This window comes from Saccostrea echinata, unplaced genomic scaffold (assembly GCF_033153115.1).
Source record: "Saccostrea echinata isolate AGI-Se365-2 ecotype Australia unplaced genomic scaffold, CSIRO_AGI_Sech_v1 ptg000027l, whole genome shotgun sequence".
Lineage (NCBI taxonomy): Eukaryota > Metazoa > Mollusca > Bivalvia > Ostreida > Ostreidae > Saccostrea > Saccostrea echinata.
Window position 1 is genome coordinate 4,562,501 of NW_026889776.1, and position 55,000 is coordinate 4,617,500.

Here is a 55,000-nt window from a genome sequence, read left to right on the forward strand (position 1 = left end):
CCTGGTTCGAAATATGAAACGCATTTATTTATCTTGATGTCTTTCTGTTTTGCAAGTTCAGCTCACGCCAACATTTGCTCAAAATTGATGACACGTTTGGCGATTTTGGTCAGTATTGGGAATTCTTCAATGCGTTGAACATTTGTTCCCGTCACAAAAATTAATTCATCTGGGTTTGGAAATTGATACATGTCTAGTTTGTATTCTGACGAAAAGCTAATTAAACCTAAGATTTTGCTGATAGGAAGGGCCAATAAATCTTAAAAGTCACTTCAAATGAAATGCAATTCTTTCAGTGCCGTCTTACCGCGCTGTTACCAGCGTTCCCATAATGCAATGACTGGCATAAAAAATGCAGCAACTTTTCATTTGTATAAAGACCATTTGTTTTTTATGTCATTTAAATTCTGAATCACTTTATATTTATTTCTTTACGATATGGCTGATTAAGCAGTAATATTCTTTAGTTGAGCACGGTAAGCGCAGACGGAAGGCATACTGGCTGCGGGAAAGCCAGCATATGATTATACACCTATAATTGTAGTAAAGTTATTTTGGTTACGATTAGATCACACAACTTTATAAACAGACGTCAAAATATGTAAGACCTATACAGTTTGATTTGATGTTTAGTATATTTATAAATGACTTATACACGTTTTTAGATTTTACCTTATTAAATTGAGATCTCCATCTTAGAATTACTTGATCACACTTCACATGTGATCATCACTGAAGTACTATTTCATTTATCAATATTACTTACATATACAGTGTCAAATTTTACAATATACAAATACATGTATAGATTATTTAGTATGTATACACATAAATTGTTTGTACTGTTTGTAATTGTAGAAATCATGCTTGTTGTTTGTGATGCCTGAAAGGGCCCTGATTTGGAAATAGAGAATCTTATCTACCTTACTATCATCATCAATAAATCAATAAATAAATAAATAAATAGTGTATTCCATCTCATGTTCTCATTAATGTTAATATGTATCCAACAGTAGATAATTAACTATCTTTAGTAAGAAAACCTTTTTATACTAAGCACTTTAAGTTTAAACTCGGCACTGCATAAGTACAACCCCGTTATATAAAACGAGTACTTCCATCACGTAGACGTTAAACTGCAAGAGGGGGGGGGGCAGTAGGGTAAAGAGGCACAGTTACTCTCTGTATTGTTAATTATTAGTCATGCACCATTGTTTACGAATCAGAGCAAACATTCCTGGTAATTTATTATTTATATTAACCTTAAACTAGATATGTTGCGTCTCAATATAAATATATGCACTATACATGTAAATTATATTCTTTTAGAACTTGAAAAGCTACTTACTTTCATGCGAATCAATTCTATTATTTGGAAGAGAACAATTTAAATGTTATCATTCATAGATTATAAACCCTGCAGTTCAATAGAATAAGAAAGACATTTGAACTTATTCTCTAGATATTTGGTTCATCTGTTCATTTTAATCACAGGCTTCTATAGCAGTAAATTTTAGTATGTTGTAACAAAGCAAGAGAGGAATGTGCTAGAATGGGGTTCCTAATCCGATATTCTATTGCGGGGCAAATGACCTTGGCTGTGCATTGATAAAACTGCCGAATCCTTAAATAGTTCAGTAAAGTTAACTATAGGGTCGTTTCCAGATGTGATGGGTAGTTCGATCAGGAAAAAGATCGCAAAAGTAATTAACTCAGTTACCAAGCATAATTAATCTAGTTACAACAGAGGATATTTTATGTATACAATTCGTCTGGCAGTAAGAAAAAAATTTTAAAAGCGGGCTTAAAAACATAGTGAACTGCCAACTTGATTTAATATTATCATTTATAGTAGTAGTATCATTGATATATATTGTGGGGGTCACGGCTGGTTTTGTGAGTAGAGTGTTAAGCTACCCCCACGTTTGTGGCGGCGTGCATATTACATGAGTAACTATGCACGTTTGGCGGATTTAGCTTAACACAATTCATCTCGACTAGCGCCGCTGTGAACAGGGCGCGGCTGCAACATAATTATTTTGACAACTGGTCAATGGAAAACAATTGACAGAACATTGATTAATTGAAATATTGTTTGGCTTAAACATAAACTTACTACAATTCATTGAATTGAGTGAGTATTGATTGATTGAACATTGATTGATTGAACATTGATTGATTGAATATTGAAACATTGATTGATTGAACATTGATTGATTGAATATTGATTGATTGATTTAATATTGATTGATATTATTGAAAATGGATTCATTGGATTGAAACTTTTTGATTGATTCAACTGAATATTCATTAATTGATTGGATATTCATTAATTGAATTGATAAATTTATTGATTGATTGATTGAACTTGATATTGATTGATTCAATTGAATATTGATTGATTGATTGAATATTGTTTTATAAGGCTGGCGCACCGCAAAATTTGGAAAGCAAACGCCAGTCTTATAGTGTAAAAAATGACATGTGTACAGTTAATATTGATTGATTGATAGTTTGATTGTTTGCTTTGATTGGAGGTGTGCCAAAAACCAATTGGGTCGGCACCCACTGAACACATGTATCTTAAATAATTGATCTGCAACCAGCCGTGGCCATATGATGCCAAACTTAATAAATAAATAATTAAGAAATGGTGTCACTTTTTTTTTAGTGGTAGTCTGTGATAATCGGATTTATGTAGTGAATGCGTTATAAATCCATTTATCACAGCGCCCCACGTGGAAGGATGCGCGCGCAATATATGCGCAAGCATTTGTACATTCCATTCTCACACCATTTCCAAATGTTGCACGTTTAGGGTTTGCTGTGAATTTTAAGAAAATTTACCCGCCCTTCCACACCCCATATTACTTTGAGTTGTTTTTTGCGCCGAGTTCTTTTCATTTCAGAGAAAGAGGCCTAAGGAGCCAAGCTGTCAATCATTCTAAGACCTTGCCTTAGTCTCGACCGGCCAAAGCTGCCATTCCTTGCCATACAGTGATGAATGCTATAGTGATGGACACTTCCAAGTACCAGAAGGAAGGACTTCGCTCACCCAATCGTATTGGTTTATTGACTCTAAACAGGGTGAAGCTGCAACACGATAACTATCGATCAAGGACTAGACAACACCCATCGTCACGGCTGGTCATCTTATTATGCGGACAGTATTGTCTCTGTAATTGACAGAGCGAAGAGCCAGTTGGAGAGATACATCGTATAGCGCTTAACACAAATCATCTTGACACGCGTCGCTGTTAACAGGGCGCAGCTGCAACTTGATTATGTGGATGACTTATCGATGGAAAACAATTAATTGACTTGATAATTAACACAGAACATTGATTAATTTATTGAAATATTGTTTGGCTTAAACATAAACTTACTACAATTCATTGAATTGAGTGAGTATTGATTGATTGAACATTGATTGATTGAACATTGATTGATTGAATATTGAAACATTGATTGATTGAACATTGATTGATTGAATATTGATTGATTGATTTAATATTGATTGATATTATTGAAAATGGATTCATTGGATTGAAACTTTTTGATTGATTCAACTGAATATTCATTAATTGATTGGATATTCATTAATTGAATTGATAAATTTATTGATTGATTGATTGAACTTGATATTGATTGATTCAATTGAATATTGATTGATTGATTGAATATTGTTTTATAAGGCTGGCGCACCGCAAAATTTGGAAAGCAAACGCCAGTCTTATAGTGTAAAAAATGACATGTGTTTAGTTAATATTGATTGATTGATTGTTTGATTGTTTGCTCTGATTGGAGGTGTGCCAAAAACCAATTGGGTCGGCACCCACTGAACACATGTATCTTAAATAATTGATCTGCAACTAGCCGTGGCCATATGATGCCAAACTTAATAAATAAATAATTAAGAAATGGTGTCACTTTTTTTTTAGTGGTAGTCTGTGATAAATATCTCGGAAGTCATTCTGCGATTTTTTTGAAGAACATCTTATGATTTAAATTATTTTACCTAATGACAGGTGAAAAAATGGTTCCGAAGTTGTTGTTATTATTGTATGCTTAAAAATGAGGAAATGTGAAAAAGTACAAATAAGAACAGGTTTTGTTCCTCATGATTTTATCATTATTTTTTTCTTTGGACCTAAATAGGTATACCAAAAAATTTTAAAAGATTTCCCTGATTTCAAAATGTGTCCCCTAAATGCCGCAAAAATTGAACTGTTCCAACTATTGCAAAGAGTCATTTAAAAATTAAATATATCAAAAGAAAAAAAAAAACGTTCATGAAATAAATCTATCGGGGCATATCCTAAAAGAATCATACCCATATATTTGAAGGTCATTTATAACTATATCCATGCAATCTTAAATCTTAAACCCCATATCAAAACAAAAGTTTAATTTAGTAAAAGCAGTCATTAAATTTTCAAAATGGGTTATAAACACAAATCATATAACAATGACATAACAAATCATATGATGAAGAATAGAACCATTTAAAAATTCTTCGCACCACGATATATTATTAAGAAACTTTGGACAATAACCACGTTTAGACTGGGCATGGATATTAAGCAAAACTTTTTTTAAGCGCCGTTGCATTGTGCATTTTTTTCAAGTATACATTAAAAGGTTATTTGTTCTTTGTCAGGGTCTTTATGAATGCACTATTAGCTACTTTCAGAGAAATACTTCACTATTACCAGGTACACATTTAAGCAAAATACAAATATTTGCTAATGAAAAATGCTAAGTGGTTCTCTACTTTGTCTGGAGTTAATGAAGTCCCATTCATGCATGTATATTCTTAGGTGTTTGCATACACGCTGTCTGAATTCAGATAATCAAGGACCGTCTTGAAGCAAAACTCATATTCTTCCTATAAATTAAGATTAAACTTCCATATTAAGTTATTCATTTATTCCTTTAATCAAATACTTTCAGTAAAAACAAGAACTTTATATGAGTAAAAAGATACCTTGGTAGATATCATTTCCGGTCTTCGACACTGCAGTTGCTGAACTATGGTAAACAGATCAACCTCATCATCTTGTTGTAGTTGCTCTATTGCGTTATAAATAGCAATGAATACACTGCAACATATTGCTCCGTCCCTAGAAAAGTTACACTTGTCATTAAATGTTATGTAGCACACAGACATGCTTGTCTATGCAAGAATTCGTTTCACTTATACGAAATTTTTTTTTAGAGTTATATTAAAAAATCATACTAAAGGAAACGCTTATTTGTAAGTATGTATTAGACGAATATATGTACGTTAAGCAAAAACGTTTGATACTCTTGATATTCTAACTTACCTAAAAAATGTATAAAAGTAATTCAAAGAACTATATACGGTAAGGGCGTATTCCTGCCCCCATAATAGTCAAATTTTGAAAATCACTTGAAATGAGCAAAAGTGCATATATTGTATAAAATAATCCAAATTAAGACAATATATTATGAAATTGGAAAAAATAATTGGCTTTTCTTGTTTCTGTGACGTCACAAACTATTTGGATTTCCGTTATTTTTAAAATAGAGGCCAAAATGCACAGAGTTTGTTCAATTTTGACTATAGTATTTATAGAGCGCAAGCTTGCTCAGGTACCATATTCACATATTTCATTGATATTATCATTCTACACATTATATCAAAAGATCTAGTCTGAGCAGACCTGCGCTCGATAATTTCCAATCAAAATACCGACGTAAAATACACTATTTTCTCTCAAAATCATTGCAATTTGGAATTTACGTCATTTTATTGACGTCATATCTAACTAATGATGTCATAATTGATAAAAATATTTAATGTTTTGAAATCTGCAAATATCTTCCTGGTTTAGAACATAATTAAAGACTTCTCCATCAAAGTTTTATTTTGGGGGCAGATACTGGCCACTACAGAATATACATGTAGTCCTTTGTTTAATAAAAACCATAGAAAGCAATCCTTTACTACAACGATCATTTTTTCACTCAGTTAAAAAAAGTACATTTTTTTTAAACAGATACAGGTAGGTCATGTGTTCAAAATCCGTAAAGTCCAAATGGGCTTTATGGTAGATTTTTGATCACGTATCCCCTGTTTCTATTTCCCAATAGCTGTTTTAAAATGACACGTTATTTACATTTTTGAATTTTTTATAATGCATCTATATATATATATATATATATATATATATATATATATATATATATATATATATATATATATATATATATATTATAATCTTTAACGCGAAATGTTTAATTTTTCAAATCTCAACGGCATAAATTTGATACATTGAAGGCGCATTTGATACATTTGACGTCACTGAGAAATTACGTCAAAACGTTTATGGCGTTTGAAACCTGTGTTTATACCGCAATAGATATACGGTGCTCAAAAATAAAGGTCCCATATAAGAGAATTCAAATGCAAGTGCAAATATTGCTTCATAACAGGATTCTTTTTATTATTCTAAAAGAAGTACAATGTTTTGCTCATTTCATTTTTCAAAATATGTGTTGAGGTGTCTGAATGTAAGAAAAAAATTCAAGTGAGAAAAAAAGGAATTTGGATTGATTCAGTATTGCTAGGACTCTTTTTTATTGCATCTTAGGAACAATTATGAGTGTTCCCAGTCTTAAAAATGAAGCTTTATTCACATGCAAAAGTTTTGATGTACTTATAAAATAGCATCTCCGAGCATACAATCTACAGGGATAATACATTAATTTATTTGAAATACATGTATATGAACATACTTGGAAACAATGGTTATTGGTCCATCTTGTTCATATTTTCTTTCAAGGCAGAAATGTTTTATCAAATCTGTTATTGTAGAGGGTTCCTTTGGTAGGATCTCATGGCAATTCCAATCAAGACATTCAAATATATGCACTAGGTGTATCTGATCATCCTATAATTAAAAAGTGTGGTTAAGATAGTTCTGAAAAACAATTGAAAATGCTCACAAAAATGCCTCCGAATTCTCAAATAACGTGTATTTATCCATGAATTTTTGTTCAAAGTTTATTTATTATAGTAAATTATATTACATGTATAATGGGAGAGTTATCAAATTTCAAGTATATATAGAACCGTCCGCTCTGCATTTTTGACTGAACATCAATTAACAAATATATTTTAGGATAAAATACTCTACATATCGTGGTATATGGAGAAAATTGCATTTATTTTATACTTATGTGGCACTTTTACTCTTCTATTTACTTCAAATGTCATATAATGCATAGCATGCTATCATTGCAAGACATCACAATTCATTTCTGATTCATATCCTATTATTGCACAGTGGTACTCAAGGAAATTTGATTTCTCTAAAATTGTATCTATATTTTGTGTATTTTATGGGATACAAATGTCAATTTTCACACGACCATTTCTAAAACTTTAAAGAACCTTGAATCATATTAAATGCAAGAGAAAATTTTTTTGCACGAAAAGATTTTAATTTCAAGCTTTATTTTGAGACTTTTTTTTTCAATGGAATGACATTTTTAAGAGTTGCTGTTTCTAGTCGAGGATCTGACATTCTTAAGAAAATATAACGTTTTTTTTTTTCGAGTTGTTATAGCATAATTACAATCATGCATTGCCTCAGTTATATTGTTTTCAAATATATATGCTTTTCAAGTATCTTTTTTGTAAATTGCAAGAAATTAGTTTTTACCTGATATGCCTTCGAGCAAAATTAATGTTTAAGAAAACATTCGACATAGAAAACAGAAGGATCCCAGTTCAATTTTTGACTTTCAGTAAGCTTTATCTTTTCATTTTTTTTTCCATCTGCACTGTCTTGTTTATTTTTAAATGAAAATAAACTCACACGTTTTCTTTTGATTTGAATGTCCGTTTTTCGCAACGCATTTGACATCATTGCAGAAGTTTTCTTTCTGATTTCATATGGAGCCAACTTTACAGTCTTCACTCCGTCGTCAATCCAGTCTATCAGCTTTTGAAAGAAAGAAAAAAGTTACACGGATAATCATCACTTTCAAAAACTATCAAATCTGATTTTTTGACATATTAATTACCCCTTTGATTTCTGATAAAGGGTTTAAGGAAACCAAGAATGACGAGTTCTGATCAACCAACAGCCGAACAAGATCAATGGCGGCTCCTGACACTGGATACTGTGCTGAGATAAACTCATCAGCTCTTGTAAACGACTAAAAAATTAATTTCAAAGCGTTCATCGACATGTACTGACCCTACAATTTCCGGGATATTAAATATATAATTTGTGATATGTACTGAAGATCACTAATTTTTCACGCTATCTAATCTTTGCGAGATTTTTCGTTTTGTAATTTTAAGCGAAAAGAAAAGAAAAATACAATCAATTGTTATTGCTCTTTATATTCTATTATAGTGAATTATACTCGAAGGTGATGTTTTTGGCAAACAGAAAATCTCGTGATAATTCCCGAAAAAAAAAATAAAATCAAAAGTAAAAATAAAAATACAGTTTCAACTCTATGAATGCAAAGACGTTTTGTTTGGTATATTACACTGATTCAATTTTTGTGTAATTTGTACATCTAAAAACTCAGAGAATATGTTGAAGACCAATGATATTGTTTTCTATATTTGTTAATATTTTGATCATTTGATAAATGATTATTACCGACACATGTACAGCGTTATAGTACTGTCCTCGTCCTTTTACAGTTGAGGTTAAATAAACCAGATATCTTTCAACTAAAATATAATTACAACATATCTTAATATTCTCCTTGAACACTAAAAAATATGCATCGTTCTTTGAAATTTTCATATAATAATCGGTTGTTATTGATAAATTTATAAATATTGAAGACACGTGTATTTTTTTTATTATATCAATGTAAATATACAATGTAATTTGATAACCTGGTAAAATAGAGTTGGTAAAATTAAGCATGGCATTCTTCCGACCTGTTTTGAAATCATCTTCGACGTGATTTAGCTTTAAACTAGTTACTACCTGAAATAGAAAAAGCAGAATGTAGTGCATTTTTCTTTATTAATAGTATAGAAACAGCTTGATTTTTTTTATTTTTTTATTTTTATTTTTATTTTTTTTTAACAGAGGACTTTGCTTTTTGGAACATGAAAACAATTCTGTAGATACTCGTAGGTTTAGAGGAAACAGCTGTAATAAATAAAAGAAACTTTCCACATATTGTATATACATGTAGATTAAAAGAACTATGACTAATCTGAGCAAGTAATACCTCTTGGAGCATTTAGGAGAAGAAAAAAAAATCTGAATTTGACATTATTATATCTTACCACCCCCCCCCCCCCCCCCCAGGTTGTGATGCATATGCTTGCTTTAATTAATTTAATATATAAATATAAACAATAAAATGGCTTTCTTAAGGTGTTTTATGAGAATTAACGTTGCAGTTGCAGAAAAAGTAACATAACCCTCTAACGCGGGATATGCATTTTTTTCTACAATAGCTGCAACATAAATTCCCATACAAACAATCAGAGAAAGTAAATTATTTTTTCAATGGATTCTATAATGTTATATAAGCACAGGTTGTATACTCGACCTCTTGAAAAATGGCGGCTACCTTGACAAAGACAGAACATTGTAGTAATGATTCAAATTGAAATTTGTTTAATGGATAATTAACTCTCTTTAATTAATAGTTACGTTAGCATAAACTTTGCAATACCGACTTTAATTTAAAAAAAATGAACGACTTAGCTCCAGCGTGTAGTGTAATCTACATTCGTGAGTTAATTGCATTGTACCTTAGCTACTGACAATCAGTAAATGCTAAAACAAAAAGTAAAGTTGGTAATCAATGACTGAATCTGATATTTCTTCGCAGAATAAACATTCTGCTTCAGTAATAGTGCTTTAACGCATATATGAGATTGCTTTTAATTGGCTTCCTCATTTAATTGAACCACATTGTTTTCAAACAAATATTCCATTGTTGCACACATATGATTCTGTTTCTATATATTTTTATTAATTTGATAGCTTCCTATTTATAAAGCATATTTGAGCTATGTCTCTGAATCTTTTAAATGCTTATGATATTTGTGATTTATATAATTTAAAAACCATTGAGATTACAATAGTTGCAACATTTCAAAATTGCAATGCTCACATTGAACTCATTTCTAAGTCGCTTCCTTGTTTCCGGTCTCTCTGTTTCTCCATATAACTCAAAAAACTCTCTCCTGCTGACAAAGTTCCTTTTACTTTTAAAATATTCATGTAGTGCATGGTAGAGGAAAGCATATTGATCCTAAAACACATTGTCTTTAATTAAATCATCCAAACACACCAATACACATTCTGTCAGTTAAACAAAAAATGATTTGGTATTTGAAAATTTTTACCAGCTTTAATACTTACTGCATTTTGAACCATAGTCATTCTATCTTTACGCATACTCTTTACAAACTCGATGACATTGACTTTACCCTTTTCGTCCCCGTACCTGGACAGAACGTCCAAAGCAATAAACGTTCCTGTTCGCCCTATACCAGCACTTTAAGACATAAAAGAAAATTAATTTCAAAATACAGGTTTTTCCTCCTTGTTTTTCTAATAGTCCTCATAAGAAATTGCGATTGCAGGATAATTCTCAAAATGCAAAATTACAGTGCAGGAAACTAATTTTGTTACAGCATCGATGCTGATTTGAATGCTTCCTTTGCTTGCTGATTTGAATGCTTCCTTTGTTTGCTGATTTAATGCTAGTAATCCTTATCCTGATGCTGTTTTATAATTAGGTCAATGCTACCGGAAGTAGCATCATGCTACCGGAAGTAGAAAATGAATTTCAGCATTGCCGTTTAAAGCAATAAAAGTGCCTTTTACAATTATTTGATCATAATATCTCACTATGTATTAATAATGTGAATACTTTAAGCAATATTCTTTCTTTCTTTTTCAATTTTGTACTGAATTAAAACTCATTGATTTTCTGATGCTAGTAGGATAATGCTGATTTTATGTAGGTCAATGCTGGTTTTATCCTTTGCTTGCTGATGCTGATCCTGGTAATGCTGTTATTTAAATGCTGATGCTGATGCTAGCTCGATCCTGATGCTACTAATGCTTATGCTAATGCTGGTTTAAGTAACAAAATTAGTTCCCTGCACTGTAGATGCACCATTTTATAACAAAATGATAACAACAGAAAACTTTGTTTAAAAGCTAAAGAGATAATTGAGCACTTATTTATCTCCATAAATTTTAGATACACATTCATTGTTTTGCTTATCAAACAGGCAGCATTTTTACAGCATTAATTTCACTCTGTTTAACGATTTTGCAGCTTTCTTATTTATTGATTATTATTATTTATTAAGTACTAGTATTAATAACATATACATATATAGTCCGTAAACATAAGCAGTCAAATTTGTCCATGAATCATGTGTTCAAATGAATAATTAATTACAGTTATTTTAATGCTTGTTAATGAACCTACTGCAAGAAATTAACAAACGTTTTAAAATCAGACCTGCAATGTACAATGATTGGATGATTTGATGGTCTAATTTTGTGCCGGAAGTGACGATGAAAGAAGAGCAGGGATAAAGGATTTGGTGTCCTATGATCTGGCCAGCTTGGGAAATGAAACTGCACCACCGTCCTTGATCCGCTGACCTGATTTATAAATCAATGTAGGTTTTAAATGTTTCCAACTGGAGCAGAACTAATTCAAGTTGCGGACAGCTTAGTTTGACAGCTTAGATACATGTAGTATTATAAAACCTACCTTCTTCTTGCGCAAATTAATTTTCCTGACAACATGATAAGCATATATTTTCTCTTCAATCAACTTCACAGAAAATTGGTCAATATTTAGTTCACTCCCTTCATCTGGCCAATACTGATGGCATTTCACCTAAAATGATAAGTATTGATTGCGATTATTAATTACATACAATGATTTTATACATAAAGAGGAATCAGAACTGTGTTGTTGAGAGATTAAGGCGACAGAATAAATGATTTTCTGTTCTTCAAACCTTTGGTCCCTCAATAAGGTTGGTCAACATAACGATATATTCTACATTCTCCTGCCAAATCATTCTCCAATGGTCAACAATAGTGTTACATTGGGGACCTTAAAGAAAGTGCCAATACAATTTTAAGGTGTATTTTTTCTATAATTATTGAGTTGCTTTGTAAATGGTTGTCACTGTAAGAAAAAGTGTTTGTTTGGATAGAGATTTTAACAAAAAGTCAAATTTATCTTCTATCATGTGTTTAAAGAAATACCTTGACATGCAATATACTCTCGTCTCCCTGTCATATTCTTTAAAAAAAGAAGAAATAGCTGATTAAAACACTTTCCTGGACTTCTGATAAAACTGATAATATTTTAATTATTAAGACAATGGTGTGTTGATTAACTTACTTCAATGTAATTTGCATTTATATAATCTGAAAGATATCCGTCCTTTGTTTCCAGAAGAACTCTTGAATGATCATCTTTAAAAAGAATAAATAAAAAAAAATAATTGAATGTTTTAAATTAAAAAAAAAATACTATATAGTATTTTTATCAAATTAGTTATTTCATAATGTAGGTAATAAAATTCATCTTATTAAACAAGACGTTTTCATGCATGCAGTATTCAATATTTTCGATTCAAACCAAATTCAAATGCATAAATCCCGTAAAGTTCTATAGCGTGCCTTTCATCACGTGTTTCAAGTCTTTGTGATCATTGATCATAAATTGGTTCTTAATATGAATTTCAGCATGATTTTCTTAAAGTTATTTTCAATTTGCTAATTTATCAATTAAAACCAAGAGCAATGTTAGCAGTTCAAGAAACATGACATAATTTTATTTTTTCAGAGTGATTCAAGTTATTTTCATTGTAAATGAAATCAAATACCACATTCAATGTATTTGTATCTTATTTCTATCTTTGAAATCCTGACACAATAAAATTATATACTGAAAAAATACATACATGGGAATACTGTTTTAAATCTATTTTTCGGCAAGTTTTCTTCTAGGTGTGAGGTTGTGCATTCAAATCTGACTCCATAAGGAAGCGACTTTTTAAAAAAAAAAAAAAAAAAAAAAAAAAAAAAAAAAAAGGTAGTGTGTAATGCCCATAAAAGTAAAACAGATAAAATAGTAAAAATATGAAATTTATGAACACAAAGGAAGAAAATAAAATGTAATTCCAGCATATAAGGTTAAACAAATGGAATGAAACAAGTTTGCTGATGATATTTTACTTCACGAAAATTCAGGTCGTATTGAATACAGTTATACCTTGAACTCTTTGATAAATCCTGCATTTTCATTTGTTTCTCTTTGTTTGATAATATTTTGGAGATCCTTTATACTAATGTCCATAGCCATTGACAAATTATTATAGTAAACGGCTTCTTCCGGTTTCTCTTCATAGGGTTCTTCTTCAGGGTCTTCAATGGGGACAGATAAAAATGCCATGTTGGTGTATCCTTCGAAAGAAAAACAAATGATTTTGTATCACATTATGAGTCTTGAAAGTATGGTTCAGATTAAATATTTAGATTTAATTAATACTTTTTTTTCATAAACAATAGGCATTTTGATTATCATTTTCACAAGAATTGTCTTTAAACACACAAATAACGACTCTTGATTTTTAATATTTGTAAAATATAATTTTGTCGTCTTTGTTCCATGGAAATCAATAAAGATATTTTCTTTTCTTTTTTTATTACAAAGTTTTCTATTAAGTTGCTTAATCATTTTGAACATGTTAGTTTTTAATAATATGTAAGTATGATTCAGAGTTAAATATATAATGGTAAATAATTTATCTACCCGTTGTGTTTATATTAGAGGACATATGGATTTCCAAGGTTGAGGAATTGTTACTCTCTGTGTGTCTTCTTATCCTTAGTTCAAAGTAAAAATAATAATTGAATGAAAAAAAAATCAGGTTACAGAGCATTAAAGGCGACAATTGAATGATTAAAAAGCATTTACTACATTTAGATAAAGGTTCCATTTTAAAAAAAAATAATTAAAAAAAAAATAATAATAATAAATGATTTATATAACATTCATATTAGAGAATATACTCGGTTTTCTGGAGTTTAATTTAATTCAAAACTCTATGTCCGACTTATAGCCCATTCCTTAAATATTGGTATTTTTCTGGGCGGTTTAATGTAGTAATTTTTAAACAACTCTGATAATTATCATTAAAATGTCTGGACGTATTATTTTTTATGTATTCTAATAATTTACTTTAAAGTACAAGTCTTCATATTTTTAATTACTTATCATTTATTTATTTGTAGTATTGTGTATTATTTTTTTAACTAATTACTTATCTACGTCTTTCAATAAATTGTGACTTATTACAGATCTATGGTATATCGGTAAAATTGAAATACGAACCCGAAATTGCGATTGAAATATATTCTTATGTACCGTCTTAAAATAATTTAATAATAGACTTAAAATTTATTAATTAAAAAATAATTCAGAATAAAATTCTTAACTCTATTTAAAAAACAAATGAATCAAGTGTGGCATTTATTATCAGAAAGAAATATGGCGTGGACATTGAGCACTTCAAAATTATAAATTTTAGCGCCAATTCGCAACATTATTTGAAATATAGGTGTCAACCGATTCTGGCAACAAGTTTTATCTACTTATAAGCGGATCAATGGCAAATCCTTCCAATAAGAGCTTAAAAAATACTACCCACTTTTAGTCGGACCGACTTACAGGCGAGTATATAGGGTTACATCTATTAGTCATTCTAATTCTATGTGTGATGTATAGTATTACATTTGCAATGAAAATAAATTTACTATCATATGTTCCATCGTTATAATATCTTTTAATTAATCAAACAGATGTCAATACAATACTATTTGTCGTATTTTTTTGGTATTTACTAATGAAAAAGGATATATAGGTAGGCTATATTAAATTTGTCATGCAATGTATCTTGTATTCCGGAAAATCTGGATTTTTTATTACCGAGAAAAAAATAAAAAGAGAAATCAAGGCAAAAAAACCCAAACATTTCAATAGATCGAAGTTGATTGTTGGGCAACCATACATAAACTAGAAATAGGTGAGATATTTTAGGAATGACTCTAATTCTTGGCCAAATTATTCGAGTATAACCTGGTTTGGATCAGTTTACGCTTTATAATCCGCGAAGCGGATTATAAAACAGCGTAAACTGACCCAAACCAGGTTATACTCGAATAATTTGGCCAAGAATTAGAGTCATTCCTTATAATTTAATTTTAAAATCATTAAATAACTATGGGTGTAAAATTTCGTTACTTTTTATCAGTTCAAATTTGCCGCTCAATAATACAAACATAGTAACGGAAGTAACGGAAGTGATGGGAATCGAGGGGAGGTAAAAACTGATACATAGGCATAGCAGCCATGTTGTTTGGTTACATGTGGTAAGATCGAATTATTGTTTGAAATTAAAGGTACATTTATTAAATCTGGAATTTTCCATGAATCCCGAGGACTGGAAATGAGAGGATTGTATGGATACAGATGATTCAGCTGGTTGTCAGGGGGGTGTGTCCCCATACCAAACCAGGTTATACAGAAATAATTTGTGTTCCTTTTTGGATATTAACCAATCAGAGGCTAGTATACAAACAAAATTAAATTATTATGTATTGTAGTATTAACAAAGGTGTAATATCATGGTCTGAACTAACTATCATTTGTTGAGAAATTAATTACATAAAAAAGGTGGAAAATATTCGCTATCAATCTCATAGATATTGTTATCAATATAAATCGTGAAAATGGAAACAAAATATGGAAGCACAAAAAGTGGAATCAGGTGCTTAAGAGGAGTTCGCATTCTATTTCAACGTTAACCTCTAGTACTGATCAGATAATAATATCCAGCAAAAGTGTTAAGTAACAAACTAACTTGTAACTTAACAAGACCGAACAATAGGTTTTATTTACAAACAAGTTGTTTATATCTACCAGTAAATTTGCGCACTGTGTGTACTTTATACAAGATAGTTAAATTTGGTTAAAACTCGACTGCATTTAATGTTTTGCTTTCATAAACAAACATATTTCTCATTATTACTTCTAAATTATCAGGATCAATTACAAAAGAAATTATTTTTAAATATGATATGAGTAAACAAACCTGCATGCAGTAACTGAAACTATCACAACTAGGAAAATGACTAAAGCACCACCAACCCCAACACCAAGAACCGTTATACATTGTAGGCACCTCTTTTGTACTGCTTTTATATGTAGCGGACGTCTGAAATTCTTGAAGATATAAATCAGATTATAGGTTTTTCTTAGTGATATAAATCAATAGGTTTAGGAATGTGGAAGCATGATATAAATATTAAAAACATAACAGAAAAAGTACGTGCAGATTGATGACGGAGAGGTTTTTTTTTAGGGGGGGGGGGGGGTGGATCATTTTTAAAAGATATTGATTTATAAAAGAAAATATAATTCATACAAAAAACCTAGTTTTTATTGTACTATGTTAAACCAATCATTAGGCTTTTGGAGAAACATTTCAATCGTGCAAATATATATATAAGGTCTACACATTATCAATTTAGTTTGAAAATAAAATAGTTAATACGGATTAATATATTTTAAAATATGTATTTATTTTGGTCCAGTTAAGCTTTTTTCGTATTTATTTTTATTTTTACAAGCTACAATAATAGCTTGATCCACGTCTCAAGTACAGAGAAACTGCGTGTCAAACTAAGAAATGACGTCATCTCAGTAAGTACAGCGCGATCAAGCTGGCTTTCATTCTATATACTCAAAGTGCTATTTTGGTAAGATAAGTTGCACATCCATTTATCTTTATAATATTTATGAGAAACGAAAGTATTTCAGTGTGTTTTAAAAAGGACATATAGTATTTATTTATTGAGATTCATTTGAATTGTTTTAAATTGAAGTCATAATAGCTTTTCCGAACCTCTGCATTGGCTGACGTAGATATGGGAGCCCTTAACCTAGCTGCGTATGTCTGATATTAACAAATTGTTGGGCCATTATTTACCCACTGAGCTGTGTGTAGGGTTTTTTTTGCGTTTTTCTCGATCAAGGCATGGAGCACACGGTTGGTGTGGCCGGTCTGAAAGGGATGCTCACTGCTCCATGGCACTTATCCAATCTCTAATGATTTTTTTTTTTTTGGGAGGTCCGTGTTTGATTTCTCCCAGTTTGTTTTGTTTACATGGACTTTAAACTTAAATATTGTTCGTTATCTCCATATTTCATTCAATAAATGAAATTATCTTGATCTTTAGCCATTACCTTTTGTGCATTTGTCATCTGTAAAATCCCCAGAACATCCACCAATACATGATCCATTGTTAGCAAAACATGTCAAATTATAACAATGCTGGCTACATTTTACTTCGCAGAATTTACCATAAAAGTATGGACTACATTCTTCAAATACAAATTCACAAAGAGAGAAACCATCAGTAAGTAGATATTCTATATATAATTGAAATTATCCTTGAAAGAATTCGTTATGTGTAGATATAGCAAGACCAAACCAATTAAATACAAGACATTTTTTTTCCATTCAAGACAATGGCCATGTAGTTTCTATTTATAAAATGATTATTAAGAAGAATTTTTTGAGAACTCAATTTTTTTTTTTTTTTTTTTTTTTTTTTTTTTGGTTATACACACATTAATTTTCCAAACAATTTCATTTTAAATGTATTTTTGGAATATTTTTGGAATTAATATTGCGATTTCTTACAGAAATTTATTGACTATATTTTACCTGTACACTTATCCTCTTTCCATCCCTCTGCGCAACTGCAGTTTCCATTAAAACGTAAGCAGCTCTTTGAAAGACAGCCAGATCCACAGTTTTCGTGACACTCCGTACCAAATTTACCTTCGACACAGCCATTATCGCAATAGCCTGTAACTCTGTTGCACCCGTTATAACAATCGGGGTTACAATTTTTATTGCAAGTCTCCTTGAAGAATCCAGTGTCACATCCATCGTTGCAAACTCCAGTGATATTATTGCACATTCGACCTTTGCAGTTGATGCTGCACTTCTCAGAACAATTATGCCCAAAGTGCGAATCATTGCATTCTGTAGAAGGATTTATATTAATTTCTAATTCATGAAAAACTGCTTGGAAAATGCACTATAATATATATATATATATATAAACAACAGACCGTTGTGACAACAGATAAGCAGACCTCTGGTTTTTTTTTTTTTTTTGGTTAACCGCGTAATCGTTGACATCAAAAATATCGCTGGCATCTATGCAAACTTTACTACAATTTTACTATACTGTTGTTACACTAAAAATTGAACATCCTGTTAATGTTCCGTACTTATTATTTGCATAAAAGCTACAGACACTTACTGTTACAAAAGTATCCTGTCCAGTTTGATTTACATCCATAATAACATTCTCCAGTATGGAAATCGCAAGTGTTAAATTTACAAGATGGACTACATGTATGGTTACAAAATAGACCGTAAAAGCCATCCTTACATCCAGTACACGCACCATTAACTGCATCACAGCTCTGGGAATTACATTTAGAACTACACTGATGTTCACATTTTGGCCCATAATAAAGGTCTTTGCATCCATTGGTACAATATCCAGAAAACTGATAACATGTTCTATCCCGGCAATTTTCACTACATACTGTAGCTAAAAAAAGGTGGGATTTTTTTTTAAATATATACTCATATGAAATTAAGATCGAAGGAATTTGTGTTAGAATTCATATTTTTCACACAATTTAGGTCTAATTTATTCACTTACGACATGAGCCATTAATGATGTCGCAAGTTGAACACTGACAGTCTAAGCAAAACTCGCCAAATTTTCCAATGCTGCAGCCTGCAAATATTGCATATAATTTACAAAATCAGAAACACTTAAGCATATCACACTTATAAAAACGCTGCAATATCACGTTGTCGAAGACCAAAGTTCAATTAAATCGTAGAAAGGTAGTCTGTGAAAATAATGGAAAATGTGTACCAAACCTAAAGAACCGTCCTTTAATCTTGTGGCTGTTGTGCATTTTAAGATAAGGATAGTCGCCCGCGTGGCGTAGTGGTTAGAGCGTTTGCTCTAGAGTCGCAGAGTAAGAAGTTGATCCTTACGTCGCAGGTTCGAATCCTACTGTGGGACTTGGAGGTCGGTCCTTCGGATAAGAGCGTATAAACCGAAGTCCCTTTTCACAGTAGGTGCTGGCACCAAAAAGATCTCACACTGCTCAATGGCCCTGAGTGCCGAGCATAGGTCAAAATTTGCAGCTCTCCATCGGCAAGTGATGGTGTCTCCAAATGAATGACAGATTCTCGAGAGGTACGTTAAACAATGAACAAACGAACAGTCAAAGGGTATAAAAAAGGATGAATATCTGATTTATTTTTAACTATATTAGTTTATCGTTTTCAAATATTGCGTATTATTAATTTCTTTTTAAACGGTATGGTAACGTTATACAAAAGAAAATACAGTTCTATTTATAATTAAGAATTATGGTGAGCGCGATTAGAACTCAGAAAATTGAAAATCATAATACATTTATATTTAGATTACACATTCAGTAGAAAATAACCGCCAATTCTAATCTATTATTGCTGAAATCTTATAATCTTTTAATCTGCTATAATCTTATTCCTGAAAAGAATTGAATATATTGTAAATAATGAAAAAAAAAATATTGAGTGAAAACACCACAGCTAAACTTTACCCTGGTTAACCAATTAAAAATAATTTTTTTTCGGGGAAATTTTGATGATTTCTTTGATACTTTTCTTGCAAGCACATTGAACCTGCATTATTTTACTTTGAATTATCATTAATATTTAGAAATTCTACAGAGATAACCAGCTTTAATATGTGTATGTTTTGCTGAAGTAAGACAGATTGCTAAAAAAAATTATAACTGTTAAATTATTCCCCAAATTAATGTTCTACCTACTAGAGATATCTAATGGAAAAATTGAATTAGCACAAACAATCTACTTTTTTAAATCAATACCCTCAAACGTCAACATCCTGCAATAATTTCAAATGTTGTACTGGACATGATATATTGTAGGAGAAGCAATAGTCCTACGTACAATATCAAATTATCACATCCACACATATGCTCTAGGAAAACAAAATACCATAAACTTGTATTTCGCAAATTTCCAATACAGCACCATCCCCTTCCTCATCTTCTGAAGCCTCATACGTCGTCTCAACAATGACATATCTTGCTGTGTGCCTGCAAGGAATGTCAATCAAAGCTGGGGGTATTTCTAATTCTGGAGTTTCGTCTTGGTAACAGCGTGTCCTATGCAATGTTGATGATACATTTGCTGAGCTGTTTGATACATCTAAGTAGAATTGACGAAATCGGTAAGGAGGCCAAAGTGCTAAAATTATATATTTTAGAAAACTGATTTGATAATATACTGATGCAAACAACTACTAAAACAATAAATGAATTAATGATAACCAGGGGTGTTACAACGCAAAATGTAATAACAAAGCAAAATATAATAAACTGGGATTATTACATTTTGCGTTATAACATTTTGCATCGAGATCATCGCAGAATGTAATAACGCAAAATGTAATAACGCGATTTTTGGATCATTACATTTTGCGTTATCCTATTTTGCGTTGGGGTTAACGCAAAAAGTAATAATGAACTTTTTGGTTGTTACATTTTGCATTACTTTATGTTTGTGTTTAGGACAAGGTAAAGTGTAATAAAACAAAATGTAATTAATTTTTCTTATTGTGTTCATTGCAAAACATTACAAAATTGAGTTAAACATAAAAAAAAAATGGGAAAGCTCGAATTACTAAATAGACAGATATGACAATGAAACAAATGTTATGGCTTTTACGGACATTATTAAATCTAATTGTAGATTTTTTTTTTTTTTAAATCAGTTTCTAACATTTTTATTCGAATACTTATGAAACATTAACTTAACTTTGATTGACATGTCTATTTATTTAAATCAGTATGTATTATATATCCATCACTAGTATTCTTAATTACCAAAGATTGACCTATGGGTCCATTAAAAGCTCTTCTTATGCATGTTCGACGTGCATGTGTACATTGGTTAGAAATTAAAAGTGCATGTGTGTGTGTCTGGCAAGGAGAAGCGATTGAAGGGGTTAGTTCGTATGTTGATCTGTGTATTTTTATGCGCATGCAAAAACTATCCATTTTATTATTGAAGAGAGAGAGAGAGAGAGAGAGAGAGAGAGAGAGAGAGAGAGAATTTTATTTTTGTTGGTGATTTGTAAAACAGTATGAAATCTTTATTGTTAAGAAACCCCCTTCCTGCTATATTTAAACCTGCCAGTAAAAATAAATCGATTTCTTTTCTAAATTTGATGCATGTGCCTATTAAAAAGCAAACTGATACACTGTTCAACGAAATACCCCCCCCCCCCCACACACACACACACACTTGCGCACGCACGTTCTAATTTGCAACACCTATGATTTGATTATCAACTGATTTTAATGGCTAATGAAATCAATATATGATGAAATTAGGCCTAATGTAAGAATTGTTTCTCGTTTTGTTTTATTTCTTTCCGTTTATATTCTTCTTTCACTACTCAATTGAAAATTATTCTAAACCTGACTGACCCAAATGTGTGTTATTACATTTTGCGTTGTTGCATGTTGCTTAATTTCAACGCAAAATGTAACAGCGTTAAATGTTATAATCCAAAAAAATTGTTATTACATTTTGCGTTATTACATTTTGCGTTGATCTTGATGCAAAATGTAATAACACAAAATTTAATAATCCTAAAAAATCTGCTTTTACATTTTGCGTTATTACATTCTGCGTTGATATAGACGCAATATGCTTTAACGCAAAATGCAATAATCCCGGTTTATTACGTTTTGCATTGTTATTACATTTCGCCTTGTAACGGGTGCATAAGAGAAACAATGTTTTCTGAAAATGTATGATACCTGAGTTCAAAAACGATCATAATTACCGCCTGGAAGATTTATAAGGAGTTAAAGTGTTTTACAGTTTTGGCACTATGCACTTCCTCACTTTTGTGATTGGTAAAAAAGCACAATATAAAGATTTTCTATTCTTTCATTGTTAGAAATGCTCTTTAAGGCAAAGGAGATGATTATCTGGTGTGTTCGTCGGACAATTTTTCAAGATTTTCAAGCCCGCGTGGCGAAGTTGTTAGAGCGTCTGCTTTAGAGTAGCGGAGTAAGGAACTGATCTTTACGTGGTAGGTTCGAATCCACCAAGGACCTGGATACCGATCCTTTGGACGAGAGCGTATAAATCGAGATCCCGTGTCGCTGTATGTGTAGGCACAAAAAAAGATCTCTCTCTACTCGATGGCCCTCAGCGCCGAGTATAGTCCTGGTATAAATTTGCAGCCCTCCTAAACAAAGTTGTGTCGTCTCCATATGAGTTAAAAATTCTCGAGAGGGACGTTAAACAACAAACAAACAAATAAACAAATAAAATAAATCAACATAATTAGCAAAGAAAAATGACAATGAATCCTAACTAGCACTTTGTTTTTCAAGACAATTACTTAAAAGTGTTTATATACTAAAATGGTAAAACAGAAACCGTTTATTGCATGCAAACATTACAGCTTATATCAATTCTTCTGCTTGTTTGTTTGTTTATTATGGGTTTTTTGTATTGTCTTTCATATTGTAGGACTCATGTCCGTTAAAAGTTGATGAGAAATTTCAAAGCGAAGAAATACTCAAGAATAACACGGTCTGATGTGTGTATTCAGGTAACTGTTTAAGGTTGATGCTAAAGGCGGTAAGGCGTTTTTAAAAGCTACACTTGTACCTATTTAAATATGGTTGAAGTCTAAGTTCATAGAATTAAACTGTTTTAATTTAAACCTTTATAATCAAAAATCTGTTTCACATCTTTCACCTCTGGAATTCCTGAGTGTACGTGTTTATCAGGGACCAACACTACGGTAGCCTCCAAGCCCGGGACAACTGAAAATTGAGGTCGGGCTACTAAACATATCTTCAAGCTTGTCCTGCGGGGCTACTGCAATTTATTACCGTCTTCCTTGGAAGACGGTATACAGAGTTGAAGTATTTTACAGTTTTCGGACTATGCACTTCCTCTCTTTTGTGATTGGTAGAAATTGCATGATGAGAAAATTGTCAATTATCTCATTGGTTAAATGCTGCTCAAGGCAAAGGAGATAATTTTCTGATGGTCTAATTTTCGTACGACTTAACAATTTTTCAAGAATTTCAATCGTAAAAAAATATGACAAAACGAACAGTGGAAATTGGCAGCAATTAATTCGAAAGAACATGCTAGTTTTTTTTCTTTTTTTTTCTTTCTTTTTTTTTATAGCAATTACCAAAAAGTCTTTCTATATTTTCATCGTTAACAGAATTGATCTTTATTGCATGCAAGCTTTACAGCTTACAAGTATGTATTCTTTTTCCCTTTGTTTTGCACTGTCTTTCTAATCTCGGCAGCACTCGGCAACACCTCGGCCGATTCGTACGTCATCTACATAATTATCACAGAGGTGACGGAATCAGTCGACTTTTGCCGAATGATCTCAGTTTACGGAGACAGCCGAGCATCTGTTAACGTTTCACTAGTTTCACTTGGTAGGGATTACATGTATGTCAGAAAAAAACTAATGAAGAAATACAAAGCCAAGAAATTTTCAAGAATTATACAGCCTGATAGGTTTAGGTCAGTTTACTGTTTAAGGTTGTTGCTAAAGACGGTAAGCTTTTTTAAAAAGCTCTACTTGTTACCAACCACTCTGACTCACTCTGAGCAATTGTAAAAATCAATTTAAAAACGTACAAGTCCCGATTTTGTTAAGTCCTTTATGGTATTCCGAATCACCCCGCGTTTCGCGATTCTTAGTAATTTACCTTATCGCTGTAACTCACATGACACATCCACACGTGTGACAACCAACCAATTATTAAAACTTGGTATAATATTCTTATCAGATACAAAAAATAAAGAGATGAACATCATCGTTCATTTAAAAATTAACAATATAATTCATTAACTTATCCTTATTGAAGAAATATTCGTGTTGAAATCATTGCATGATTTTCCTCATCAATGTCATAGTATTGTTGGTGGTTTGGACAAGATGTATTAGGAATTGACAGATTGATAACTGACATTTTTAAAAGCTTCCATGAGCATTAATTGTTTTTGATAACACCTCAAAATAAAAAAAAAATACTGCATTCGTAGTCTCCTTCAGTTTGGGTTATTTCTAATCATGTGTGTATATGACCGCAACTGGACAAATTGCACACGCTGCACACTTGTTGAATATGTAAGATATTTTTGTAACAATAGCTTTCTTTAAATGCAAAGAATATTCATAAAAGTTAAAGTATGACAAAGCAACAGTTATTAAAGACTAGCCTGAGGTAAATTGGTCAATGTTTGTCTTTTTATCATAAACTGAAATACATTTCACACAGATCTATACAAGCATGCGTACGTTCATTTTATATAGAAATATGTAATAATTTATGTTTTTGATGTCTTAACTAAACATTATCAAATAAGTTTAATTCATTTTCATACATTTTTTATCATCATAATTATTAGTTTTTGTAACCTACGAGGAATATGAGTATAGGAGTATACAAATTTTATTTTCCATATTAATTGTTTTGCATTGAAATAAAACTCCACAATATTTTTAAAAAAAAATGAAATAATTATATTAACAGGACAACATATATAGTCAAGTAATTTTTGTAACCATTATTTTGTTGGAAATTGCTATTCTGCATGATACACTTCTGGCAACGCTGTTTTGCAACAGTGCATGCGGAAGGGGGTGTGATTAAGTTAAATTAAAATCAACAAGTAAAAATCAATAAGCAGATAATTCTTAATTTTTGCAGAAAGTGCCAAATAACCAGTTATAGATTTTTTAATCAGATTGCTTCCAGTCAAAATGTAAAAGGTGATTCGGAATACCGTAAATGACTGTAAATGCGGAATATTTCAATTTGAAAAAAGTCTTTGGTTCAATCACGAAGTGACATATAATTTTACCCTAAAATACAGCCAAAATGCAGGATTTGGCATCTCAATTTTTAAAATTTTCCGGGGGAGGCCCCCGTACCCCACCAGCAGGAGGGGGAAACCCCCTCCCGCACCTACCCCCTCATCGCTACGCGACTCGGCCAGCAGCCTTTGCTGGACAACTAATTCATGATCAGGGCTAGTAGAAATTAGAAATTGCTAGCTCGGCGGGCGACTATGGTTTCAAAGTTACTGTCTATCCCTGTTTATGCCCTGCGCTGTTCATAGATTTGTTTTTAGTTTTTATGGGATCGATCACAATTCCTTATCTCCACCTTTTTTATTCACAAATTGTACGAGGCATGAGTTTAACCCTTTCACATTCAGGCATTTTTGGCTAAATTTAAAGGCTGAAATAAGATTTTCCAAAAATGCTTCCTAAATAAAAAAAAATACACACCTGAAGATTCATGTATTATATATGAAAACATCTGTCTGTATGTCAAGATAGAAAAGATGAAATTATATTTGGGTTGCCATGGCAGCGTTTTGCACACTGGTTGGAAAAAGAGCACAAATAGCACAATATTTCTGAAACAAAAAATTATTGAAAACTTGACTTCAATTTTTTATAGTTTTTGCTGAAAGTTTAAATAGGAAAAAAACTAACCTGTTACACAAATAGCTTCAACATTCATGTTTTCACGAATAGTATAATTTTATGGTAATCATGGAGACACTTTTTAAATTAATAATGCTTAGCAACTAGTCCATATGACCAAAATTTGAAATTTTCCACTTTTTTAACAATAATCTTTGTTTTAACACATCATTTAGCATCTATTGTTATAAAAATGTTATAATAACATTACTATATTCAAGAAGCATATAAGTAGTGCATAAAATATTTATTGCCGTTACCATGGAAATAGATACACATGACTACAGACCTTGTGTGAAAAGAAAGGAAATTTATAAATTATTTTTCTCTAATAATTGATATTTTAGTCACTGAAATGCACATTAATAATTCAAACAAGTATTCTTGAAACATATAATTTATCTCACATTTCTGTTGTATAGCAACCAATCAGTTAGTATGTGATAGAAACGTTACAGCCCCACAATTCAAAATCTTTGAGGAAAGGGGTATGTAGAATTTTCCCTTTGTCCTATTTTTTTTTTTTTTTTTTTGTAATGAAGTGCAATTTAGTTTTGAAGAGGTACCAGAAGTTCCTACTTGAAAAGAGAAATTTAGCGACCCAAAATGTGTAATGACCTTGACCTGATGTCATATTGTTAAGTTTAAGGTCATTTGCTAAAAAAATGTTAATATCATATCTTGTCCTCAATTTTGATATGCAAATATATCCAATTTAAACATTTGCCAGTTTGGAGTTTCAGAGTAGCCATGACCTTGACCTTGGGTCATGGGCAATCTGAGTCAACATCACTTTTTTAATCTCTGTGGTTTTCTGATATCATTTTTAAGCAATGATCAACACAAATGTTAGCATGGGAATGCAGTTGGTGATTCTCAACCATCAATGAAATGGCTATACTCTTACTGTATTCAAGTTGGCCAAAGGTTGCTGGTACCCCATGAACTGAACATTCAGCGTTATTCTTCATGAATTTCTAAAGAATTATGAAATAATTCACAACCGTGATATCTTTACTGTGAAGAAACAAAACTTTCTCCCACGAAAGATCGACTTGGATTTGTCAACACTTCCCATGTTACTGTTGTAATGCTGAGCACTAGTTACTTCTTTTTACAGTCTGACCATTAATTTACAGTTCTTTGACAATGTTCAATTGCACACCTATTATAGATAGGAGAAATTTCAGTCTCTCCACTGACCTCCTTTCAAGCAATTCAAAGTCTTTAAAGCAACAAGGCTTAACACTGCTTATTTGATTTAACAGCATTTATGAGATAGTTTTCTTCTTTAGGAGATCTGTTGCAAAATGGGTGGTATAAAATGAATCTATATACATGGTATGAATTCTGTATTCCTGGTTGAAGAGTTTCCTACTTGGATCACCACATTGTATGCAAGTCCTTTCGTTCTGCTGTAAAGTTCTGTTTTCTCCGTGCCAAGGCAAAAATGCACAAGCATAACCAGTAATGGAATCTGCTAGCATCCACAACTTGAAACCAAGATGTAATGGTTTGTCACATTAATTCCCTAACTTCTGAGAGGTGATGCTTTGATGCTACCATCCATTCGTCTCCAAATGCTTATAGCTGAAACAAGGCCCCTGAATATGGATTTCACTTGTTCCAAAAGACAGTGCTCTGTTGTAAGCTTATCATCTAAATAAAAAGAAAGTGATATTTTATATAAAATTTATACAAGTATGAATTAAGTATATAATTCACTTCCGTTTCTATTATTTTTCAAAAGTTGCACAAAGGAGACTTGCTAAAATACATTCCCATGCTATAATGCTTGCTGGAGTCAAGAACAAGGTTAAAATTTTTGCCCTTCACTGTAAATGTCAGATTTAGATGTGCAAAATAATCTGGGTATTACATTAGCCCTCAGTAGCTTGAAAAATCTAACTGGTGATTAAGATTGTTTGTATAGATGTAGAAATTTCCTCAAGAGACAGCACAAAAAAGACTTGAAAATATCCTTAAAGCTATATATGGCGGTTCTGAGCTAAAAAAAAAAATAATAAAAATACGAAACTGAATGTAGATAAACATGATATATGTTAATTCTAATGTAAAACTTTGATCCCCTTTTGTAGCCGAACACTATCCTAAGGGACCATCATTTAAACAAACTTGCATCTGCACTGCCTTGGGATGCATGGATATTAATATTGTTAAACATTCTTGTAAGGATTATTTTAACAATTTTTCCTACTGATTTCCTGTTGTGCCAAAACCCTAGCTCTTGGGTCATGAATGAACAAATTTGAATCTACCATATGTAAGGAAACTTTCCATCAGTTTTATGTTTTATTTATATTTTTTTTTTTTTTGGTCAGTTGAAGCACATCTTTTTTCACTTTGTTATCAGTTATTCTTTGTCAACAATATTTGGTTTATTCCTTGTCAACAAGCCATTGTAACAGGATAATGATAATTATTTCTTGTCACTTTTTTTCTGTAAATATTGTCCATGGTCTTTTGTATCTAAAAGTTATACTGCCCAGTTGTAAGCCAGTTTGTCCAGTATACACTATAAGTTCATAATTCACTTTTGTTTTGTTCTAAATATAAGTTACCTGTACACTTCTTTAACAGCGACCCTGGTCAGTGTACCAATGCTGTTGGCATATGATAAAAATCAGAGCCTCTGCATGATGATCAGTGGCAATACACATACTTGACATTATTTCATGGGTCAGAAACAGAAGAAAATCAACTGGTTTCTGGAATCTTCAATTACCTTTCTAAAAATCACAAAAATATATGCATTGGTAGTAAAAACTGAAATAAAGATTCATTCAAGCTTCTTAGTCTTGAAGATAAACAGACAGTTTTGACAAAATAACTAATTGACTTTTATTTGTTTATTTATTATTGGTAAAATCTGTGTGCATTTTCATGCTAACTGTCAAACTCAACTATTTTGCCCTAGTTTGCTTCTTTATACAAGAATGAAGTAAATGGAATGAAAATAAGTGCATTTTTTACTACCTGATTAAGAAAGCATTCTGAATGCCAGGTCTTAGGAGGCAACGAAGACAATCGGGGTTCTCTTATTCCCTCATCTCTGTCTTCTGGACATCTGCAACTTGATGTTGACTATGAGAGCTATCTCACTACTGGCCTAAATAATTACTGATAGTGCCACTTTTTACTGATAATTTCTGATATTTACTTATATTATACTGTTGGTATTGAGAATTTCTTATATTTGTTGATATTTTTACTGTTGTTACTGATAATTGCAATTGGTTCTGATAACTACTGATATTTACTGTCGTTTTTACTATGGGTTCTGATGATTTTTTATATTTACTGAGAGTTATTGTTGGTACTGAGAATTGCTGATAATTACTGAAATTATTTTCTAAGTTAACTGAAAGTATGTTTTGGAGTGTGTATTTATCTTAATCAATCAAAACTGAAAATTATCATATTGATATGAAAAAATGGATTGGTGATTAACATGTAAAGCCCACAACTTTTAATTATGTCAGGTGCCTGACTGACAAAAATATTTCATCTTAAAAATTAATCAACATTATGAACATTAATTATTTTGTGAATAGGTTAAAACAAGCATGGTTGTTAACTTTTCTTTTCAAGAACAACATATCGTATTTATACGAAATGTTTAGCTGTGTAGTGAAACGGGCATCCGTTTTCACATTCTACCATGCCATACATGACAGTAAACAGTATCCCTCAGAGTGTACCTATTTATACGAGGAAACAAACCAAAGTTAAACGATCTGTTAGATTAGAAAAATATTGTACGATATCTTTCAAAGCGGCCTCAGTAAGAAGTATCTCCTTGCTGCAGTGGAGTTTTTTTCTCTCCTGCGTATAACATGTATATAACTGTATAAAGATCTACTTTCACTTTGAATTTTAATTAGCCGGAATGATAGGGGTTTGATCCTTCAAACTATTTGTCATTTTATTCTGATTCTTTGAGAAATTATCCACTCTTCTTCTTCTTCTTCTTCCTCTATCTGGCCTCCTTTGAAGATATTGCCAGTTGGGTGTGCGTATGTTTTGTTAAAAGAAACTTTTTTTGGTTGTTTATTTGTTTGTTTGTTTGTTTGTTTTTTTTTTTAACTGGATAAAAGAAAGGATTGTTTAAGTTAGTCTTTCTGAGTCACTCGAGATTTAAAGATCTCAAATGATTCTGCTACCGCGATGTCCTCTGGCAGGCTATTCCATTTTTTAACGGTTTTGCAGAAGAATGACCACTTTCTACAGTCCTTGGTTGCAGATGGTATGGCAAGAGAGTGTTGTTTTCTGTGCCGCAATCTTCTTACAGGCTTAGTGAAGTTGTCCTCTGGTCTAAAGGCTACTTCGTTGTTAATTATCTTGTACATCATAATCAAGTTGGCATCTTTCCTTCTACTTTTTAAATGCTTCCATTCCATTCCAGATGTTTAATCATTTCTTCCACGTCCACACATTCTAGCAAGTGCATTTCGCATGATCTTTTACTTCTGAATCCATGCTGGAGTGGATATAAGATGTTATTTTTTTTCTGCATGATTCATAATATGGCTTGTTACAATATGTTCCATGATCTTACAACACACACATGTAAGGGATATTGTTCTATAGTTCTCTGGTGTGTATTTTTCTCCTTTTTTAAATGCTGGTGTCAATCGGGCTTTTCTCCAGTCAGATGCCACTTCTCCCTCAATCAAGGATTTTCTAAATATTAGTGTCAGTGTTGGCGCAAGCTCGCTGGCAAGTTTCTTCAGGACAGTGGGCTTGATGTTATTAGGGCCTCCAGCTTTGTGTGCATTTAAGTTTTTGAGTAGTTTAAAAACTCCTGCTTCAGTGATGTTAATGTCGCTTGCTTCTGGATAGTCGGATGGTTTGCCTTTCATATAATTGCCTCTTTTGAAGTCTTCCTTGTTAACCCTTTCGATGTCTGAGAATACAGACTTGAACTGTTCGTTTAAAATGTTAGCGATTTCTATAGGATCAGTTTCAAGTTTGCCATTCTGTTTTAGACTGTTTTGGTGACACTCAACCTTTATCGCTCTTTTTATGCTTGATATATGTCAGAATCTTTTTGACACCCCTTTGGCTGTGCTGTCTTCAACATCTGGATTGAGTATACCCTCTATATATTACCAATATGCTTTCCTAGACTATTTCTGGGTTTGATGTTTCAATTCCTTATACTTCTTGATGTCATCTTTATGGTGTGGTTTCTTTTTTTGCTTGTAAGCCCTGCCACGTCTTTTTATGAGTTTCCTGATGTCCCCTGTTATCCACGGCAATTTATCTTTCTGTCTTGCTAACTTAGTTGGAATATGTGTATCTATAGCTTTCTCTAAACCTGATCGAAACATTTTCCATAAATTCTGTATATCTCCCCCTTTTTCTTCCTCGCCTTTGATATTTCCATAGAGTGTTTTCATTTCTTCTGCCACGCTTGTCCTATTTGCCTTTTCATAGAGTAGTATCTTTCTAGACTTCTGTCTATTCCTTTTCATATCTGTGTCTTTTCCATGAACACTATATCATGATCAGATATACCTGGTGTTGTTTCTACCTGTTGAACCCTGTTTGGAATGTTTGTTATGAATAGATCCAATATTGCCTCATTTCTGGTTAGTATCTCCACCATTTGTGTGAGTCAATTATCATCCAATATATCTGCGAGATGGTGGTGATTTTTCGTATGCTGGATTCCAGATTTTAGAAATTTATCTTTCCAATTCCATCCTGGCAAGTTGAAATCACCCCCAATCAAGATCTGTGAGTTTGGGCTACATGCACGTTGAACTGATGTTTCAAAAGCTGTTAGGTTTTCTGATGCTTTAGGATTATAAAATGCACAGACTCAGAGATCTTTCTGTCCACTTTGCTGTATATGGGCCAAGACAATCTCCCCTGCTGTGTCTAATTCTGGCATCTCTGAGCTCTGGAATTTGTTATGAATAGCAATGAGCACACCTCCACCTACACGGTTTGTTCTATCTTTTCTATAGAATTAGCTGTTCTCGATGCTCGGAATTAACAAAGTCTCTGTTGCTATTACTACATCAGGTTTTAAGCTGTCTATATCATTCTCAATCTGGTGTTGTTTGTTTCTGATAGATTGACAGTTTATGTTCAGTACTCTAAGCGGGATAAAGGGTTTTCCTTTACTTTGTTTTGGTTTCCGTTCTGGTGTAGATGCATGAATAGGGATAGGTATGGGTTGCATCTCTCCAGTTGGATCATCTATGTTTGTTAGGAGTGAGAACTGGTTTGACGTCTCTAGTGTTGTGGTTCCATAGCAAATGTCACTATAGCTTGCGTTTCCACAAATCAGACAATCCCATCTCACAGATCCTCCCCCACTTATCAGGATGCTGTATGTCCCACTATGGATGTCTTGGCAGTGTATGTGGAACAATTGATTACAGGTGTCACATATTATTGCTCTGTGTTCCCATGTGACTGGTTCATCACACGTACCACATTGGAAAACACTGCTACCACTTTGGCATACTGGGCCTGGATTTGGGTTTACGTCGTTGGAAGCGATCAATAGTATGAATGCTAAATATGTTAGAAAATTATCTCAACAATACATCAAAACAATCTTCTTCATTTTCTAACAGAAAATCGCCAGAATCCATTTGACATGTTTGATATGCCGAACGTTCAGTTAACAATGCCGGAAGCACTTATTAGAGAAATACCGACATCTTACGAACGAACGTAACTCGCCCTAACTTCCCGTATCTCGGTAGTTTTCCCGGGACCAGTTATTGCACCTAGTTTAAAATTAATAAATCTGAAAAATTAAGTATATGTGTATAATAGAATGGACGGTATTTTAATCACTTTGTAAACGATAACTTCTCCTGTCTAATTTTCTGTAATCACTTACAATGTAATTAAAAGCGGACAAATAGAAGAAAATACGCCAAAATACCTGTACCTATGACGGGCTAGGAAACGCATTTGTCATGCGTCAGTGGTTATATACGTATACATGTATATACTACTGTGCGCTGTGTTCATTTGGGGAAAGTTACGTTTTATAGCATGGATGAAGTCTAAACTCATACCCTGTATAAATCCATGCAAAGGCAACAAGTTACCAGGTGATGCGCTAATAGTGTCTCGTATTTAAAAGTGTACGTTTATGTGTTTGTAAGAGAGAGGGAGAGAGAGAGAGAGCACAATGGACAATAATTGTTGTAATGAATTATACAATGTAGCATTGTTTTCTAACGTTTTAGAAATCAACCATTAAAAATCAGAAAATAGTTGGTACTAACTTCTCCGGAAAACGTAATATTTTGAAAGTGGTCGCGCGTAGATGTTTGTGTACTTTGGGAGGGAGAGGGAGTCGAAGCTCAACTAATCAAATCAAATGTCCATTTTCATTACATTTAAGTAAATACATGGAATACTACGATCCATATATTACAGTCCTTATAAAAGTGGAATGGGGCAATGCATGCATATGCAATTTTTTTTTTCCATATCGTATCTAGTAAAAGAAACTTCATAAAGAAAGAAGGGTAGGTTTTTCTTTATGTGAAATATCACTTCAAAGAAATATACGAGCATTCATATGATAGACAGTGTCTTCTTGGATGATGTATTATGATGTATTACATGTATGTTGCAATCTTCACTTTATTTATCTTTCGGCTGCCTTTCATGATATATGTTATATCTATATAGATATGTGGATTATAAAAGCTGCAAATTATGCATTTGGGTAGGGTCACTGACGTAGCATCGTTTTTTTTAAAGGGGGGGGGGGGCAGCCAGAGAAAAAAAAATTCAACTTGCCTTAAAAAACCTGACAAGCAAAAAAATCTTCTTTCGGTACCATTTTTTTTTTCATACATTACTACATTAGCCTTATTTGACTGTACTGCAACAAAAAGGGGGGGGGGAGATAAGCATTCGTTATTCGTCAGAATATAAAATTACAAGATACACTGTATACGTGAAGGGTAACTTTGGCCCCGCACTCAGAGTAATTTCGACCGAAGCTCTAATGCACAGAGAAAAAAAAAACTATAGTCGAAATTATAACTTGCGTCATCTCTAAGAAAAAATATCATAGATTGATTCAAGTATACTGACAAAAAGATACACTGTAGTTCTCAAAATGTGAATAATTTGAAGATATCACGTGCATGACGCTGATTCACTGAGTTGTCAAGGCATGCTTCAAATGTACCTGCACACACAGGCAAATAAAAATAACAGACGAGTTTTCACTGATGTGTAGAAGTAGTTTCTACTGATTTTTTTTTCTTCATTTTTTTAAAACAGTCATGAATTCTTTCTGGTAAAAGTAATATTGCTGCAGATATATTTATTATTCATTAGTCGAATTAGAAACATATAATTTTCGTTTTTAAAAGTGGGAGGGGTTGGGGGAGCCATAGAAAAAAAAAATCAACTTACAAGAAAAAATCTGACGAGCAAAACAAACAAACAAACAAACAAACAAACAAAAACAAAACAAAACAAAAACAAAAAAGGGGGTGGGGGTTTAAAGTCGAAAATCCTTTTTTCATGGGGGGGGGGGTCCAACTTTTTTTGGAACAAGATTTTCTTCATACATTTTCATATAAAAATTGGGTCGGTAGATAGGTAATAAATTTTTTTCCACAAAATTTCAACATTCTTATTGATGGAGAAAGAAAATTCGGGAGAAAAAATTATCGTTTCCTCAGTTAAATTAGTTTTGGGTCGGGTCATTTTTACCCAGTCGGTAAGGGGAAAGAAACAATTTTTTAAAAATGGTCTAACCTAATTTGGCTGATACCACGTGTCTGGAAATTACTCACCGAAGCAGCATTCATGCGGACAGGGGTTACTAAGGCCAATTTTTGTTTAGCTGATTTGCATTGCATTTTAATTTGTAAAAAACTGAATATTTTGAATGAAATGTGCATGAGTTTCAGTTGCAAAAACATTTTCTTATATATCACGTCAGGAATAGCTATTGGTTAATTTTCTACACAGATATTGTCAGATGTGATAATTCCTTGTAATGGCTAAGAAAACTATCAAAATAAAATTAAACCCGGCTTCAATATACATATACTTGTATTATAGCCATATCATGAATCCGTGGGAAAAAAGCCCGTTCATAATTTTTCGGTTGAGAAGGCTTCTTCTTAGATGCATACGATCCTTCCACGTAATTTTGCTCCAGTTTTTGCCCCACCCCCTTTCAGCTCTTTGATTTTTATTCATTAAATATTTCGGATTTCCAACGATTCGGCATGAGCATTACTGTAGATTCCTAAATATACGCGCGCTATAAACTCGCTAGATAAATCACCCATTCGCGAATTATTGTTTTCGCGATTTGACGCCCTTCGGCCATTTCGCGATATTAAGTACTCGCGTAAAATAAGGAATCTACTTAAGAGACATAATTTGTTTAAAGAGACACTGTGAGGGACGGGAAAATTGACAGAAGTAAAATTTTTGCAAGATACATGCAAATTTTATTCATTTCTTGAAAGCATGGCCGTAGGAACCGGGGGGGGGGGGGGGGGCTCAATAAAAACGTCTGATGACCTTTTTTTTTTTTTCTTTGCTTGTCAAGGAATTTTCGGTAGTCGATAGTCAACTGAAAATGTATGGCTGTGCCCCCCCCCCCCCCCAAATGAAATTGCTTCCTAAGGGCCTGGAAAGTATTACGTTTCAGAAAATTACAGGTTTCAGAACCTAAAAAATCTACTTTTGTGGAGAAAAATATAAGTAAAAATAATTCTACATGTAGTTTGCCCCAACACGAAAAAGAAAACTTAAAAAGTAACACATGATATTGACTCACTATGTAACTTTAAATGCGCCTCTGGTGCATCAAAATTGGCACCGTATATGGTTTACATGTACAAAGTTTAGCCAGTAGCATGAAAAAAAGGCCATTGTTTTATGTTTATTTTTTTTTAACTCTCCCTCGCCCTCTTTTTCGTAAGACAGAATCTTTGCATGCTTCAAAATGAGACATTTTCATTTTCCTTTTACATATGCATTTCCCTTTTCGGAACCCCTTGGCTCGTTTAAATGTCCATTGAAATGTATCGTAGCGTCACGGTAGCGACTACGACAAGAAGTAGTTTTGAGGTATCCTGCGGAGATTTTATCTTTTGAAATCGTAATAACATTGAAGAATTTAATAATGCAAATGTGAATACAATGAACGATCCCTTTTTTGGTTACGTTCGTTCGTAAGATGTCGGTATTTCTCTATTGCCCCCCTTTTTTTTTCTTCTGCGCAAACCGTGCGAAAATTCAAATGTAATTGGCTTTTAAATGTGGATAATATATAGGGTTTATTCAACTGACAACTTTAATAAAGAAACCAAACGAAAGCTACATTCTTCTACTTTTCAAAACTTAATTTACATTTTCCTATTACGCTTTTACTTTTTGTCTATACGTTTTTATAGTCGATTGTTTGTGTTTTACGCCAATACCAGTTTGACCACTGCATTAAACCCAGGATTTTTTTCATTTATTTCATTACATATCTGCGAAAAAATTATATGAATAGTTTCACAAGAGGATCCTGATTTTTAGGTAATAAGTTTTATTTCGAATCATTACTTTTTTTTAAACGACAACAAGAAAAGTTGTAGAAAACGCACATTAATGAAAATCCTAATTTCGGAGTTTTTTCTCGCAGTTAAGTCAGAGTTAACAGTTCATTAAGACATTAAATATTTATATTTCATAATTGTTTTGCATATAATTAAATTTTACAGAGTTTCACGATTAAAATAGTACCCGATTTTTTGAAATCCGTTAATTCTATGCGAAACTATTAATTTTTTTCAGCAACATGTAAGAAAAGAAGATGTCTTTTCGGTCAGATTTGACCGGTACGAACGTGAAAGGGTTAAGGACTGAATGATGACACGTGCTAAAGACATGAGTTCACATTTTTATTCGATGAATAACAGCTCGTTATTTTCTTTTCCAAACCATTTTTTTTTCTGCTTGTACATGTACACTATAGGTGTATATGTAAGAATAGGTCTTTCAAAAATAGTATGGTTTTCTAATTTATAACCAACTGAACCTTGGGTACGCAAATTTCACATCTTCATATTTAGCTAACTGTCAGATCATTTTAAGACTCAACTTAGAGAAAAAGAGGTATTATCTTGCCATTTTGAAGAATGTGTCTTTAAGTTCTTGCTTCCCTTGCTAACCATTAAGCTATTTAAAGTTCTTGAAAGAAACATACAAAAGTCCATCAAGTTCTTTTGAGATCCGAATACTAAATTCAAACTGCGAGATACAAAGTCTTAATTTGCCAATTAAAATAATCTTTGGAGACCAGGCAATAATTATTACCTAATGAAATGGATTTTGTTGTTTTCTTAGAGATTTAATATATATTCTGTATGTTTTCAGTTTTTTTTTTTTTTTTTTTTTTTTTTTTTTTTTTTTTTTTTTTTTTTTTTTTAATCTTTTGAAACCGATCTATTGAACTGCTGGTCAATAGACTGCGATCTATTAGACAGGCCGGCAACGTATTTCAGAAAATCCGATCCGGGTTTCGAATTTATATGTAACATTGCGCAGACGCTAGTGGTAAAAAATCATTTTTTTGTGATCTGTTGATTATAATTTTTATAGATTGATTAAGATTACAATGGTAGGATATTTTATTCTATGAGAGTTACATTAATTATATTACAGATGCACCACATCTAGGTATATGATGTGAATGCATAATAGTATGGGAACCTTCTGTAATATACAATTGTGAACACGAAATATTTATCATAACCGGGTCAACCTCATTCCGGACTCCAGCCTAATGGTTCTTATTTTCTGTACCTCAACCACTGAAGTTTGAATTCTGTCCCGGCCGCCTGTTTTAATATCTGAAGTCGTACATCCCCATATTTGTTAATCCTTCAAAATTTGCAATAACTACTTTTGAATTTTAATTTGAATTTTAATTACTATTTTACTGCCCTTCAACACTCTTTAATTTCCTAATGCACTTTAAAAATCCTTTCCTATCTTTTGCATAATCTTTAAATATTAATTGTTGTAGCTAATATATTCCAACAACTGACCTCTGGTCACTTCAATACTATTGGTTGCTCCTTCCTCCTAACCAAATACATCTTTTGATAAACAAGTAAACAACCGCCTGCAAATGAATCATTTTCTTGAAACCGTCCAGGTGAAAAGGTCAAACCCTAGTGGCCAGCATCTATGTTTATTTTTATCTTCAGAGCTTCGCATCTGTTATCTCTCTCAGCCGAATAGTGCAAATACACCAAACTATGTTACATTCTTATTTTAATGCAATTTTTGTTATGATATATTGAAAATGGAATTAGGTAATAAAACAATTATTTAATGCCTGAACAGTCAATAGACAAGATTTTTTTCCATTGCTGCAGGGAACAGCTCAGTGTGTTCTATTGCCCTCGGTCATTGCCCCTGCACCTCGGGAAAAAATATTCTGTGGATCTTTTCACAAAAAATCTGACGATGTATTTTTATGTTAAGTAAAAACTTATGATAACAATCGTTTTCACAAAAATACTGAAGAAAGTCGTAAGTGCAATATCTGTCGTAACTTTACGATAGCCCCATCCCTCTCTTAAGTATTTTAAAACCCATTTTATTGTAAAAATAAAACCGCAAAAAAACAAAATACACGTTAAATTGAAGTTTTAAAAGCAACTTCCAGAAATATTTTATATTTTTTCACAATTATTTTCGAAAAATTAAATGAAATACAAAACAAAATATTTACGATATAAGATTCACTTAAGGTTTTCGTATGACCTACTTTTACGTCAGACTTATGATTGTGACGTCATATCTAAACTTCCTTGCTTCACAAACGATTGCATTCTATATTTGTCGTCAATAATGTTTGTTATGCTGACAAATGTTGAAAACAAAGTTATACTTTTATTTTTACCCACTTATCTAAGGATTATAAAGCATATTGAAGTCGTTGCTGGGGATGAAATCTATCGTAAGTAAAATCTCAAGTTCAATCTGCTACGAATACGTTCGTGAAACGCACTTCAGATTTGTCGTAAGAGATTCTTAAGTTAAAATTATGCGCAAAAACTTAAGATTTTTTGTGGAAAGGGCTACTGGTCTATATTGACTGCTCAGGCACTAATTAATTGTATATCATTTTATCATACAGAGTTTAGGTCCCATGCTCAATATAAAAAAAGAACGTTTTATTTTATGATAAAAAACGATGTTAGGTCATAAATCTCCCGAGAATATAACAATTACGTTAATAGAAACTTTTCTAAAACAAAAAAATGAGGCTTATTTAAAAAATTCACTGACGTTATAAATCATCTATTACAATCAACGTTATGAATGAGGGACATCGTACTCAATGTAAATCGTATTTCCATCGCACAATACTTGTATCGCAATTGTCACCCTTTTTGTTTTACATTCGAGGGTAAGTCTTACTACATTTCTGTTAATTTGAAGAACACTCAAGCAATCGATGTATGTCGTTAGACAATCGCAATGACTCGTATGACACTTGTAATAGTCCACAAAAGTCAAAGGAATGTCGACGACTCTCTTAGAGATTATGTAAGAACGCAGAGCTAGTGTTTTCCTATGGTCTACGAATGCTTGAAAGAACCGGGTACGTTAAGTATAACAGAGCGGCCCTGTCTCCAAATTTGATTTCAGTTTTTTACAGACATGCCTACGATGTGTCCTTTCAAAATCATTTTATTTTTTTTTAATTATCACAAACCGTTTTTCCATCAGAGGTCTCGAAAAATGGGGAGTTTTTTTTAGAAATTACAAATTTTGACGTGATAACGTCATCACGGCGTTACTGATTTTAACGTTACGTTAAAAGAAATCTGTAAATTCTCTGAACCGGAAACTATTTACTTTAACCTGCCTTATGTTCCAGAAAACAATTTTGAACTTTTATTTCAATTCATTGTAATGTATTTTTGATAGCTGGAAGGAGTAAAATAATTTAAAGGAAATATAATTTTATTACAAACGATTTCATCAGACAAGTAATGAAGCTTGATTCATCCATACAGACGAGACAAGGTAGTACGTCTTTTAAAATTGTGCTCGTATCAAATTTATCATTTTTTTAAATGTAAAAATGTCCTAATGATTTCTTCAATCAATTTCCGCATTGCCTATAAAGTTACATTAGAATTTTTAAAGATACATGAGTCAGTATTAAGGAGGTTGGATCCTGTCATCAAAAGTAATGAGAATTTTTAATCAAGTATATTTTTAGAATTTATACACATAGCTTTATTAAAAATCAAAACAAAAAATGGGGGTCAATGCGCTTCTTTTGGCGCTACAGAGCATTTAGTTTGACCTTTTTGCACTGAAAATACATCTTACACATAAATCAATTTTTAAGTTTTTCCTTCAATATTTTTTGTTCAAATAAATTATGGGAACAAAAACAGTCTTATTTTATCTTAAATAGACACATTAAAATTTGTGACAACGAAGAAATTTTCAAATTACTCCGCATGTTCAATTATTTGACCTTTTTGCACTCAAACATTTGCATTTTTCTGGCATTAAAAATTTAACAAGCAAAAAATCATTTGAAAGTAATGACATTTTACTGAATTTAAGAAGAATGGTAAAAAGTATCGTATATATTCAGAAAAGAAAATTAAAAGTGGGGGTCTGTGATGTTAATTTTAAGATATTACTAAAATAGTGCTTATTTTAAGCTTAAATTAGGGCTAGTTTTTTCTTCATTTTCACAATTTATTTGCTATATTTATCAAATATGATGATAGAATTCATGACAGTTTATTTAATAGATAATTTAGGACCAGTATAAAACAGTCCACTGCAAAAAAATAACTATGTGTGCAGATTGCATGTAAAAATAGGAATCCAAACTTAACATACTTTAGATACTTCGAAAGAGAAAAAAATGATCATTTTCTTCTAAAAAGCCTTCCGCCACAAAATATAGTTCCTCACGTAATGCTTTTGGTATGGAATTCAATCATGGAGTTTTAACTGAATATAGTTAAATTGGCATTGTAGAATCCAAATTTATTGTAAGAATTAAAACATTATGGAGAATTTTTGAAATATAGGTTAAGATAAAAATCTGCTCAAAAGCTCAGGAGCGAACCTCGTTAAAAAGAAAATTGAAACGTCCCATATTAAGTTGTCAAAATTGGATTTTTGGCAATGAAAAAACCATCAACACCACTTCCCTTTTCTATTCCAAAAAATGGCAGCACTATTAATTTCGTTTTTTTTCTATTTTTTTTTCTTTTTTTCTTTCTTTCTTTCTTTCTTTCTTTTTTTTTTTTTTTTTTTTGATAAACATATAAATTACTCACTATTACGGGGTTAAGAGGTGTCTTAAACTGCGTTAAATTTTTTTTCTCTCTGATGTTAGGATTTCTTTAAAAGATCGTTATTTATTCATTCCAGTGGATCCGCTTTACTGCACGGTTCATGTAAAATACCCTCACAAGGAACAATCCCAAATATACTTACACACAATCACTTTCTATGTTAAAACCACAAGAGGAGACCGGTTATAAGAGTCCTGATTGATGAGGCCATTCCAAGTTTTTTTCTTTGTTTAGCGTCCATCCTAACCTACATGTATCTTCCTATCCGAGAAAACACACAAACCAAAAGGGGGGAAAACGCAGCATTTTCAGAACAGGTCTAGAATTTATTGTTATCATTTGAGACCTCTCCTTGCCATAAAACTTAGTTAAACTACTAGTTTATTGAAATAAAAAAAAAATTAATACACCACTTAAAAAAGAGAGATGTCAATCCCAGTAGAGTAAAATGCATTTCAGGGATTCGTATTTGTTGATTTTAATTTGAGTTAACTTTGTGTTTCCGTTTCAAAGCTTTTTATTTATCAATTTTAATTTGTGTTTGTTTTTAATTTCATAACCTCAAAACCAATTCGTCCGCGTACACTGCACATAGAAAAAAAAAAACTTGGAATGGCCTTATTATAACTTACGTTTTACAGACCTTGAAAAATTTGGCTTCAAATAAAAACAGTGAATCTCCGCAGGCTTAAAAAAGAGTGTGCGATTTGTTTAGATCAATTTTTCGATGAACAAACTATTTTATATAGCCAATGCTAATAATTTAATTTTAGAGACAAACACATTACTTTGCATGTACATACTCATTATTTGATTAACAAAATCGAAAATCATTTGCCTAAATCTGCTTAGTGAATTCGACAGGAAATGTACACGAATTCTCGGGAAGGGATTCAGAGGCCTGTAGTACACTCTAACAGGCATAGTTCCCTAAAACTAAAAGTTATAAAAATAAGGATATAATATTATATGTATGATTTACATATAGAGTTTATCCGTGTCAGCTATGAAAATATGCGCTTGTCGTCTTCAAAGCAATGCAGCATGAAACGGCAGACACTTGCATTGATATCGATCAGTAAAAGATCGATAGATCGATCAAAGGTCACAGTCCAGTGGGGAGCCAAAGGAAATTGGAAAGGGGTGTATTTAGTTTTAAATCAAACTCTTGATATAATTTTTTTATTGGTACTCATTTCAGTACATTACAAAATACAAATAATTGAAATGCAGAATAACAGAACACTCACATAGAAGAATCAAAATTCACTTTTACGTCCCTTTTTATAAGTTACATAGAGATTTTATTTCTAGTTCAGTTATCAAATTATACGAAGTCTTATTGTTATTTTGTTACTTGTGGGAACAATACGCAAAACACGTCACAGTGCTTCTTTATAGTTATCCTTGCCATTCCCGGGTTATATCACTAGGTTGATTATGTTTCTTTTTCATGTAAGTGTCTGATAAGAAAAAATCTTTAAAAAATATACCTAACAAACTGCTGACATGAATTGCAAGACGATACATCACGTCATCTACTAAGACAAAAATTGCATTAAAATAGACAAAGATTTTCTTTAGAACTCCTCCCTACAGTCGTAGGTAAGATACATGTATTTGATATAATTATTTCGGTGACAATGATAATTTTATCACTTCCTTTGGATACATTAACTCTCTGGGGCATTTCCTTGTGCATTTGTCCTTGTAGTAACGATAAAATACTTTTAATTTTTTTTTTCTGGAACGGATTATCAGCACAGACGGACGTTGAATCTTAAAAATTTAGCGAAAATGTGCAACGCCGTTTTCACAGAGGTGATATTGGACAGGACGCTCCTCCAGCTCCGATGAACATCTATTGGAATATTAAACATATTTCCTATGAAATATATTACTATTATTTTATGGATAATCTGGAAAAATCCTTTTAAAAATACTCGCTTACATCAAGATTAACAATAGTGTACATGTAGTCAATATGTACATTCGTTTTGTATACAGATAAATATCTATAGAGTATTTTTTTTTCTTTTTTTTCATTTCAAGACTTGGAATGCCTTAAAATGTATTAGGAAAACAATCTCTGAAAAAAAAAAAAAATTACGAGTTAAACCATCGATTATGGAGCGGAAAGGGGGTGTCTTGTCCACAAGTAATGCAAGATCGTGTTTGTATTTCTTACAGAACTGCATGGGAACAGATTATCTTTATTTATAAGCAATGAAAAAGGTTGATTGTATCATGTTTCACTTAAATTTTCATAGAAAATACCGAAAGCGTACACCACTGTATACGTTTTTTAAGCCTTATAAACTTGGTCAACATAATTATCTAAAATTCCTTGTAAATTATAAATTAATTAAACCCAATTTTACTTGAAAACACTGATGTCAATATTCCGATCAGCACGATAAATGTATATATAATTAATAAGTGTAAATGCATGTAAGAACTTTTCCATTCCCAGCTGCTGACCTTCAATAAGTAGATGTAGGCCTGCAGTGGCAGATTTAGAAGTACACTTCCTGATTATGCGATAAAACACTAGAATCTTTTCTGACATAATCAATTTTGTCAAATAAAAATCTGCAACAATACAGTGACAAGAATAACACGTTTTGAAAAGAAATGTTCAAATGGTGACTGCTATACAATCATGTAAGCCAAGCTTCAAATCTAACCCCCCCGCCCAAAAGTTAGCTATTGTCTTTTGACATTCATGAATCCCAGACATATATAAATTGAAAACGAATAAAACATACTTAAAAAAGCTGATGCTTTTCAATAAAAATGTTAAAAATAATCTTTTCTTGAAGTCAAATAAAATCAATGTCCACTATGAAAGAGACGCGCATTTTAATTGGAGGTACATTGTACGTATGTAGGATTAAATGTAAATTGATTGTCTGAACCATCCCAACTTATGTCGTAAAATTACTTTTTCACGCTGTAAATATTGATTGAATATTTATCATAGTTGCGAAGACTGAAGAAATTGTTTCAAGTACATATTTTCAACATGATTGCTCTTTGTGACGTCAATTTTTTTTCAATGCATTGCGTCACTAATTTACATGTCATGTCCCATAGTAAATTTCACTGAAAAAGGTTCATATGGTTTTCATTTGCATAAATAATTATATTAAATTAATTTTTTTTCAAATGCAAAAAATTGAATTTAAAAGACAATAAAAAAAATAATAAAGCCTTCATATATAGAATTAAACAATTAATTTCTTTAAAAATATAGATTTTATTGTGGAGAAAAGGTGACGTCTATCCAAAAATGCAGCATTTTTTACTTCAGTTTTTTGTAAAAACGGATGTGGCCGCACTTTTGTAAGGTTGTTTTTTCTTTTTAATATTAAAAATCGTAGTGTATTTGTTCTTTCTGCAAAGTTTCGCATACATACTTGGATGCGGCCATATCGAAATATAGACTTGAAGAGGAGAAAAACGTCCGAAATAGGGGAATTCCGGAATATTAGACCGGTTTTGAACGTTATATAAATGAAAGGGCACGTGAGTTGAGAAAAATTTATTCCTATTTCACACACAGGGAAACCTTAACAGTTAATTGATACAATTGATAGAATGTTATCGTGCGTTTAATTTTTGCCGATTTTACAGGGCCGTAAATCGGTCTTAACGTACCCAGCTCTTCTATTATGAACATTATTGGTATAAATTGGCCCAAAATATAATCACTGCAACAATCTGACCGATGGACCAGAATAGCTACGATTTTGGAACTTGCAGTTGATCGTGCCAGGTAAAGTCATGTAAACGTTTTGCTTAAAGGGTCTGTTGTTTGAATGGAACATCTTTTGGTCAAGATATATCTGCTTTAAATACATGTAGCTCTTTTTTAGAGTCCTCATTACAACAGAGGTGCTTTCAGAGCATTTAATCTTCAAAAGCGCTTCATTTTAGGTGTATATGATATGCGAAATAATTAAGGAAGATGAACCCATATAGAGACTCAAAAGCATAATAGGAAGCATATCTATTAAAGCGTTTTATGGAATCCTTGTTCCGAATGAGAATGTCCACTTGAAGTCTCGCAAATTTATTTATACATGTACATTACATGACTGTGTACTAAACTTATTCAACTGTGTTTCATATTATGAGATCATAATTAATTAGAAATGTTTTTTTCTTCATGCTTACTTTCACTTCTGTAGTATATTTTGACGGATTTCAAGCTATAGTAGTCTTTTAGATCCACTTGAAACCAAGCTTTTGAGGATCCTAAAGCAGTGTGTGAACATAGCTTATAGTCTGTCTGAGTTCTTATACCATCAATTGCCAGCTTTGCATCCCATGATTCATGCACTGAACTTAAAGATACTTTTGTCGTATTTCTCTGGCTTAAATTCTCTGAAAAGAAATGTATTTCATGTAATAATAATAATATTAATAAAAATAATAACAGATTTCTAAAAACAGGGAAAATTATTGCTAAAATATTCATCAGGAGACAACAAATAGAGTCAGAAGATAGATCTGATTTGAAAAGGTTAAGCCAAATACTTTACTTTTGCAAAAGGTTGCAGTGAACTGTCACATCTACTATCTTGGAACTTCTAAAGATCTTTTGTCTCGTGTCTAATCAGAACAAACGTAACGATCCTGTAATCTTGCAGACATTTATTACCGTTTGGTTCATTTTCTTCACTGTTTGATTTATCAGCAACTTTATATGAAATATGGAGATAACGAACAGTAATCAAGCTCAGTCCATTAAAACAATACAAATCATGAGCATAGCAAATACGGACTTCCAAAAAGATCAGAGATGGCATCAGGTGCCATGGAAGAGTGGGTATCCCTTACCGACCGGTCACACTCCATGTGCTCCTTGTCATGATAGGGAAAAAACGGAAAAAATCTGTAGACATTGCAGTGTGTAAATAATGGCCTAACAATTTGTATTAAAAATGTCAGTCAGTATTTGACTTAATGACAGGTTGTATTTGTTGACAAGGCCATTGTATCGACCATAAAACTTGCGAAATAATAAATTCGTACGAGACTATTGATATCCCTGTTTCATCAACTTGTTTGTCTTTAACTTGCCTCGTTTTAGAAATTGTTCATACGTAGAACGCGCCCTTGTGTATCGGACAAACGGAGAGATGAAAACCCCATATGCAGGTGATAAAGGTATATTGCTACATAAGTAAGGGAAGTTGGCATAAAAATCGAAGTCATCACGTTAAATAAAAAAAAAATTAATTTGTTGTAAGGTTTTTCTAATAAAAATTCAAATATGAATCATGTGTGTCAGACCCTGTGGTATCTTCCATTTCAAGCTCACTGGGGGTATATCGAGTCGATATATGAATGAAATTAACTATAAATAGTGTATTGAAAATAATTCGTCGAAATATCTAAATGTCGATTGGTTGATTGCTGTTGTTTTACACCGAGTCGGCAATAATTCAGCAATATTTCGGGTGGTATCTAGTTGAAGGCCACAGCAAGTGTTTTCTTCTCAGGTAGAATTTTTGAATAAATTCTTCTTTATATGAGTACAAAAATAGGTCTGCTAATAAGTGGGCACAATTGAGGGGAATTCCAACAGATTGTTTGAAGACCTGATCTCTAAAAACTACATAGATATTGTCAATCAGAAGCTCAAGCATCTTTTTAATATCAACTTCAAAGTACTTGTGTGTACAATCAGAATGTTTCCTAACAAAATATTTTTGCAAATGACCAATGACGCGGTAAGTATACTTACGATTTCCATTTTTATTGAAAAAGCAGCTGCCTACGATGATTAAAAAAAACCTGAACTTCAAATTATCGTAGGGAATGGTTGTATAAAGTGTTGAAAAGTCGTACGTTTTGATGTTATTGATTTCAGTAAAATTTTGTGATTTCAAATTTTCTAAAAGTTCTTTGGAGTTTTTAAGCATCCACATCTGATTTACACCACTTCTCGAATACACTGTTGTACAGTACTCCTGAAGTTTCTCCTTCACTGCTGTAAATATCTTAGTTAGGAGTAAAGAAAGGGGCTTGGAAGAACATTTACTGGGACCACCTATTCTTCTTTATTTATAAGGATTTTTATGAAGTTTTGGAATCCAGTATAGGTATGGTATGTCAGATTCACATTGAGTGTCGGGAATATTAAAAAAAAATATTTAAAACTGACACATCGTTCTGAAGAATTGCATTCAGAGCTATTTATCTTCCTTCCACCAATAAAATACTTAAAATTCGTTTGTATGTTATGCAGAAAGTATGGGTTTTTTTTTTATTACATATATAATGATGTACATATATACGGCAGAAAAAGTATATGTAACTATGACATTATTTTGGAAATACCGTTTTAGTACACTTGAACTTGGAAATACTGTATCTATGTATGAAATAACCAATCCTCACGTGACATGACGGATATTGTATCCGATATATTTAATAAATGACACGCCCATAACAAAAAATACTATAGTAAACTATAGTAATCTATAGTTTACTTTAATTAACTATAGTAAATTAAAGTTCCAAAGTTTTTACCATAATAAACTAAAGTACCAAAGTTTTCACTATAGCTAATCAAAATTTCAAAGTATCGCTATACTATACCAACGTTTTCACAACAGTTTATCAACATATTGAAGTATTTAAATAATTTTTCGCTTATGTTTCCTTTTTTAAGGGGGTGGAGTTGGGGTTGGGTGGAAGATGGGGTTTTACATGTTAATTTAAATTTACAAATCACATTTATTAATTAAAAAAAACACATTTTTACTGAAGTTGATGGAGAATGTATTTTTGTTCTTAATGACGCGGATTTTATTTTAAGGCTTATTATTAAAAAATCCATAAAAAAAAGACTTACACTGCATCTGCATTAAATTAAATACATTAAAATGTTGCTCATCTATTGCGCGACAGACAACCTTACATTAAAATTCATTTCTTTCACATTCTTTAAGGGAGGGACGGGGTTCAGAAAACGTTTTCTGAAGCTTTTATGATTTTTGAACATTAAATATCATAAAATATCAAGAATTATAATCAAAAACATAATTCCATTAGTTTTTTCTATAATAAATCAAAGTTCCAAAGTTTTTACTATAGTAAATCAAAGTTCCAAAGTTTTAATTATAATAAATCAAAGTTTTTACTTTGACACTATGGTTAACTATAGCTTACTATAGTATTTTTTTTGTTATGGGCCCCATAACGTAAAATACTAAGGGTATTACATGATAGTAATTTTAGTACACCACCTTTATATATTTATGAACCAACGCAAATCTAACGTAACTATTCAATAATAATTGGACATTTCAACAATATTCCTTTCATTGGTTAGAAAATGAAAGGAATCCAAATGCTTTCAATTGTTTGAAAGCATAACCATAACTGTAGAGACCATAAATTCCGACCATTACAGTTTGAAGTCAAGAATTGGACACAGAAAAAACTTATCATTTCTATACATACCATAACTGAAGACGGGTATGTAGAAATAGCTTAAGATGCCAAGCGAAAGGTATATGACAGCCATTTCAGATATAAGGAAGTTAAATACATACAGGACGTATTTCAAATGATAATATTTCAAAACAAATAAGAGATACGCTTTAAAATTTCGCCTTGTTATCACAAGTAAAACACCGAGAAGTCGCTCGGTAGAACATCTGTGAACGGAAGATCGTAGGTCCAAACCGTGGTCGCAACTACCCTTTTCCGATTATAATATAAGTGGCATTTGTTCCTTTGCCAAACGCTCGGCACTTTAAAGTGAATATCGCATGTCACACAGATGAGACCAGTGGCGAATGAATGTCTAAATGTGGAACCTTTCACCTGTAGTTGATATTCATATGAGTGTAAAAAATTCTCGAACTTGATTAAAACAACATATAATCAATCAATCAATTCACAAGTCCAATCGGTGATGAAAAAATGTTTTGTCTCCGTCTTCTTGTCCATCACTCCTTTTCTTTGGATCAGTTGCTCCCACCTTGTCATTACTGGAAATAAAAAAAAAAATCGGGCTTGACAGCAATGACTAAAACTTTAATTGCATGAGCTGTATCAATATATCTAAAATAGTCATTGTAAAAACCTCTTGGCTAATTAGCAGTGCATTTCTTTCTCATTCTAATCTTTCATAAGACATATAGCGTTTAGTCCCTATAAGTAAATCTATGTATTGATTAACACGGAGTGGTGGCTTAAGTTTGTTGGAATATGATAAGATCCCCAGTTTTACCCTTTACTGTTCGATAAATATTTTCTAGTGTTTAATTGATCCTTCAAGATAACACAGCTGCAAGTTTTAAGACTTTTTTATTGTAATAAAAAAGTGTGTACATCTCTCTGCAGCAAGAAACCTTTCATTTCAGTGTAAATCAAATCTGACTTCTGACAAACAACGCATATCATAAGTGTAAAACATACCATACATGTAACAATAGACCGAAATAATATGCGGAAACATATCCAGTATATGACAGACTTACAACCATTTTGAGGAAGTAATTGAAGTATTTGAATACCAATGGTCACATACGTACAATACATTATCATTTATATTTACATCAAAAGGTGATGATTTGCTTCCTACTTAAATAATTCACATTATTAAAATACAGATTACAATACAGATATCTAGGAAGAAGGAAACACTTTTGAATCGAACATCACTGAGTTTCCTTCACCAGTAAAAATATTATATTGTAGTCTACATTTGTCAACACATTGAATGTATATATTGAAGAAATGAAATTAAAAAAAAAACATTTTTGAAGTACAATAATTCATATAATTCTAGTTATTTATGATCTGGTTTGATCACTCTAACTTTTATTGTTCTACTGCGCGTACATTTTTTTTTTTTTTTTTTTTTTTTTTTGCTGCGACGTTATAATTTTAATTACATGAATTTGGAAATGGAAGATTCAAACAGTTAAAACAAATTATTAGTGTGATTTTGCCTTCTGTTTGTAAACACAGAAACTCATATAATAGTGAGGGCAGCGAGCGGCGCAAAGCGCTGCTCGTCACTGCGAGCTCTAACGACAACGCATTGGCGAAGAGAAAATTCGGACTATTGCACAATTCATTCAATAGAATTTTTTCCGCAAAATTCTGGACCCACAATGCATCGCTTGTTGGTCTCGCTTCTAACTTCGTTCGCGCGGTAACAACAACTAAAAATTCACAAAAAATAAACTCACCTTAATTTAATGGATATTGGATACAGATTGTAGATTAAACATTCTTTGTTAAAATCTTCGCAGTTTTTAAACTTTGTTTATGGAAATGCAACTAACATACGACGTCATGTGACGTCACAGTCTAGACGTTCCAAATATCTCGTGCGGTTTGAAGAGGCGGATCTTAAAATGAAGTGAACAATGCGCTCGCCCCAACGGTCGCACCGTCAACATATTAAAGTTCCCTTTCAAATAAAATCGAAAGAATAAGTGTTATAATAATAATATGTGTTGTAATAAGTGTTTTACTTTTAGTGCACTTTTTCATGCAGTGAAGTATTTTGGGGCTCATTATGGGCTGATCGAGGTCTGTCCATTGTCTGTCCATCCGTTCATCTGATCTAGATTTGTTAACTTTTCACATATGACTTCTTCAACAAACTTGAAGTATCATTTAATTAAAGCAAAAAATAAATAAATGAATGAATGAATAAATAAATAGATAAATAAAGGACTATGCCAGCCCCACCCCTCATTACATGGGAAGATTATTAACAAAAAGTCAATCATAGGATCAGATCATTTCCAAATAGTTTCAAAAACTACTGGACCAACAAAGACGAAACTAAGAGGTAGCTTGATTTCAGTTTGTAGTACAATCATTTTTCATGAGAATATATAAAACTTTTGTATTGATAATTCTTAATTAAAGAACATCATATTTAGTCACAAATGTATTTATAGTCATAAAATCCATATTCCTAACTACATAGTGCTGATTCAACTCTTTTTCAAATTATAGTAATTAAGGGTATTATTTATCTTGGAATATATCATTATTTCCTGCATATGGGCTTTATATGTCCCTTTTTAGTTGAAAGGTAAGGGATATTAACAGATAAGTTGATGATATAATAATATCAACAATTCCATTAAAATTCATCAATTCCCCAATTCTATTGTCAATACAATTCGTCGATAGGTCGAACTTTCGTTAACGGATGATTTTCACAGAGCAAAGCCAGCACGGACATCTACAAACGGAGGTGGCTTCAGGTGCCATGAAGGAGTAAGCATCCCCGGTCACACCCACTGTAACCTCTTTGTCATGATTTGGGAAAAGGAAAATCCGCATAACTTAAAAATAATTCGTATGGTTCAAATGTACTTTTTTCGATATCTTTACTTTTCTTTAAAAAATCCTGCGGGCCTCCAGATCAGGCAAGACTAACGCATTAAATATACAAATGATTTTCATCAATTACTCATGGACTTTCCACTTGCCTAGTGATAAGACGTTCACTTCGTGATCGGGAAATATATTTTCAATTCTCGTTCGTCGCGCCTCGTCAAACTACAGACGTATAACCATGGGTAGCGTTGGCTTCTTCCGCAAGCGCCAGGCGTTACAATGAACGCTGCACAGCTAAGGGTTCTATGAAAAATCAACGGAATATAAGTGCATACATACATACCTTTTTAAACTGAATTTATTTTTGTAAAGCGACTATATTATCATATGACTTTAATATTAATTGAAATGACATAGTATACCTCGCTCTGTACTGAATTTGGCTTGGTCACATTATTTGACAGTCACGTGATAAATGTATGTAATGTGTACTGTATGTAGGTCATGAACAAATATCAATATCGCAAGGACATACTCTAGTTAAAATTAAAAAAAAAGTAATAAATTGTTTCTACATATCTTGAAGTTTATGGAAAGTGCTGCTGGTTTAAATAAAATTCGTATTTTATTAGTTTAAATTTCAATTTAATAAGCTCTACTCGAAATATGTGTGACCTTTAACAAGTATTTTATGTATTTATTAAGTTATGATCTCGATTTAAGGAAAACAGCAGCACTTTTCAAGTCAAGGAATGTTTACATTATGTATATTGAAAAAAAGGTCAAGATCTATAAAGTGTATGTCCTTGCAAAAAGGCAATTTATAAATGAAGCACCTCTGTGTGAAACATGCAAACCCTGTACAAAAACATGGTAGAATTAATTCAATAGGCCTACATTCTTCAGATATTTTTTTGATGATGACACTAAACAAAGGTTTCAGATTTATATTAATGGTCTACCTAACAATTGCAAATATTATTTTCTTTAATAATAAAATGCACTTTTAACTGTAAAACAAGAGGCCCATGGGCCACATCGCTCACCTGAGAAACTTTGGCCATGCTGTTCTTTACCAGATTTCCCCCCTTTTAATATACCTATTGTGGCCCCTCCATACCCCCCGGGGGCCATGATTTGAACAATTTAGAATCTACACTACCCCAGGATGCTTCCATATAAGTTTCAGCTTAATTGATCCAGTGGTTCTTGAAAAGAAGATTTTTAAAGATTCTTCTTATATATTTCAATAAAAAACTTGGATTCCCTATTGTGTCCCGCCCTACCCCCGTGGTCATGATTTGAACAATGGATGCTTCCACTTAAGTTTCAGCTTTTCTGGCCCAGTGGTTCTTGAGAAGAAGATTTTTAAAAGAATTTTCCTATATATTTCAATGTAAAAATTGGATTCCCTATTGTGGTCCCGCCCTATCCCCAGGGGTCATGATTTGAACAATTTAGAATCTACACTACCCCAGGATGCTTCCATATAAGTTTCAGCTTAATTGATCCAGTGGTTCTTGAGAAGAAGATTTTTAAAGATTTTTCTTATATATTTCAATGTAAAACTTGGATTCCCTATTGTGGCCCCGCCCTACCCCCGGGGGTCATGATTTGAACAATTTAGAATCTACACTACCCCAGGATGCTTCCATATAAGTTTCAGCTTAATTGATCCAGTGGTTCTTGAAAAGAAGATTTTTAAAGATTCTTCTTATATATTTCAATAAAAAACTTGGATTCCCTATTGTGTCCCGCCCTACCCCCGTGGTCATGATTTGAACAATGGATGCTTCCACTTAAGTTTCAGCTTTTCTGGCCCAGTGGTTCTTGAGAAGAAGATTTTAAAAGAATTTTCCTATATATTTCAATGTAAAACTTGGATTCCCTATTGTGGTCCCGCCCTACCCCCAGGGGTCATGATTTGAACAATTTAGAATCTACACTACCCCAGGATGCTTCCATATAAGTTTCAGCTTTTCTGGCCCAGTGGTTCTTGAGAAGAAGATTTTTAAAGATTTTTGATCCAGTGGTTCTTGAAAAGAAGATTTTTAAAGATTCTTCTTATATATTTCAATAAAAAACTTGGATTCCCTATTGTGTCCCGCCCTACCCCCGTGGTCATGATTTGAACAATGGATGCTTCCACTTAAGTTTCAGCTTTTCTGGCCCAGTGGTTCTTGAGAAGAAGATTTTAAAAGAATTTTCCTATATATTTCAATGTAAAAATTGGATTCCCTATTGTGGTCCCGCCCTACCCCCAGGGGTCATGATTTGAACAATTTAGAATCTACACTACCCCAGGATGCTTCCATATAAGTTTCAGCTTAATTGATCCAGTGGTTCTTGAGAAGAAGATTTTAAAAGAATTTTCCTATATATTTCAATGTAAAAATTGGATTCCCTATTGTGGTCCCGCCCTACCCCCAGGGGTCATGATTTGAACAATTTAGAATCTACACTACCCCAGGATGCTTCCATATAAGTTTCAGCTTTTCTGGCCCAGTGGTTCTTGAGAAGAAGATTTTTAAAGATTTTTCTTATATATTTCAATGTAAAACTTGGATTCCCTATTGTGGCCCCGCCCTACCCCCGGGGGTCATGATTTTAACAATTTAGAATCTACACTACCCCAGGATGCTTCCATATAAGTTTCAGCTTTTCTGGCCCAGTGGTTCTTGAGAAGAAGATTTTTTAATGACCCCACCCTATTTTTGTCTTTTCTTGATTATCTCCCCTTGTAAGGGGACTTGGCCCTTTATTTTAACAATTTACACTCCCCTTTACCCAACCAACCAAGTTTGGTTAAAATTGGCCCAGTGGTTCTTGAGAAGAAGTTGAAAATGTGAAAAGTTTACAGACGAACGGACAGACGGACGGACGACGGACAACGGGTGATCAGAAAAGCTCACTTGAGCTTATAGCTCAGGTGAGCTAATAATTATTTGATCCGCCTCTCACTGCACATAAAATGCGTCAATTTTTACCATGATGACGTCATGTCGACAAGTGCATTGCGATAGAGACTTGTTTATATCTTGCTGTGTGGGATTTAACTAGCGATAGAAATGAATGCATTGGTAAGTTTTTATGTATTTCATTACTGCTATGCAGTTTAAAATCGCAAATATTTCATTTTCTGTTATTGTGAGGAATTGCTATTTTTGTGTGATGTTACAGTAAGCATTTCCAATATTTCATAAGCCCGCCGCCTTTAGGCTATGCAGAGCTTTTGTATGATGTCATATAGTAAATATTTCCCATATGAAAAAGGCCCATATATAAAACGAATTAACTGTGTTGCGGAAGATGTTACGAAGAAAAGATCGACAACTTTCAAAGCACATGATGTATTCAAGTGATTTGTCGTGAGGTTATACAATGTTGTTCAATAGCATTAATGGACATATTTGCATATTTCCTTATATTGCTTTCCTTGTTAAACTTTTCAAAAATCGCTTAAATCAGCCTTTTAAACACTGCCACTCTGCGTTTTGGTGTCGCATTACTTTATTCAGTATTATTTTTATTTTACATCCTTTTTTT

The 55,000-nt window shown here is 32.3% G+C and overlaps 3 protein-coding genes across 3 annotated transcripts; all 3 read right to left on the minus strand.

Annotated features, from left to right (window-relative positions):
- Positions 1 to 9,770: 9,770 nt before the first annotated feature.
- Positions 9,771 to 13,846, minus strand: LOC133193128 (receptor-type tyrosine-protein phosphatase T-like). Its single transcript, XM_061329100.1, has 11 exons — positions 13,822 to 13,846; positions 13,282 to 13,472; positions 12,971 to 13,058; positions 12,406 to 12,479; positions 12,267 to 12,303; positions 12,014 to 12,111; positions 11,761 to 11,889; positions 11,503 to 11,648; positions 10,386 to 10,521; positions 10,135 to 10,275; positions 9,771 to 9,794 (listed from the first exon to the last, which is right to left on the minus strand). The coding sequence occupies exons 1-11, from the start codon at positions 13,844 to 13,846 to the stop codon at positions 9,771 to 9,773; spliced, it is 1,089 nt and encodes a 362-aa protein (XP_061185084.1).
- Positions 13,847 to 17,322: 3,476 nt separating this feature from the next.
- On the minus strand, positions 17,323 to 18,539 carry LOC133193449 (uncharacterized). Its single transcript, XM_061329398.1, has 3 exons — positions 18,408 to 18,539; positions 17,801 to 18,124; positions 17,323 to 17,454 (listed from the first exon to the last, which is right to left on the minus strand). The coding sequence occupies exons 1-3, from the start codon at positions 18,531 to 18,533 to the stop codon at positions 17,416 to 17,418; spliced, it is 489 nt and encodes a 162-aa protein (XP_061185382.1). The 5' UTR covers positions 18,534 to 18,539; the 3' UTR covers positions 17,323 to 17,415.
- A 1,626-nt stretch (positions 18,540 to 20,165) lies between these two features.
- Positions 20,166 to 47,540, minus strand: LOC133193129 (uncharacterized). Its single transcript, XM_061329101.1, has 3 exons — positions 47,534 to 47,540; positions 45,302 to 45,511; positions 20,166 to 20,434 (listed from the first exon to the last, which is right to left on the minus strand). Exons 1-3 carry the CDS (start codon positions 47,538 to 47,540, stop codon positions 20,166 to 20,168), a joined length of 486 nt encoding a protein of 161 aa, XP_061185085.1.
- Between the last annotated feature and the right edge of the window lie 7,460 nt (positions 47,541 to 55,000).

Coding starts and splice junctions, on each gene's coding strand:
- LOC133193128 (XM_061329100.1), bottom strand. CDS start 13,846: ATGTCCTCTAATATAAACACAACGG. Junction 13,059..13,281: donor GATTTATCAAAGAGTTCAAG/GTATAACTGTAT, acceptor TTTTTTAAAAAG/TCGCTTCCTTATGGAGTCAG. Junction 12,304..12,405: donor TAAATGCAAATTACATTGAA/GTAAGTTAATCA, acceptor CTTTTTTTAAAG/AATATGACAGGGAGACGAGA.
- LOC133193129 (XM_061329101.1), bottom strand. Junction 20,435..45,301: donor AATATACTACAGAAGTGAAA/GTAAGCATGAAG, acceptor ATATAATTTTAG/CACTTTGGCCTCCTTACCGA.
- LOC133193449 (XM_061329398.1), bottom strand. CDS start 18,533: ATGGCTTTTACGGTCTATTTTGTAACCATACATGTAGTCCATCTTGTA. Junction 18,125..18,407: donor GACAGGATACTTTTGTAACA/GTAAGTGTCTGT, acceptor ATCCTTCTACAG/AATGCAATGATTCGCACTTT. Junction 17,455..17,800: donor GAAAGAGGATAAGTGTACAG/GTAAAATATAGT, acceptor TTGTATTTGAAG/AATGTAGTCCATACTTTTAT.